Source organism: Cupressus sempervirens, chromosome 9, assembly GCF_028749045.1.
Source record: "Cupressus sempervirens isolate cs-2001-9-10 chromosome 9, ASM2874904v1, whole genome shotgun sequence".
NCBI classification, from domain to species: domain Eukaryota; kingdom Viridiplantae; phylum Streptophyta; class Pinopsida; order Cupressales; family Cupressaceae; genus Cupressus; species Cupressus sempervirens.
Window position 1 is genome coordinate 440,938,422 of NC_143126.1, and position 72,089 is coordinate 441,010,510.

General features: G+C 34.6%; 1 protein-coding gene across 1 annotated transcript; it reads right to left on the bottom strand.

The window, feature by feature from the left end:
- Nucleotides 1-50,854: 50,854 nt before the first annotated feature.
- LOC149539200 (NADPH--cytochrome P450 reductase 1-like) lies at nucleotides 50,855-57,256 on the bottom strand. Its single transcript, XM_089800520.1, has 17 exons — nucleotides 56,344-57,256; nucleotides 55,858-55,920; nucleotides 55,595-55,671; nucleotides 55,344-55,401; nucleotides 55,158-55,241; nucleotides 54,998-55,034; nucleotides 54,828-54,897; nucleotides 54,453-54,644; nucleotides 54,266-54,358; nucleotides 53,635-53,866; nucleotides 52,996-53,079; nucleotides 52,636-52,787; nucleotides 52,455-52,551; nucleotides 52,109-52,339; nucleotides 51,743-51,865; nucleotides 51,438-51,551; nucleotides 50,855-51,320 (listed from the first exon to the last, which is right to left on the bottom strand). The coding sequence occupies exons 1-17, from the start codon at nucleotides 56,722-56,724 to the stop codon at nucleotides 51,240-51,242; spliced, it is 2,169 nt and encodes a 722-aa protein (XP_089656646.1). The 5' UTR covers nucleotides 56,725-57,256; the 3' UTR covers nucleotides 50,855-51,239.
- Nucleotides 57,257-72,089: the final 14,833 nt, after the last annotated feature.

The window sequence follows — 72,089 nt, forward strand, 5'->3', positions numbered from 1 at the left end:
GTAAACATGAAAATTGTACATATCAGTTGATTTATACAATAAACATTGTTCTTCCTTTTTTGCTCATGGTTTCTCATATGATGGCAAAAATGATGAAATGTAAATGAATAAAAATGAATGTTTTTCTTTTGTGATGTTACTTGAAGGAAAATTTTCAGCATGTGTAAAATTTTGGTAACAGATGCAAAATGAACAATTGTAGAATGAATTGAAAAGAGGGAAGGAGATAGCAGAAAGCTTCAACAAACCCAATGAGGCTATCAAGCATTTTGAGTAACTACTAAAATCACCAAGGGCTAGTAATGACACTTTAAGACTTGGTTACACCAGCACTGAACAAGGAAAATCATCCAAGACTACAGAAGAAAGGAGTGACAAAGCTAAAAACACTAAACCTACTTGTCATTTCTATGGTAAAAAGGGACATACCTCTAATGTGTGCAGGAGGAAGAACAGTCATCAGCAAGATAAGGCTACAAATACAAGCTTTTATCACAAGTGCAAAAAGTAAGGACATCAAGCACATGAGTGTAGAACCAAGACTATGAGGACACCAATATTTGAAGGTCACTGCTACAACTGCAAAAAATATGGACATAGAGCATTCAAGTGCAGATCAAAGCCTATATGGACACCTAATTAGCCTACAAGAGGAAACAACCATGGTCATCACTACAACTAGGATTACAACACTAGGTATAGCTATCACTATTGTCAGAAGTATGGACACATTCCTAAAAATTTCATAAGAACACATTTTAGAGGGAGTTATAGCAGATGGTTGAGCCAAACCATATGTTTTAGTTGCTTGAAAACTGGATATATCAGCAAGAATTACCCAACAAATTCAAAAGCACCCAAGGCGGAAGTCAACAAAGGGAAAGGGAAGGTTGGTGTTGAACAAATAAGAGGGCAAATGAATAAAACTTGGAAAAATAAAGATTAGTGCAAAATTTTCAATGGAGAGATCACTTCACCCAAGAGGTCAAGTGATCACACTTCATCCAACTAAGAAAAAGAAAGGTGTATGGGACTGATATACAAAGTTATATCATACAGTAGTCCCAAAGAGTGAAAGGAATACTGCAAGGAAGAAATTTACATGAGCAAAGATGCCAAGTCAAAATCTAAAGTTTTTGCAAATACTGCCAAACTATCCTTAGATGTCGAGTAAAGCTCCAATGGATGTTGAGTTGTTAGTTGAAGTTAAGTGAAGTGGAGAACTAGTGGAAGCTAAGTAAAAGAAATATAATGGGAGCTAAGTCATATTGAATCCTTCAAGTGAAGAGTTTACAACTATATGCATGAAGCATTTAATGCTAGGTTTTTGATAGGTATAAGGTCAATTTTTGTTCATTTTCACGCCATTCAAATGAAGAGCAAAGATGAGAAGAGTAAAGAAGCAATCAAGCATCAACCTAACAACTGTTAGATTGTGGTGACTAATCAAGAAAGTACTGCACATACTTCATAGTTAGATTTTTATTTTTTTGGTACTATTCGTAGATTCGCCACTAAAGTTATGGCTAATTTATGGCTGACATGTTATAACCCTAAAGTGGTTTAATACTTGTATAAAAGGGTTTAGGGTTGGGTATTTTCATTATGTTGTGATGCAAAATTGCTTCTTGTGGTGGTATTGAGCTATAAGGGATTACAAATTGTAATCAGGTTGTAATCACTAGATTGTAATAATATTAGACTTGCTGTTTGGTGGACGTAGCCCAGGGATTGGGTGAACCACGTTAAATCTTGGTGCCTTGTGTTCATTTCTGTGTGATCTATTATTTTCTATTATTGGTTATATTTGCATGTAGTTTTTATTTATGTCTGTGGTTTATCCTAACAAGTGGTATCAAAGAAAAGTTGTCTTTTAGTTATCCTCTATAGGAAAGTCTCACGGTTGAGTGGGAGGGATGGTATATGAGGGTAAGCTGAGGGTTGACAAGTTTAATGGGTAGAACTTCTGGTTATGGAAGATGCAAATGGAAGACTATCTATATCAAAAAGATTTATGGAAGCCATTGGAAGGCAAAGCCAAGAATCAAGAAACTATATCAGATGCTAAATGGGATCTTTTGGACAAAAAGGCACTCAAAAGCATTCGGTTATGATTGGCACCATTAGTAGCATTTAATATTACAAAAGAAAAGATGATAGAAGATTTGATGAAAACCCTAGCGACACTGTATGAAAAGCCCTTCGCTTCAAACAAGGTATTTCTCATGAAGCATTTATTTAATATGAAAATGGTAGAAGGTGGATCTATTGCAGATCATTTAAATGAGTTTGATACTATTACTAGTCAATTATCTTCTGTGGGTATCAATTTTGATGAAGAAATTAGGGCTCTCTTGATTTTGTGTTTTTGGCCTAAAAGCTAGAATGGCTTGGTAATGGCGATGAGTAATTCAGTTCCTAGATCTAGTACCCTAAAATATGATGATGTGATCGGTGTTGTTTTGAGTGAGAAAACTCGTAGGAAATCCTCAGGTGGATCTACATTAGGAAGTGCTTTAAATGCACAAAGCAGAGGCAGAATGACTAAGAGAGGAAGTAACTTTTGAAATCGTGGGAAATCAAGAGGAAAGTCAAAGGGGAAGAGGTCTCAATCGAGAGGACCAAATGATTGCTCGTACTATGGAAAATGAGGGCACAAAAAGAAAGATTGTTGGAATCAAAAGAAAAATGAAGGAGATAAATTAGATGGAGACAAGAAGGCAAATGTGGTAAGTAACAAATCCGAAGAGGATGCTTTGCTTTTGTCTTTAGAAAGTGTTGATGATTCATGGGTTTTAGATTCTGGTGCTTCATTTCATGCTACACCTCATAGAGGTTATTTCATTGATTATGTCCAAGGGGATTTTGGGCTTGTTTATTTGGGGGATAATGAACCCTGTCAAATTTTTGGAAAGGGAAAAATTAAGATTAAGTTGCAGAATGAGAATCGTTGGCTACTACATGAGGTAAGACATGTTCCAAGGCTGAGTAGGAATTTAATTTCAGTGGGGCAACTCGGTGATGAGGGTTGTGTAGTTACTTTTAATGATAAAAATCGGAAGGTTTCAAAAGGTTCCCTTGTAGTAGAAAAAGGTGTGAAAGTAGGTACCTTATATCTTTGTACAGGTCATATTGTTCCTTCTACTTTGATTGTTTCAGAAAAATGAATGTTCAGGAACAATTGCTGCAATTGAGTAGGGAGAACAAATAGTTGTTGTAGATTCTGATACAAAATTATGGCACAATAGACTTGGGAAAATGAGTGAGAAAGGTATGAAAGTAATTCATTCAAAGAAAGTTTTACCAGGTCTGAAATGTGTTAATATGGATTTTTGTGAAAGTTGTGTGTATGGAAAACAAAAGAGAGTGAGTTTTGTAAAGACTAGGAAGGAAAACAAAAATGAGAAATTAGAGCTTGTGCATATAGATGTATGGGGACCAACTCAGGTATCTTCCCTTGGTGGCTCTCATTATTATGTTACATTTATTGATGATGCAACTAGAAAAGTATGGGTTTATTTCCTTAGACATAAATATGATGTATTTCAAACTTTTAAGAAATGGAAATGCTTGGTTGAAAATGAGACTGGTAAGAAACTAAAATGTCTCAGATATAATAATGGTGGTGAGTATTGTAGCCATGAATTTGAAGATTATTGCTCCACTAATGGTATTCATAGATAGAAAACTATTCCAAGGACTTCACAAGAAAATGGAGTGGCTGAACGCATGAATAGGACTATAATGGAGCGTGCAAGGAGCATGAGGTTGCATGTTGGGTTGCCCTTACACATGTGGATGGAGGCTATCAATACTATAGTATATTTTATTAATAGAGGTCCCTCTACTCCTTTGAGCTATGGTATTCCAGAGAAGGCATGGATTGGTAAGAAGGTGAGTGATTCTTTTCTCAAGACCTTTGGTTGTGAAGCTTGTGCTCATATAGACTCTGAAAATAGAACCAAGCTAGAAGCTAAATCAAAGAAATGTGTCTTTGTTGGATATGGCATTAATGAATTTGGTTATAGGCTTTGGGATTTTGAAAATCATAAAATTGTTAGAAGTCAGGATGTCATATTCAATGAGAAAGTGTTGTACAAAGATCTATTGCAGCAACATGAGAAGAAAGAAGATGATTATGTAGTGCTAGATGATACTCCAAAAGATGATGTTCTAGCCATTCCTCATGATGTGCAACAACCGCAACAATAAATACCACACACACCAGTGAATGTTAGATGGTCAATGAGGCAAATTAGACCTCCACAAAGATTTTCTCCCTCTTTGTATTCTATTTTACTTACTGATGTTGGTGAACCTGAAAGTTATGATGAAGCTGTGCAAGTGTATACTAAGATTCAGTGGGAGTCTGTAATGAAAGATGAAATGGACTCTTTGCTGAAGAATAAGACATGGGATCTATGCAAGTTGCCTTCAAGTAAAAAGGCTTTACAGAATAAGTGGGTTTACAGGTTGAAAGAAGAGGAAGGAGGTACGAAAAGATTTAAGGCCAGGTTAGTTGTAAAAGGATTTGCACAGAAAAAGGGAATTGATTTTGATGAGATATTTCTCCTGTTGTTAAAATGACTTCTATCCATACTATTTTAAGTCTTGTGGCTACTAAAGATTTTCATTTAGAGCAGTTGGATGTTAAAATAGCCTTTCTTCATGGTGATTTGGATGAAGAAATATATATGGCTTAGTCACGGGGATTTGAGGTCAAAGGTAAGGAGAACTTAGTGTGCAAATTGAAGAAAAGTTTATATGGCTTGAAGCAAGCACCTCGACAATGGTATCTAAAATTTGACAGGTTTATGCATGAGCATGGCTATAACAGGTGTAATTCAGATTATTATGTTTATTTGAAGAGGTTGGATGATGATAGCTACATTATTTTATGTTTATATGTTGATGATATGCTTGTAGCTGGGTCTAACATGGATCATATTAAGGGGTTGAAATGCCAGTTAGCACATGCATTTGCTATGAAAGATTTGGGGGCAGCAAAACAAATCCTTGGTATGAAGATTTAGAGAGATAGGAAGAACAGAACATTGACACTATCTCAGCCTGATTATGTTGAGAAGGTGTTGTAATGTTTCTCTATGGAGAATGCTAAAGTTGTCAGTACACCTTTACCTAATCATTTGAAATTGACTAAGGAGATGTGTCCTAAGACATAGGAAGAGGAGGATAAGATGTCAAAGGTGCCCTATGCTTTAGCTTTAGGAAGCTTGATGTATGCTATGGTATGCACTAGGCCAGATATTGCCCATGCAGTGGGAGTCATTAATAGGTATATGAGTCATCCAGGATTTGAGCATTGGATTGCTATCAAGTGGATTCTCAGATATTTGAGAGGAACATCCAATAAGTGTTTACACTTTGGGAGCTCTACTACTGATTTACAGGGCTATGTTGATTCAGATTTGGCAGGGGATATTGATACCAAGTGGAGTACTATAGGTTATGTCTTTATAGTTGGTGGGGTAGCCGTGAGCTAGGTTTCTAGGTTATAGAAGATTAATTCTCTATCCACTACAGAGGCTGAGTATGTTGCTGCTACAGAGGAAGCCAAGGAGATGATATGGCTTCAATTCTTCTTGGAAGAATTGGGACATCCTCAGAAGGATAATTATTTGTTTACAGATAGTCAGAATGCCATTCATCTTGCAAAGAATTTAGCTCTGCATTCTAAGACCAAACACATACAGTTGTGGTACCATTTCATTTGGTCAATTTTGGAGGATGGACAGTTAAAGCTGGAGAAGATACATACCAATGAAAATCCAGCAGATATGTTGGCAAAGGTTGTAACAAGGGAGAAGCTAAACTCCTCTTCAGCTTCGGTTGGTCTTTTAGACTGAACATGAATAAAAGAACAATAGAGTCTAGGTTGGTTTGATCCAGTGGGAGCCCCATGTGGTAGTAGTATTGCTACATGATCAATCTCCAATTGGGAGATTGTTCGATTGTGGTGACTGGTCAAGAAAGTACTGTACATACTTCATAATTAGTGGGGTTCGGGGTATTGCCCCGATTTTTTTTTTTTTTGGTACTATTCGTAGATTCACCAGTTGTAGATTTGCCACTAAAGTTATGGCTAATTTATGGTTGACATGTTATAACCCTAAAATGGTTTAATACTTGTATAAAAGGATTTAGGGTTGGGTATTTTCATTATGTTGTGATGCAAAATTGCTTCTTGTGGCAGTATTGAGTTGTAAGGGATTACAGATTGTAATCAGGTTGTAATCACTAGATTGTAATAATATTGGACTTGTTGTTTGGTGGACCTAGCCCAGGGATTGGGTGAACCACGTTAAATCTTGGTGCCTTGTGTTCATTTCTGTGTGATCGATTATTTTCTATTATTGGTTATATTTGCATGTAGTTTTTATTTATGTCCATGGTTTATGCTAACATCAACCATTTGCATGGATTTCAATAGTAATTCTACACAAGTTCATTGATTTAAAGGTATTTATCAAGTGCTAAGCTATGCAGAAGTTAAAGTTTTAATACATTTAAGCCCTAGTTCTGTAAAATGTCCTCTAGTTTAAGAAACCATAAATCAAAGGAAGATCATGAGATTCAGTTAGTCAGCAATGCGGTAAAATAGCCCAAATTTAGGCCAATACCCAAAGTTGCTTATAGAAATGACCCAATTGGTGCATTATCCATCATTCCACCTGAAGTTGTCATGGTTCAAGATGTGAGAAAATGTTATAACTACAAAATTGGTGCCATAGGTGATCTTGAAATCTTTCATGCCTATGATAAGTTATGTGACAATGGGATATTGAAAGATGAATTCCAGATTGTTGAGAAGAAGGGACTAACAAAAACCCTAGTTTTTATTATGGTGTTTAAGACAGAATGAATTCACATTATTTTGAGTTGAATTCATGATGGTTGTCTATGGTTGGAGATAGGACCTATAAAGATTACAAAAAGGATAGTGCATAGGGTTACAAGACTCCCAACCCTAGATCGGCCAAAGACCTTGAGAAGCAATAGAAAGGAGGTCATTGAGAAGAATACAGGAGCAAAATGGAATAATAGGGGAATGACCATAGACACTGTAACTGAACCCCTACTTGACTTTGCTATGAGAATAATTTCACACAAGTTCTACTAATCAAGTAGACTGAACAACACACCCTACATAGCTATTGATGTAGCTTACAAGTTGGTAAAGAAAGATCATACCTATGATCTGGAAAAGCTAATGCTTCAAAAAATAAACAAAATTTTGGGAGCCATAAGAAGATCCAAGGGAGCACAATGCAAATTTGGATCAGTATTAGTCTACATATTCTTTTATGTGATGGAAGAATTCCCTTCAATTGGGAAGGTAAATTGGAATTCCAACAAGTCTGCAATCACACAAATTAATGAGTTCATTAATTAGATAGGAGATAACTTTGAGGCTTAGATGACTAGTTATTTTGAAGACTTTAAGAAATCCATGAAGTAGAGAATGAGAATACCGGTCTCATTAGTAGAGAAACATGTCAATGACATATGCTTCTTAGTTAATGATATTGACTAAACCTACATCCAGGTAGCAATACCAAGAGTAAGATGGCTAAGGCCATTGGGATATGAGCTTGATGTAGATGAAGCCTCAACAACAATCACAACACTGCTAGCAGAAGAGATAGACAAGAAGGCTCCTCACTTTGGAACATATGATGTTGTCAAGTCCAAAGTTGAGACTGAATTGAAAACAACTTCTGTTATCAAGAAGAAGGATAAAATGGTAAAGAAGATAAAGAAGACATTTGGAGCAAGTATTGAAGGAGAAGCAAGCGAAGAAGAAGAAGAAGAAGAAGTAGAAGGAGATAGTGAAGAAGAAGAAGAGCAAGGGCAAGGCCCAGTAGAGCTGACACAAGGTTTAGGAGAAGATAAGGAGGAAGGTGTTGAGGGAGAAGAAGCCAAGGAAGCACCTACACCTGCCAAGAAAAAGAAGAGAAAGGAAAAAACTCAGCCTACAACTCAGCCCAAGCCTAAGAAGGTTACCAAGCTAGCTCTAGCAACAAGGGCTACTACAAGAGCATCCACTCAAAAGGCTAAAGATGCATCAAAAGAGAAGAAGAAAGCTACTAAATAGCTTGTTGAAGAGCCAAAGAAGAGAAGGAAGTATGTGGCACAGATAGATATAGACGATGAAGAGAGAACAGAATCAGAGGACATTAGCCAATTTAAAGTGGTAAGCCATCCTCCTAAGACTGCAATTGATAAACTTTGTGATAAGATTAAAAATGTAGATTTGAATGATTTAAAGTCTCTTAATTTCAATAAGCTCAATAGGGAAGAGTAGAATAAAGTAGAGGAATCTGTATATGCTGTGATGGCAGAATTTAAAAACACACCTCTAGAACTTGACAATACCATGCCCAAGGAATTGTATGAGATAATTGAGAATAAGTGGCATTGTTGTCTAAAAATGGAAAGGCAGATTAGAGAATCTACCATAGCTCAAGTAAAGCCTAACATGACAAAGGCTCAAATAAAAAAGGAAAATAAGAAACATAGTGGCAAGTTTGCACCAAAGTATAGAGGCTTTTGCATCCTTCAAAACAAGATTGAGGATGTAGTAAGTAAATCCACACAATTGTGGAAAACAATTTATAAAATAACTGATGATAAGGTAGAAGAAAAAAATAAGGTGGACACAAGTGCCAAGGAAAAGATAGAGGAAAAGAAAATAGAGGAGAAGAAAGGAGAGGAAGAGAAGCAAGAGGAGGAGAAGGAAGCAACAACAAGAGCTAAAGAATATGTAGTGCCTGCCCTAGTTTGCATTTTACTGTTGTGGCCAAACTCTTTTAGGTCAATTGTATATTGATGATTGATGACATTATTTTGAGATATATCAGATATTGTTTAAGATTCAGTTGATTTATATGATGAGGTTACTTGGTACTTTATAGTTCATGTGTGCATGATGATTATTTAGTAATTTTAGTTATTAATGATGATTAGTTAGATGATTTATTATCATATGCATTTTCTTATGGATATTGACCCCATACTTGCATGTGTATGGTGTGTGTGTTTGTTTCCTTTTTGTATGGCATTTCTAATGTGGTTAAGGAAGGGAGTCGTAGTCACCTGCTAGTCGGGATCTACACGATGCACCACTTCCTACCATTGCCTATTTAGCTTAGTATATATTGTGCTTGTACATGTGTGGATTTTATGCAGGTTGCAGATACCGAGTATTGACTTCCCTAAATTGCCAGGATGAGCGTACCCTATCACATTATCTCGATGGTAAGAGAGGGGAGATAAATTCTCAAGTGCAAATCCCAACCCTTTAAGCCATTTGTCCTAATTGAAAATTGGAACAAGTATCTGAGTTGAGTACCTTTTGAATGCGTCAGATGACGTAATTCGTAATATTAACCCTTGGTTTGATTTTGTATGTGTTTTTCTATAATGGGTTTTCATATTTTACTTTATGAGTCTTTAGTGTATTTTCTATTAATTAAGCCTAATTAAAAGATTTAATTAATGGTTTAATTTAATGGAAAATTAATATGATATTTATTTTATTTAATTAATTGGAAAATTAATTAAATAAAATAATTAAATTTGAAGATAAAAGTTATGAGTTTAAAGTTGGAATGTGATAATACTTATTTAATTTCATACTAATATAGTTAGAGTACATTTTTAAATAAATGCTAAATAATAATATTATATTTTATCAATTAAGTTTCAAAAAATAAATTTAAAAAGTAGAAAGGATATTAGAATTATTAAAAGATTCTAGTTTGCATGATGTGTGCATGTGATTAAAATATATATATATATATATATATATATATATATATATATATAAAGATAAAACAAGTGGATTTATTAAAGTGAGTGCATGAGATTTAAGAATTAACAAATTAATTTGAAAAGAGAAAAGTGAATATTAAATAAATTAATGTGCATTATTTATTCACATAGGAGTATGCGAACTCTCGGGAGTTGTCATGTTGACAACACAGGAGTTTGCACTCTAATTATGCACATGTTGTCTACACTTAGGAGTTAGCATATTATTTGAGCACATGTTGTCTACAGCATTCTAGAGACCTCATCATGTTTATCTTCTTATAATGGAAGTTATGTGCTTAGTTGTCATGCTTATCTCCTAGTTCTTTCTAGACAAATTCTAGATGCATCTTAGAGGCCTTTATATAGAGGCTCTCCTAGTGTGTATGGACAAGCTTAAATGCATTTGAGAAGCTCATATGCTTCTACATGCTCATATGCTTCCACAAGCAGTTCTAGTCACTTGGGGGTTTTGGTTGGTTTAATTCTTGGAGGAATGGCGAATGTTGGAGAAGGAAGGGATTTTTCTATGAACTTCTAAGGCATAGAAAATTAGCATCAATATCCAGGTGCACTCATGATTTTCACATATTTCTTTTGCACTCTTTCTTTTCCTGTCGCAATGCAATTCTGGATTTATAATTATGTATGCTATCTTCTTTTCGCCACTAAACTTCCTGTTGCAATGCAATTTTGGATTTATACTTCTGTATGCTATCTTCCTGTCGCCACTAGACTTCCTGTCACAATGCAATTCTAGATTTATAATTCTGTATGCTATCTTCTTGTCGCCACTAGATTTCCTATCGCAATGCAATTCTGGATTTATAGTTCTGTATGCTATCTTCTTATCACCACTAGACTTCCTGTCACAATGCAATTCTAAATTTATAATTATGTATGCTATCTTCATGTCACAATGCAATTCTAGATTTATAATTTTGTATGCTATCTTCCTGTCGCTACTAAACTTCCTGTCACAATGCAATTCTGGATTTATAGTTTTGTATGCTATCCTCCTATTGCCACTAGACTTCCTGTCACAATGCAATTCTGGATTTATAGTTCTATATGCTATCTTCTTGTTGCCATTAAACTTCCTGTCGCATAAGCTTTTTGTTCTACCACTACAGCAGGTTTGGGTTCGAATTAAAATAGAATCTTCTTCTTATGCATTAGTTTTATATGATTTATTAACTAATTAAATTAAATTAAATTTAATTAAGATTAGTTAATAGTAGAAGAAGTGTAATTAATTATTAGTCAATTTAAGTAAATGGATTTTTAAATAAGGGTGAATTAAAAGAAAAGAGATATTAATAAGTGTTTAGTGGAATTAAATAATTGAATTATTAATGAGATTTATTTTACTTAAAATCAATGAGGATTATTTTAAATAAATGATTGTCCTTGAAGTGTTTAAAGGATATTGTAAACTAATTATTTGAAAGTTGATAAGTATTATTCTAATGTTTTGATTAGCGTGAGTGATTTTATCTAAAAGTCAATGGGTGCTAGTACAATGATTTATACAAGTATATAATTATCTTATGATTATTTTAGAAAATTGTTTTAAAACAATGGAAGGATAATTCTATGATGACATGGAAATTAAACGTAGAATCTTAAACACTTGAAGTATACTTGAAAATAAAAACTGAAACCTAATATTTGGCTTAACCATGTGATTGTGAAAGCAAACCAAAACATGTGCTTGCATTGTGTTTTCTCTATGCTTCTTGTTTTGGGTTTGGGTTGACTAGTTGGTTGACCAGTTATAGGACATCTACCAGAGGCTCGGGAATTATGATTGTGATGTTATGATGATGTCTTTTGACCTCGATTCTTTATAAACCCAACCATGGTAATGTGATGGTATGCTCTATGAGATGTTTGTATTTACTGATTGTTATTCCTCATCACTCTTCTTGAGTGAAGCTGAGTTATATGTATCTAAGACACTTGACTTAACCATTTTTGAGTCATCGATCAGTTATCCTTGGATTACTTTCCAGTCGCCTTGATGGGACTGAAGTGTTGATTTATTTCTTGATGATGTCATGTTGTGACATGTTTTGACTCAACCATTTTGGAGTCTTCGATCAGTATTACTTTGAGATACTTTTTGGTTGGTTGTTGAGAACCAATGGATATTGTGATTATCATCGATACCTTCAGTTGCCAATAGAGAGCTGTTGTTTTCATGCTTATCAATGGATGCTTTTCAGTTGCTCATGGAGATCTGTATTTTTTTTACTAGTCACTTTTATAGGACTGTGGTGATTTTGAGATTTATGATTTCATGAGCTTAGGGTAGGTTATCTACTTGTAGTGTCAGGAAGTGGCTTGCAATGGGGGCCGGGGCCCTAAGTGGCTGCCAGGGTAAATCATTGTAAGTTATTTAATAAATGAAAACATTTACACTAAATGGAGATTAAATAAACCTTATAAGATAATTGTATGTTCTCACCCATGCCTCGAGTGCTAGTATAGACTAGGATGGGAGTAGAGAGAATTCTTGGTTGCGACTTTGCATTCCGTAGTATGCCTTGTCAGTATGAGAGGATACTAGTGGCTACATAGGGATTACTAGGGGGCCGGGGTCTATTGAGAGACTACCAGGGTAACTCTAGCATGATTCGTGCGATGACACTTTCTCGCTTGCATAGTAGGTTTCCTACGTGTCTTGTGTGCCTCTGGGATTAGATGTTGGTTTGTGATTAGAACCTTTGGGTTAGTAAACTTTTAGGATTTCTTGGACTTAGAGAGTACTTGTGTTATGTTATTTGTTATCTTGTGTGATGTGATTTGATATCTTGTTTGGGACTTGAGACTATCTCCTCAGCACAGTGGGAGTGGGCCATTTAGGTTCCACGTGGTCAGGTGGTAGTGTTTCTTTACTCTTACCATTTGAGATCCGTCTGTAGACACCGTAGTTGGAGCATTCTTTACTAGTATTTACCTTCTTTCTATTCTTGGATCATTATGATGGATGTATTTACTGACATGTTTCTTTATATTGATGATTAGCATGTGATAAATTGCGTTATTTACTTATAGAATCATCTTATGCTTTATTTAGTATGATTATATTTCTTATGTATACGTTGTAGCATGTTAGATTCCTTTCTACATATGATGTAGTATGTTTTAGGAGTGACATCCCTATTTACTATAATACTGATGATCTCTTCGGTGACTTGGGATGTTACACGCGGGGGATGGCTAGGGCCCATGATGGTCTAATGATGATATTGACAGTTGGGAGGAACCACACACTTAGATTAGTTGTGTTTTATGATGGATGAATATATTTTATGATGGTTCATATATCTTTATTGATGGATGGATGTATCATGTATGTTATTGGTTTCATTTACTTTATTGTAATTGTATCATGGATTCAATGAGGATGATGTATTTTTATTTTTACACATGTATATTCTTTTAGCTTTTCAAACCCTGTGTCATGTACAGTGGATGATTGAGCATTCCAAATTTAATTGCCAAGAGGCAATCAGAACAAATGTGTAATATGGACATTGGACTTACTATTTATTCTTTCATGTGGATGTGGTAGTGGTTAGACTTAGTATTAATTAAATTAAATGTGACTCAACGTCTTGGGATCCTTTAGGAATGTAACCTGTTATGTATGCTTACAGTTGATTGTATGTTATTGTGTCCACTACTATGTGTTAGATGTGAGTGAATTATCTTTCATGATTTAAAAAAAAAAATTGTTTGGAAAACTTAGTAAAATTTTAGGTTAATTCTTTTGGATCTCTTGGCGGGACATTACAGAAGAAAAGAAGAAAGAAGAGGAAGATAAGAAAATTGAGGAGGATAAAGAAAAAGGTGAGGAGTAAGAAACATAGAAGGAAGAAAGTATGGAAACAACTGATCAGTAGCAAGAAAAAGAACAGAATGTGCAAGACACAAAAATGCCACCTCCTAGTCCACCTCATGTAACCATTACACTTGCAGAGACAATAATCACTAAGGATGTTCCTGACAATTCAGCTTAGAACATCAATCCCCTTACTGCAGAGGATCTCTTCAAGATCCTTCACCAATCCATTCTATAGGCATAGTTATGTACAAGCCTTGTATTGGTGAGTGTTGATGAGTTATAGAAGGCAATAACAACACCACAAAAAGAAAAGGTGAAACCAAAGGAAACACCTTTCACATATACAACTACTTGCACTAAGATTTTGATGCTTCCACCACCACCTCCACAAAGTGCAACAAGTGATACTATTCAAATGCCGAGTGTAGTGGAAGGGAAATTAGATGAAAAGGAGGATACCTCAAAAAAAAAAAAGGAGTAGGTCACCATACAAACATTGGTAGAACTACCAAAGACTGGCACTCCTACAAAGACCATTAAGAAGCTGAGTACTGAAGCCATTCCTTTGCAATTCTCAACTCTAGGCTTGAGTTCAACTAAAGTGGCAAGGGTACTTCACTATGGAGACCCTAAATTAGATGAAGATATTGTGATACCTACCTATGATTCCAAGACCATCACAATGGCACAAATCAATGAAATGCAAACTACATTAGATAGAAGGATGAGGTAGGAAATACTAAGGAAGGAGTTTAAACATAAGCAAGAAATTCATGATATTAAGAACATCTTTATGGATGCCTTCAGCTTGTAGTCACCAGACGAAGCAAAGCCAATAATAGAGCAACTATTAGATATAGTTGACTAGGTGACCAATGAAGACCAAGATACTAATATTAAACTCATGGAATAGTCAGAGAGAAATTTCAAGGAAAAGCAAATGAGAAGATATCAAGTGGCATAGCACTTGAATAGGTAGAGTTGGCCAAGAAAATAGATAAGGTCAAAGTTGTCCTTGAAAACATTTTTTCATTGTATAGGAAGCTATGTGATTTTTCCAATTTCATACAAGAAACAAATCAAAGGATACTGAGCTTGGAAAGAAATTTGAAAATTTCTAGCATGCAATTACCTAAGGATCCATCTCAAAGTGAGCAACATTTTACACAATCACTTCACACTCAAAGGGAGTTAGCTATACTTATAGCTTAAGGCCAAACTGATGCAAATTTGGTCCTCCATAACCCCACATTTAGAAGTCCTCCACTAGGAGCAAGTGTTATATGAAACACTTTTAAAGAAAGATCCAAATATTTCTACACTTGATGAACTTGTACACCTTGATGCAGAGACTACTATCTAGCACAAGTCACTTGACATTACTTAGGAGAATTGGGATGCAACTCTGAAAATAATAATGGAGGTAAATAGTAACTTTTTGGCTTAGTATGGTATTACTCCTCAGAACCCTTTAACATAAGTGTCAAAAAGGGGGAGATAGATGGTTTAGAGAAGATATAAGGGAGATATAATAGTTTGATATAACTAAGGGGGAGAATACTAAAATTTTTGATTACATTCTTTCATAAGGAGAAATAATGTTTTGGGAGAGACATTAATAAATTAGCACACAGGTACAAAATACAAGAATAGGTCAAAAGACAAAGAGTGAGCACATTCAACACAAAATTTTGGTTGGAAGGAATGACAAGGCACAATCAACTTAGGGGAAGTTATTGTTGGATAGTGTTTTCCTTGATGTTACACAAAATGTCATATCAGTCTTTAATCTCAGTTAATCGAGTTCAGACAATGATAACCGAGCTCACTCGATCATCGAAGAAAATAAAATAGACAGTGATAACTGAGTCATCGAAGAAAATAAAACAGACAGTAATAACCGAGCTCACTTGATCATCGAAGGAAAGATGGAAAAGTCAGTTTTCACCGAGCTCACTCGGTCATCGAAGGAAAGATGGAGAAGTCATTTTTCACCGAGCTCACTCGATCATCGAAGGAAAGATGGAGAAGTCAATTTTCACCGAGCTCACTCGATCATCACAGGGAACTCAGTGCTTACCGAGTTCACTCGGCAACTGAAGGATTTCACGGAATTCTCTGTATTAATCGGGCTCAGCCGGTTAACACAGGAATTATTTTTGAATAGAGTTTACTGTGCTGGGTCGGCCAGTAAAAAGATTTGTTAAATCTTGCAATTCAGCCAACTGTTGGAATAATTGTTTTCCAAGTTATTTGAGCTGACTTGATAATCTGAAATATATATATATATATATATATATATAGTTATTCAAGTTGTAAAAGTGTGTGAGAAAAAAGGTGTAAAAACAAGTGAAGAACAAGAGAAGCAAGGATGCGAAAGCAAATACTTGGATAAGAGGAGACTGAGTGAATCCTGATGAAGGATTAAAGGAGCTGTAAAGTTGTATTTGATCAGTAAGGTTCCAATCAAGCCAAACAGAGATCTGTAATCAGCAAAAGATAAGTTGCATATTATTTAGGTCACTTCATTGTTGCTTTATAACCTTTGCAGCAGTGAATCCAAATCTCTTAACAGAGTTGGTTTAACAGCCATTTTGTAAATCCTCTAACAAGGTGACAATTCAGTTGAAGTGTTCTAAAGACCTCTAGCAAGGCCACTTCTAACAAAGTGTTTAAATCCTCTAACAGGGTCACACCTAACAGTGTGTTTTTGTAACCTTTAACAGGGTTGGCTCCTAACAGGGCTCACTTCAAAAGAGTGAAAAACAATAACTTACATTGGTGGTTTTTCCCATATTGGGTTTCCACATTAAATCTGGTGTCTCTAGTGTTTGAGTTTGTTGAATTGTTTTGATATCAGTTCTTAATGATTGTTATTATTTGCTGCAATATCAAGTTTCAGTAATCTGTAAAATAGATCAAACTTTTAGACATCTAAGGGACTGTGAAATGTTTTTGTAGTAACTGATTCACCCCCTCCCCCTCTTAGTTACTTCATTCTCATTTCCAACAATTGGTATCAGAGCTTTTGGTACTTGCAGGAGAAGATTTCAAGGATCTAAGCAAAAGATCAGGATGTCTTACAAAAGAGAAATTCCAAAACTTAATAGAGATAACTTCTCAGCATGGCAAGAACTGATGAAACTTCATCTGGCTACTGTTGGTGATACTGGACTGAAATACCTTGAAGAAAAATATGAAGAACCTTCTGGCACACTGTCAGTCAATGATATTGCTGAAAAGAAAACTCACAACAACATGATGATAGACATAGCATCTGCTCTCAGCTATGAAGAATTTGATGACATTAAGGACTGCAAAACCGCCTTTGACATGTGGAACAAGCTAAAAGAAATCTATGGAGGGGATGACAATGTGAGAAGAGCAAAAGCAGAAAGTCTAAGAGGACAATTTGATCAAATGAGGATGAGAGAGGATAAAAACATTGTAAAGTATGTTGAAAGAGTTAAAGCATGTGTAAGTGCAATCAGGGCAGCTGGTGGTGACATCAAAGGAGAAACAGTTGTAAGCAAAGTTCTCAGAACCTTGCTTCCCATTTATGCAATCAGAGTGTCTGTAATTCAGGAAAGAAGATGTGAAGAAAATTATCAGATAAATCTTGAGGCCATAGTTGGGAGATTAACTGCATTTGAACTAGATAACTTTGACAACTATGTTCTAGCTTCCAAGAACATGGAATCAGCATTTGAGGCCAAACTTTCACTCAAGGAGAAAAGAAAAAATAAACTTTAGTCAGAAAGTGAAGATGAATCAGATCTAAGCTCAGACAGTGATCTTGAAGTAATTGAAGCTCTTCTAGCAAGAAAATACTCCAGAGGCAGAGGAAAATATAAAGGTAAAGTTCCTCTAATATGTTTTTCATGTGAAGAAATTGGTCATATTGCAGCTAGGTGTCCGAACAAGTAGAACAATGATGAAAAGAAGGATCATAAATGGAATGGCAAGAAAGATTTCAAATCATTCAAGAAAAAAGGTAAGAAATCATGTTTCATGGCTGAAAATTCTAAAGATTCTGATAATAGTGAAGATGAAATTATTTATATTGCTGTTAAAGATGATTCTGACAATGATGAGGAAGATAAAATTGCTCTTATCTCTCATATAAGTAAGAATGATACATGGATTATAGACAGTGGTGGCTCACATCATATGACTGGTGATAAAACTAAGTTTGATCAGTTTGAAGATTATGATGGTGGCAGTGTAAGGTTTGGTAATAATGAACCTCGTTTCATAAAAGGAAGAGGAAGAATCTATCTAACCAAAGAACTTGTTTGTAATAATGCCTATTGGGTTGAAGGTCTCAAACATAATTTTCTAAGTGTGGCACAGTTACTCAATACTGGATTCAAGGTGGAATTCATGCATGGAAAGGCAAGACTGTTGAATGAGCAAGGAAAGCTGATAGGATCTGGCACCCAAACTAAAAGTAACTTATTCTATCTAGAACTTGGTGAATGCTCATGTTTTATTGCTCAAATTGAAGAGAGTTGGTTATGGCATAAAAGGTTGTGTCATGTCAATTTTGATAATTTGATAAAAATAAGCAAATTCAAGAAAGTAAGAGGCATTCCTAACATTAAGAAACCTAAGGTTGGTCTATGCAAGAACTGTCAGATTGGTAAAATGGGAAGGACTAGTTTTAAAGGTAAAAACTATCAATCTGAAGATATATTAGAAATTGTGCATACTGATTTATGTGGACCTATTGGAATAGAAAGCTATACTGGAGAGAAATTTTTCATTCTCTTTGTTGATGATTACTCAAGAATGATGACTGTCATGTATCTAAGAAATAAATTAGAAGCATTTGAGATATTCAAATAGTATTTGGCAAGAGTAGAAAAAGAAATAGGGAAAAGACTGAAATGTTTAAGGTTAGACAAAGGTGGTGAATTCATTTCACATGAATTCAATAACTTCTGCATTGAAAGAGGTATTAAAAGACAGGTTTCAGCACCAGGAACTCCAGAACAAAATGGAATAGCTGAAAGAAAAAACAGATCCATTATGGATTGTGCAAGAACCCTGATGATAGAAAAGAACATTGCTATCAAGTACTGGAAGGAAGCCATCAGCACTGCAGTTCATACATTAAACCAAGTATAGCTGAAAAAGGACTCATTCAAGACTCCCTATGAATTATGGTATGGCCACAAACTCAATGTAAGTTATCTGAAAGTATTTGGAAGCAAATGTTATATTTTGAAAGAATCTAGAAAAGGAAAATTTGATGTAAAAGGTGATGAAGGAATATTTTTGGGATATTCTTGCAAAAGCAAAGCATATAGATGTTTAAATCTATCCACTCAAAAGGTCATAGAAAGTGCACATGTGAAAATTGATGAGTTTGCAGACAAATCAGAAGAAGAAAGCAAAAAGGTACCTGAAGACTACAAGAGATTTATTTACATTGAACCAGATACTATACCAAGTATACCGTTCACTCAAGAATCCTCAACTCCTGAGTCTTCAGTAATCGAGTTGCAAATAGTTCAAACCGAGCCTCGGCAACTTTCAGACACTACCAAGCAAGTGTCTACCGAGTCTGAATCAACCGAGCCAATATCTACCAAGCCAGAACAACAAGAATCTGAAGTACAGAAGGATAACAATGAAATTCATTCAAGAGGCAAGGAACCTGTATTAGCAAAATATGTCAGAAGACATCATGCACCAGATCAGATCATTGGAGACAAATCTGAAGGAACCTTGACAAGAAGTAAGTTGAAAAATACTTTTTTACTTGCTGATTTTGAACTTAGAAGTATTAAGGATGCACTGGCAAATGATAGTTGGATTAAGGCAATGAATGAGGAAATAGAACAGATAGAGAAAAACAAGACATGGACTCTTGTACCCAGGCCTAAAGACAAGAATATAATTGGAACCAAGTGGGTATTCAGAAACAAGTTGACTGAAGATGGTAAGGTATCCAGAAATAAAGCTAGAATGGTATGCAAAGGATACTCACAAGAAGAAGGTATAGATTATGGAGAAACTTTTGCTCCTGTTGCAAGATTGGAAGGAGTCAGAACCTTACTTGTATATGCTGCTCACAAAGGATTCAAAGTTTATCAGATGGATATCAAGTCAGCATTCCTCAATGGAATACTGGATGAAGAAGTTTACATTGAACAACCTGAAGGTTTTGTTGATCCAGATAAAAGGAACATGGTCTGCAAATTACACAAGGCACTGTATGGTCTGAAACAAGCTCCTAGAGCATGGTATGAAAGATTGCATAATTATCTTATTCAGATTGGTTTTCAAAGAGCTAATGATAATAGTAGCTTGTATATAAAGGAAGGTCCAGATAATAAGATTGTCTTGGCAGAAATATTTGTAGATAATACTGTTTTCACAGGGCATGATGATCTTTGCAAAGAATTTTCAGAACAAATGAACAAGGAGTTTGAAATGTCTATGTTTGGTGAGATAAAATTCTTTTTTGGTCTTCAAATCCAACAAAATAAGAATGGCATCTTCATCACTCAGTCAAAATACATCAAGGAGATATTGAAAAAGTTTGGTATGGAGGACTGTAAACCTGTTGGAACTCCTATGTGTACTGGATTGAAACTTACAAAAGATGATAAATCCAAAGAGGTAGATCAAACATTGTATAGATCTATGATTGGAAAATTGCAGTATGTAGTTCATACCAGGCCAGATATTGCTCTCGCAGTTGGTATTGTTGCAAGATTTTCAGCAAAACCAAGAGAAACTCACCTGATGGCAATCAAGAGAATAATGAGATATTTGAAAGGAACTAAAGATTATGGGCTATGGTACAAATTTGGAGGTAATTTGGATTTGAAAGTTTTTACTGATGCTGATTGGGCAGGGAACCTTGATGACAGAAAAAGCACAAGTGGAGGAGCATTCTTTCTTGGAAAGAGATTGGTTTCTTGGACAAGCAAAAAGCAAAATTGTACATCCCAATCTACAACAGAGGCAGAGTATGTTGCTGCAATAGTAAATTGTTCTAATATTGTTTGGTTTAAGAAACTATTGCAAGGAATGAAGATGAAAATCAAAGAACCAGTTGTTATGTTCTGTGATAATACAAGTGCAATCAATATATCCAAGAATCCAGTGATGCATTCCAAGACCAAGCATATTGCAATCAAATATCATTTTGTCAGAGAATTGGTGCAAGACAAGGAGATCAGATTGGAATATGTTCACACAAAGGAACAAATTGCTGATATATTCACAAAGCCCTTATCTAAGGATGCATTTTTATATCTTAGAGGTAAGTTAGGGGTCATTCCCCTATCTGAAGTTCACTAAAGGAAGCTTTAGTGATGCATCAACACATACCAGATTGAAGATCTATCTGTTGATGCAGTTTAATCAGAAATCATTGCATATGAATCAGTACTATAGGTACATTGCAATTCACTTTACTTCTGTTGTCTTTGGCATGTGTTGTCAAAGAGGGAGAGATTTACTGTCGTATCCTTCTGAAATTTATGAGACTTAAAAAAAATCTGCTATGAAGCTCCTTAAAAGAAGGAGACTAGTGAAAGAGGGAGAAGTTTGTTATCTTGTTTTCAAAATTTCATTCTGTTATGACATGTTGTGTTTCCATCAATGCCAAAGAGGGAGATTGTTGGATAGTGTTTTCCTTGATGTCACACAAAATGTCATATCAGTCTTTAATCTCAGTTAACCGAGTTCAGACAATGATAACCGAGCTCACTCGGTCATCGAAGAAAATAAAACAGACAGTGATAACCGAGTCATTGAAGAAAATAAAATAGATAGTAATAATCGAGCTCACTCGGTCATCAAAGGAAAGATGGAAAAGTCAGTTTTCATCGAGCTCACTCGGTCATCGAAGGAAAGATGGACAAGTTAGTTTTCACCGAGCTCACTCGGTCATCGAAGGAAAGATGGAGAAGTCAGTTTTCACCGAGCTCACTCGGTCATCGAAGGAAAGATGGAGAAGTCAGTTTTCACCGAGCTCACTCGGTCATCGAAGGAAAGATGGAGAAGTCAATTTTCACCGAGCTCACTCGGTCATCAAAGTGGATTCGGTTTCACCGAGCTCACTCGGTCATCACAGGGAACTCAGTGCTTACCGAGTTCACTCGGCAACTGAAGGATTTCACAGAATTCTCTGTATTAATCGAGCTCAGTCGGTTAACACAGGAATTATTTTTGAACAGAGTTTACCATGTTGGGTCGGCCAGTAAAAGGATTTGTTAAATCTTGCAATTTAGCCGACTGTTGGAATAATTGTTTTCCAAGTTATTTGAGCCGACTTGATAATCTGAAATATATATATATATAGAGTTATTCAAGTTGTAAAAGTGTGTGAGAAAAAAGGTGTAAAAACAAGTGAAGAACAAGAGAAGCAAGGATGCGAAAGTAAATTCTTGGATAAGAGGAGACTGAGCGAATCCTGATGAAGGATTAAAGGAGCTGTAAAGTTGTATTTGATCAGTAAGGATCCAATCAAGTCGAACAGAGAATTGTAATCAGCAAAAGATAAGTTGCATATTATTCAGGTCACTTCATTGTTGCTTTATAACCTTTGTAGCAGTGAATCCAAATCTCTTAATAGAGTTGGTTTAACAGCCATTTTGTAAATCCTCTAACAAGGTGACAATTCAGTTGAATTGTTCTAAAGACCTCTAGCAAGGCCACTTCTAACAGAGTGTTTAAATCCTCTAACAGGGTCACACCTAACAGTGTGTTTTTGTAACCTTTAACAAGGTTGGCTCCTAACAAGGCTCACTTCAGAAGAGTGAAAAACAGTAACTTACATTGGTGGTTTTTCCCATATTGGGTTTCCACGTTAAATCTGGTGTCTCTAGTATTTGAGTTTGCTGAATTGTTTTGATATCAGTTCTTAATGATTGTTATTATTTGCTGCAATATCAAGTTTCAGTAATCTGTAAAATAGATCAAACTTTTAGACATCTAAGGGACTGTGAAATTTTTTTGTAGTAATTGATTCACCCCCTCCCCCTCTTAGTTACTTCATTCTCATTTCCAATAGTTATAAGGTATTTTGAACAATTTTTGAACAAATTTTGAAATTTTGAGGATAAGGTACTCATAAGGATAGATTAGTGATGCTTAGTTAAGTGTTTTTTGACACTCATGTCAAATGGGGAGATTGTTTTTTATTAGGGAAATAGGTTTTACAGGGATCCTAAAACCCAAAGTTTTACAGCATAAAACTACTTAAAGCATAAAAGTCAGAAAAATAGCTACCTCAAAAGGCCAGAAACAAAAAGGCTCGAAGCTTGGAAAACAAAGGCCAGGAACAGAGCCTGGCGGACATACTAGTGTCCCTTCTTCTCCATTGCCTGTAGGGTTTTTGCAGCGTCACTTTCCTTCTAGTTGGCCTCTTCCTCTTGGATCATGGGGGGGAAATGCATCTGGTCCCCTTGACTTTCCTGGATTCTAGTCTCTTTCTGAGGATCCTCTCGGCTGGTTCTGTGCTCTGTACTCTGCTCCACATTCCCCACAAGATCAACATTGGTCAGATAGTCCCCCAGATTAACAATGTTTTCATTCAAGGTATGGAGGGTATCCACAATCTGTTTAGTCACAACTTGGTGGACGAAATCCAACCTTTGGACCTTTTGCTCGAGTCGGGTGATTCTGTCCTCTTGATTGTCTCTGGGGTCCTAGCTTCTATCTTTTTCCTAGCTGCCCACCTGGTCTTTACTGCCTTTGGCCTCATGATCCTTGACATCCCCCCTATTGTTGGTCTGGTTGGACCTGTCCTTCAGAGTCTCAATTTCCTAAAAAAGCCACTTAATGGAGCATAAATTATCAATCAGGTTGTTCTTTGCATTGTTGAGGAAGTTGAGACCCGTTTCATAGACATTGTCAGAGAGAACCAGAAGAGTTGGGTCAAGGAGCTCCTCATAGTGGGTGCTACTATCGAGATCCCCCAACACCTAGATTTTAGCAGGTTCTGTAACAATGCCCATACTGACACTATCCATATTGAAATTTCTCCAGGCTCTTCTCTTATTTTTCTTGATGGCCTCCCCTCCCTTTTAAATCATAATTTATATCATCTCTTCTGGATCGAAATGGGGACCTCCAGGGGGGAGGTGGGTGCAGTAGGGCTGGGGGGAAAATCAGCGTTATCGCTGAGATGATCATGGGTTGGGGTTTGGTCCAATTTTCTTTTCTTGGGGTTATCTTGGGTTACCAAGGGGATCACCTCCTTCTTGTCATTATCTTTCTCCTTGTCGTCTTCCAGCTCACTTTCCTTCTCTGCCACCGAATCTGCCTCCTCTGACTTCGTATTTGACTCATCACTAGACTCCTTAAGATGAGGGGTAGGGGGGTTAGGGGGAGGGCACCTGGGGCTCTTCCTGCTAGGGAAGTGAGGAGAGGGTTTGGCTTTTGGGGTTTCAAACTTGATAGATTTCACAATGCGCACTTCTCCTGAGTCTAAGCTAGCAGTGTCCTCCGAGGAGCCACCCGAAGCCCCAATGGACTTGACTCTTGTCTGGGTTTTCAGAAACTCAAAAATGAGAAGTAGAAGACCTTCATGAAGGGCGAGGTTCTTGACAGGGTATTTCTTGTAACTCTCTATATTCTTAGTCATAGAAGTATAAATATAGAAAGGAAAGGAGATTTTCACTTTATGTCTAAAATGATTAAGCAGAACAAAATGATGGGTTCTGACTCTATCAAACCTAGGCTCCAAAGTGACATACTCTATGATGATCCTCAAAACAAGCCCCCAGAACTTCTTGATGGACTCTATGTCGTAGAAGGTGTCAATCTTTACCAATTTTCTTTTCTCCTTGTCGTTCTTGACGAAAGTGTTGACAGCATTGGCAGACATCTTCTTATCCCTGAAGAAGCTAATGCCTTCCTGGGAGAAGCCTGTCACCTCCGCAATGAGACCCTCTATGATTTGGTGGGAGACACCATCAATTATGAACTTTCTGTTGTGCCAGGTTTCAACCATAATCTTGGTAACCCCCGCATCAAAACCATGGAGCCTCTCCATGAAGCTAGTTATGCCGCCCTTTTGGAGTTTTTTCCAAACAATCCCTTTTGCTTTCCAACTCTTTGTTTCTCCCCATGGCTCTCTTCTAATCCTTTCTCCCACCATTGTGATTTTATGCCACTCTAACCCTAAACCCTGAATAGAATTACAGAGCGCAAAGATGGAAAAATCGCTAAGGATGAGAGCTTTAATGCGTGTGTTTTTGGGTTTAACTCTAGCTTTCTTCTGCTCGTGTAATCTTTACACATTATTATGAAATGGTGGGGGTTCTACATAACTCCAATTGATTCCCTTTTTAAAACGTGATTTAGCATGTCTCATCATCATAAAAATATTTTGAGTTGGTACCTTGGATTTGCTCCTTTCGGATGAGCTCAATAGCCGCCGCCAGAAAATGATTATTGTTTCCCCACGTCATCATCGATTTGAATGTGACTGCTGCATTTGCGAACCAATCAGCAACCAGGTTAGCTTCACGGTAGACATGGCTGACATGGTAATTTTTAAATTTTCTCAAGTCCATTTTTAGGTCCTCAATTATGTTTTCAATGGTTCATGATGGTTTGGTTACTCCTAAAATACAATTAATTATATTTAGGGAGTCACCTTTAAGCCACAATTGCTCAATCCCTGAGTCCAGGGCCAGCTTCACAGTGAGTCTGGTTGCACTGGCTTTAGCCAAATGGTTGGTTTGGTGACCAATAGGGGAGGAGATAGCAGCAATGCCCCCTCCCAAGCTATTTCTTATGATTCCACCACATCCAGCGGGACTAGGGTTCCCCTTAGCCGCTCCATCAAAATTGGCTTTATGCCAATTTTTGGGGGGGAAGGACCAAGAAGCTTGCTATCTTCTTTTGATCCTGTCTTCTTTCCTGGTCTTAATTTTACCTCCATCCTTTATGTTTCCATCTCTAGTTGTGGAGTAGTTCTCTTTCATGAGGCCATCAATTTTCTCTGTTATAATACCCTTAGGAGCTTCTCTATCTCTGAATATCCTATTGTTGCGCTCTTTCCAGATTCCCCAGCAAAAGTGTGGGATAATCCAAGAACTCAAAATTTGGGATTCTAGGCCTTTGTGGTTGCTTCTCCACTGAATGAAGAAATCTTGGATACTAGCTAGCGGGCACCAGTAGGAGTTCATATTGGAAGTCAAAAGACTCCACACTCTAGAGGAAAAGGGGCAGTGAATGAAAATGTGATTAACCGATTCCAGGTCATGCTTACAGAGGCAGCATCTGTTGGGAATAATTTGGCCTCTCTTGGCTAAATTATCCAGGGTAAGGATCTTGTCTTGCAAGAGGAGCCAAAAGAAAATGTTGATTTTGGGCGTTAATCCAGGGGTCCAAGCCTTGGCCCAAATAGGTTTCTCCCCTGTTCCCACAAGGGAAAGATAGCCTGAGGCTACAGTATAATGGCCTCCAGAAGAGTCTCCCCAGACTAAGGCGTCGCCTATCTGGTTGATGTTAATAGCGTTCAAAGAGGCCATCAAAGGCTCGAGATCCTGCGAAAGCTCTACCAGATTGTGCCATTCATTCCCAGTTCTATAGTTCCTAACCAACATACCATATCTGCCTATTACCTGATCAACCCACCTTCCAAGTGAAGGATGGTTATTGAGAGGCTCCTGAAAAAGCCAGCTGTCCTGCCAAAAAAGGATTTTGTCTCCCATTCTAGCTTTCCATTTGGCCTTGGATTTAGCAAGGGGAAGGGCCTTCAAGATACCTTTCCAAATGTTAGAACCCAACAGCAGCTCCGCCCCCTGAAAAATGGAGGAGAGAGATAGGCCTCCCAAGTACTTCTCAACCAAAATGTCCCTCCAAACCCCTGTGCCTTGGAAGATGTGCCAAGGGAGTTTAGCTAAGAGGGATTGATTGAGGTGAGAAATTTTCTTGATTCCAAGACCTCCTTGGCTTTTGGGCAAGCAAACCTGGTCTCAGGCTACCAGGTGGTCTCTCTTGTGGTCATCAATTCTAGTCCAGAGAAAGTCCCTCTGAATCCTCTCCATTCTATCCGTAAACTTAATCAGAATCCCAAAGAGACTGACGGCATAGGTGGGGAGGTTCTGGAGAATCGAGTTAACCAGGGTGCATTTACCTTCCTAACTGAGGGTGGCCCCTTTCCAGCTAGCAAGTTTCTTGTTGAAGTTGTCGATAATGCTTGTCCAAAAGGAGTTCGAGGGTTTGGAGCTTAGAGGAAGCCCAAGATAAGTCATCGGTAGGGACCTAATGCCACAAACCAGAATTCAAACAATTTTCCTCTGCCTCTTTTAGGAGTGTTGAGGAAGAAGACAAAGCTCTTGTCTAAGTTAAATGCTTGGCCAATATCCCTAGTGTAGGAATTAAGAATGCTTTTGAAGGTCCTGGCCTCCCGAACTGAAGCTTCACCCCCCAAAATCGTGTCATCCACAAATTGCTGATGAGTGAAAGTGGATGGACCCAAAGAAGGCCTCAAACCCACTAAACACCTATCCCTGATCTTCTTCTGAATGAGTCTGCCAAGGCATTCTGCCATGATAACAAACAGGATCGAAGAGATGGGGTCTCCTTGCCTTAGACCCCTAGAGGGGGAGAAGAAAGGAGAGGGGTGGCCATTGACCAGAACCGCCAAAGAGGGTGAAGACACAAGCTGAGAGATGAGCTTGCAAACCTGATCATCAAGGCCAAAGGCATGAAGAACAGCAAAGAGGAACTTCCAGTCAACCCTATCCTAAGCTTTTGACAGGTCCAGCTTAAGAAGGAAACCTTCCTTTTTGCTCGCCTCAAGAGAGTGGATGACCTCATGAACCGAAACAATTGAATCAAGGATCTGCCTGCCAGGGACAAAGTCGGTTTGCTGAGGAGAGATAATCAGAGGGAGAACTCTAAGGAGCCTGGAAGTGAGAACCTTGGTAATGATCTTATAGAAGGAATTGCAGAGGCTTATGGGCCTGAATTTATCCAAAGAATCAGCCCCTAAGATTTTAGGGATGAGGACCAGAAAGGTAGCATTAAGTTATTTAAGCAAATTCCTGGCTCCAAAGAACTCCTAAACCACTTTAACCACATCCTTTTTCACAACATTCCAAAAGATCTGAAAGAAGAAAGTAGGGAAACCATCTGGGCCAGGAGCTTTATCCCCTAGGAGAGAGAAGAGGGCCTGATAATTTTCCTCCAAGGAGGGGATTTGCTTCAACATGGAGTTGTGGTAATCTTGAAGAATTGGGGGAATGGTCACCAGGATTTCCTCTTGTTCAAACCTAGAGAGGGAAGGATCAACAGAGAGGAGAGACGAGAAGTAGCAGATAGCTTCCTTCTCAATTTCATCCTCTTTGGTAATCTGAACCTGGCCCTTAACAATGTTGGTTATTCTATTATTAGCCTGGTGCTTAAGGGTGGTCAGGTGAAAAAATTTGGTATTGCAGTCTCCTTCCTTCAACCAACTGACTCTTGATCTCTATTTCCAGAAAAGCTCTTCCTTAGATATGATGTTGTGCAGATCTGAAAGGATGGCCTTTTCTTGCTGGCTATTATGTGCATTGTATCCTGAATGCTGGATTTCATCCTGAATAGAAGAGAGCTGATCAGATACCTTGTCTTTCTCTTGGAAGATGTGGCCAAAGTCAGTTCTATTCCATGATTTGATGTTTCTTTTCACATTTTTCAGCTTCTGGGCAACTCTGTACATTGCAGTGCCTTCAACCTCAATGCTCCACCAATGGGAAATATTACCTTCCAGCGCAGGGTGTGAGAGCCACATTTTCTCAAAGCAAAAAGGGAAGGCCTTGTTGCTAGAAAGGTGGGAGGCAGAAAGAGAAATCGGGGAATGATCAAAGCCCACCCTGGGGAGGAGGGATAATCTACAGGAGTGGGAGAGGATCCATTCGGGGGATATGAGGGCTCTATAAGGAAAAACTTGGATACTATCACCCCCAATTCTTTTGTTAGACCAAGTGAAGCTGCCACCTTAAAGGTCCAAATCCAAGAAAGCAAGATTCTGAATGAACGAAGCAAGGTCGCATTTGCTATCCTGATCTGGGGCATGACCCCCCCTTTTGTCTACATTAGATAGAGGCGAGTTGAAGTCCCCCATTATAATCCCTTTATTCAAGTTACAATTAGATAAGATGCCAAGGAGCTTGGTCTAGAAGAAGTTCCTTTCTTTCTTGGTACTGGGGGCGTACAGGTTAAGGATTAGCCAAGATTCATTGCTTTGGATGTGAAAAACCTTACAAAGAAGAGCATTAGTAGAGCTATAAAGAGTAGTTAACTTGAAAGCTCTGGTGTTATATAAGGTTAGGACACCACCTGAAGCTCCATCCAAATCAGAAGCTTCACAGCAAAAAGTTTTACTGAAAGATATCCTTCTTACCAGGTCCCTTTTCATCTTAGTTTCCTGTAACATCAGAAAGTTAGGTCTTTGGTCTCTAATCATATTTCTAATGAGTTCCTCTTTGTGAGCCCCATTAAGGCCCCTTATGTTCCATGAGATAACTTTCATTTCTTACTTCCTGAGAAATCCTTGATGGACCTCTGGCTTCCATCTACCAAGTTCCTTCTTGTTTCTTCTTGAAGAATCTAATTTAAGTTCTTTCTTCCTGCTCCCTTGGGGGGTGACCCAATATCAGCTTTAACCCTACTTTTGGTTGAAGCAGGAGATAGGGGGGGAAAGTTTTCTTCTAGTTCTTCTTTTTCTTCTTGACCATGCACCAATCATCAAGGCTATCTATCGCACTGTTATCTAACCTATCTTCCCAAAGGGTGAGCTGTGATGGATCAGTGTTCTTAATGAGGAGATGAAGCTTGGCCTCAATTCCTATAGGGGTTGAATAATCTCCCCCCTTGCCAGTGATGACCCCTGGAGAAGCCAAAGTTTTCTCAAGGGGAAGACACTTAGCTTGGGTATCCTCTTCCCGGGCCGGGGGTTCCCGTTCCAGGCGATTCAACATTGTAGCTCCCAAAAGAGGGACTTCCTCCGCTATGGGAGAAAAATGTACTATAGTTTCTAGAGGGAGATTCTACTCCACAACGGGACCCGTGGCTAAGGAGGGGGAGCTTACCTGCACCTTAGGGTCCTCCAATGGGTCTGAGATTGTCTTTTCCAAGATAGGGCCCTGTTCAAGGGGGGGGAAATAGCATTCTCCTTTGGGGGATCCTTCTAAGTAGTGTCCTTCACTGCTACATCTTTTAGGCTAACAACCTTTCTCCCCTGTGCCATAGAAAGTTTGCGCCTCCAGAGTAGCTTCATCTTTCCCTTACCAGAAAGGCATGTAGCAAGTTTCATGGTATGATCAAGGATGACTGGTTTCATGATCTTCTTCTTTGCCTCATTGGGGCACTGGTAGGCCTTATGACTAGCCTTCAAGCAGAGGAAGCACGCAAAGGGGATCGTTTCATAGATGATTTTCTGGTTGTGCACTCCAAGTTTGGAATGAAGTTCAACGAACTCAGGCATGTCTATTCCATTTCTCACCCCAATGCAGATGCGTGCAAAATTGAGGCGACGCTTGGAAGCAGTAATCGGATCCATTGAGAGAAGTTCCCCAAAGGTCCTAGCTATTCCCCCAAAGACGTCCTCATTCCAGTATTCAAGTGGCAGTTCTGGTAGTCTTACCCACACAGGAGCTTGGGCAAAAAAAGAATCATTCAAGCTCATGCCAGATGACCATTTCTAGAGCACAAGGGAAGAACGACCCATGGCCAATTGCCCTTCACTCAGAATGTTAGCAAGGTCTTTCGAGCAAGTGAAATCGAAAGACATAAAGCCTTTCATCATAGCCATGACTGAGACCTGGCCCTTGAGAGCCCATTTATGTTTTATGAGCTACCTAACTTCATCAATGCTCGGTCTAGGCCCCAAAAATTTCCCAACCAAAGTAGAAGCCATAGTCTGAATATTGTGATCCACAATCTCATCTGGTATGGCTATTGCACAAGAACCAATCACTAAATTTTGAATAGTTTTAATAGGCAGGAAAGAGGACTTACTAGAGGGTTTAACCTCGAAGAGTGAGGACCATTTTGTAGGTCCTTGCACGTTTGTTTTGGAAACCAAAGGAGACTTGGCTACTTCCTTGATTAGGACAGTTGGACCCCCAATCGCACTTTTCGACCTGTCCCTAGTGCCAAGAGCAGCCAGACAACCTCCATCTTGCTGTCCGTGCTCCAGTCTAGGGACCCGAAACAGGCCTTCCAAGGAATTCCTGCTCTTGCATGAATTCAAATTTTGAAAACACCCGCTCCCTCCGCTCCCATCGCTAGAATCTCAAATGTTATCTTGTTGATCCTTAGATGGTTTTGACATTTGAGTGTCAATAAACTTAACCACTTTCTACATTGATGCTAAGGACACTATGTATGCTGAGCCACAATGTGTGCCGAGCCAGTATTTTAATAGGTGTCAAATGACTTCAGGTGCCAAGTAGTATATAAGTGCCAAGTCACAGTTGATGCCGAGCAAGTTAGAATGATTCATATGTCGAGTGAGTTAGGATCTTACATGTTTCGAGAAAGACATAATGTAATAGGTGCCGAGCAAGCCAGGATAGTATATGTGTCAAGCACCAGTAGTCCAGTATGTGCCGAGTAACACAAAATCAACATATGAGTTTGTGCCTTCACAAACTCAAATGTAAACCATTTTTGGAGCTGACATAAAAGGATTTCGAAGGATTTTTGGAGCCATTGTATTAGATAAGTGAAAATCCTATGTTGATAGGTTAGCTTAACAGCTACTTTGTAGATCCTTTGAAGAGGTGATAAAATCCTTTAACTGGGTGACACTTCATGTAAAGTGTTTGTAAGTCCTCTAACCAAGTCATTATTGACACACTATAAAGCCTTTAATAGGGTAGGCCTTTCATAGGGCAGACCATCAGAAGTGGTCAAACAATTATTGTTGTAGTGATATTTGTGGGTATCATCCCCACCCCAATTTTACCTTCTTATTCCTGGAGGGGTTATAGGTTACCAAATCTAGTGTTATGTGTTATTGCATGTGTTTACTATATGTTCATTCATATGTTTACATCTATGCAGTTTACTTTTTAGTTATTTGATTTAAATTGTTAAAAAAGTTTAAAAGTGTGATACTTCTGATTCAAACCCCCCCCTCCCTCTCAAAAGTACTCTTCCCATTTTGAACATTCCAACATCCAGCTCTCAAATTTCCACAACTACTATTTGGGTCAGTTTTCAAAAATTTAGGCTGACATGAAATTATAGGAAAAATGAGTTATTTTGTAGGGTGTTCATAATTATAAAGAGTTGGAGGGTGTGAGTTCAAGATAAGATGGTAATTGAAATCTTAAGTGCTCTAGAAAAGGAAATAAGTCAAAATATTTCACCGTTTGAAAGTTATAGAAGTTTTAATTTTATGAAGAACTTAAGAAAAACCTTCACAGTCTAATTTGAGACACTAAATAGTCTCGTACGATCCCCAAAAAATGGGATAACCATAGGATGTACATAACACTATAGAGAAATCAAAGAGCTTTTCAATAGTGTAAAAATTTCATCAATCAGAGTCCTAGATCAAAAGTTACACCTCCTAGTAGTTAGACCACTTCTATTTTTCACACCTACTAGTTTGAATTTTAGATCCTTTGTTTTGGTGCTCGATTGCAAAATTTCAAAATGGAAATTTCACTCTTGGATCAAACCTAAAATAGGCTATTTAAGGCCCATGTTGAAGGTGGAAAGTCATTTTTGGGAGAAGGTACCATGAGAAGCATTTTTTTCCCCAAATTTGATGATGAAATAACTATTGAAATGAATGTAATAGCTTCTTAATTCAAATAATAGAAATATCCTTTACTATTGTGTTTATTTGTGGCCTCATCAAGAGTTGTGCCCTCATAAATTTTAATCCACTAAACTTTCCATGAGGTCCAAACTTTAAGACTCTATGATTTCTTAGAAGGATTGACCCTTACAAGTCCATGAACGAGCCAATTTAGGAGGAATGATGATTTATTTTTAATTAACTTAAATAATTTTAACTAACTATTTGGTGAAAAGTGACCAACCCTTATTTGAATGATTGAAGATACATTAACTGTCATATTTGATTTTTAGCTAAAACAAAAAATAATGTATTATAAATCTACAAAACATAAACAATGTAATCCAAAAGCTTTGCATCTTATCTAATGGATTTTTAAAAATTAATACCAAGCATTATAAATTTATTTGTTAATGAATTACATATAGTGTTAGATACATGGTCAAGGAAAAAAAATGTGTAGCTAAAAAGTCTATTGAGACACTGGAAAAGATCAAAGAGATTGTAAAAATTCATGAATCTAGCTGATAGACATTATAAAGTTGTTGACCTTTGTGCATTCTTTAACTTATATTCTATGTATGGGTGATAGAATTCAACGTAGCTACAAAATTATTGAGGCATGAGAACAAAGGTAAGAAAGATTATAAAAGTTGGTTCTTGAATCTAGTTGATAGGTATTATAGTGTTGATCTCTATTTATTCTTTAATTTATCCTAATTATTTACACAAATGCAATAATCTATTTTTAGATCTAAATATATTACAATTCTCTTAATATCATTCTAAGCAGACAACATTATATTTTAGTTAACATGTAAATAAGGGCTAAATCACATAAACAAATCGTTCACATGACATTTTAAAATGTAAATCTACAAAAGAGGAAGGGTGCAATTATTTCTTATTGATAAATAAATAGATATGTTGTGAGACAAGTGCAATTTAATTAGATTAGAGATGAAAGATGTGTACAAATGTCAACAAAAAAATTTCTTTACTTGTTATGTGTTATGAGCTTTTAGATGGGATCGGGGGTGTGAAAGTATTGAACTTATTGTTTAAAATTTTGTTTGGCATACTTGTAGAATTGAAAAAATTCTTGCTTTCATCTATTAAATGATATAAATACTATAATATTTTCTAAATTTTCTTTCCAATAGTAAAATTGAAAACTTTCTTATTCCTTAGTCAAATCCTATATTTCTTTTTCTATTTACAAGTGTCACATAGTGATGACCGTAAATAGTATTTGAATTAATAGATTGTAATAGATAGTTAAACTATAACATATGAAGTTAAAAATATATAAAAAATAACTAATTATTAAGACTAATTAAAAGTTGAATTTATTATAAGGATAATTATAATGATTAAATATTAGACTAAGAAAATTAAAAGAATAGATTAAAGGATTGTATCTTATAATAGAAGATTAATTTTTTCAAAATACCACTATATGTAGTAACTATATACATTATGTATCTCTTTATCTAAATTCCTTCTATTTTAAAAAATAAATTATATTGAATGTAGGACTTGATTTGGCACTTTAGATGCATCAATAAGACCCAATTTGACACAAGTTTGAAGAATTAAACACATTGTTAGCATCTAAGAAAATCATATTGTATGTAACACCTACAAGAGTAATGTATTGCAACAAGAACTTGAGGGTTGTTTTATGAATATTTGTACTCTAAAATGAAACTTTATGAGACCTTTTAGTATCATTACAACAAAAATAGAATCTAAATCATGAAAAAAGTTCAGCATATAGTATGGGATACATGATCTTCATCTTGGCATATATATATATGATAAAAAAATATTTCTTCAAAATTAATTTGTTATATTTATTAATATAAAGTTTAACATTGTAAGTTAAAACTTCATAAATCATTTTTAAGATCATTTATAAATAAATTTGATTCATTGATAAATAGTACTCTCTAATACTCCACCTAAATGGTTAATAGATTTCATGTTGCCAATTTCTTTTAAATTGAAAAGTCATAACATTTTAATGCCAAAAGACTTATTTGGTTTCTTTTATGTTTCATGATTTTATATTTTCGGATAGCCATTTGGGAAAATTAAAGATTCCAACTCTCAAATTTTCACTTCTTCTTTTTGGGTCAATATAAAAAATTAAGGCCCATGTTGGAGGTGGAAAGTCAGTTTTGGGTGAAGGTACTATAAGAAGGGTTTTTATCTCAGATTTGATAATGAAATAGCGATTGAAATGAACGTAATAGCTTCTCAATTCAGATAATAGAAATATCCTTTACTATTGTGTTTATTTGTGACATGATCAAGAGTTATACCCTCATCAATTTTAATTTAGTAAACTTTCTAAGGGGTCCAAACTTTAAGACTCTAAGATTCCTTAGAAGGATTGACCCTTACAAGTCCACAAATGAGCCAATTTAGGAAGAATGATGATTGATTTTTTATTAACTTAAATAATTTTAACTAACTATTTGGTGAAAAGTGACCAACCCTTATTTGAATGGCTAAAGATACATTAACTGTGATATTTGAGTTTTAGCTCAAAAAGAAAATAAATGTATAAAACATAAACAATGTAATCCAAAAGCTTTGCATCTTATCTAATGGAATGTGTAAAATTAATACCAAGCATTATAAATTTATTTGTTAATGAATTACATACAATATTAGATACATGATCAAGGAAAAAATGTGTAGCTGAAAAGTATATTAAGACATTGGAAAAGATCAAAGAGATGGTAAAAATTCATGAGTCTAGTTGATAGACATTATAAAGTTGTTGACCTTTGTGCATTATTTAACTTATGTTCTATGTATGGGTGATAGAATTCAATATAGCTACAAAATTATTGAGGCATGAGAACGAAGGGAAGAAAGATTATAAAAGACGGTTCTTGAATCTAGTTGATAGGTATTATGGTGTTGATCTCTATTTATTCTTTAATTTATCCTAATTATTTACTCAATTGTAATAATCAATTTTTCAGGTTTAGTAATCAACTACTTATAGATCTAAATCTGTTACAATTATCTTAATATAATTCTAAATCAACAATGTAATATTTTAGTTAATATTCAAATAAGGGCTAAATCATATAAACAAGTCATTCACATTGTTAGATACGATTGATTAATTGTGTGTTGTCTTTGATGTTACATGAATGTCATATAAGTTGACAATCAATGCATGTCAAGCTGACTTGGTTAGTGAAGATAATTATCCTAGTCTACTGAGCGTTCCTAAGTTTACTCTATACAGAAGGCAGTATCTACCAAGCTCACTCGGGTGTCGAAGGAAGTTATGCAAAAAAGAGTGTTAACTAAGCTCACTCAGTTAATGAAGGGAAAGTTGAATAGAGTCAGTGTTAACTGAGTTCACTCGGTTACCAAAGGGATTTTGTAAGTTTGCAGTGTTAAGTAAGCTTCTATTGGTTAACACAAGAAATCACTTCAGAATTAGTTTCTACCGAGTTGGGTCGGCTACCAAAGCATTTTCTTATTTTGGCATTTAAAGCTTAATTATTTTACCTATTAATTCTAGTCAACTGAGGCAATGAATATTAGTTATTCTAATTTGTATTTGAGTTGACATGATAATCTAGAAGGTATAAGTAAAAGGTCAAGTTGTGATTTCAAAGTATGTGATATGCAAGTTAAATGAGTTGAAAAGAGATAAGAAGGAAGCAAGCAAGCTTGAAGGGTAAGTAGATATCCTTGTGGAGAAAAAAAGTGTTATTTAATCAAGAAGGATCAAGTATGAACTAGAGAAGAGATCTATAATCAACAATTTAGTTGCATCACAATCTAGGTCATTTCATTGTTACTCTTTAACCATTGTAGTAGTGAATTAAAATCTCTTAACAGAGTTGGTTTAACAACCATTTGTAAATCCTCTAACAAAGTGAATATTCCATTGAATTGTTTCAAGACCGCTTGCAAGGCCACTCCTAATAGGGTGATTAAATCCTTTAACAGGGTTACACCTAACAAAGTGTTTTGTAACCTTTAACAGGGTTGGCTCCTAATAGAGCTCACTTCAAAAGAGTGAAAAATAGTAACTGGTTACATTTGGTGGTTTTTCCCAAATTGGGTTTCCACATTAAATATTGGTGTCTTATGTGTTCATGTTATTTTTTTCATGTTTGTAATTAAATTATTGATAACATATTATGATCTGCTAAAGTAATGCACACTCTGCATTTACTGAGTTACATCAATTTCTATATGCTTACCGAGTATCAACAGTAATCAGTTTTATTAGTCTAGATTTTATTTGACATCTAAGGGATCTAGGATTTATTTTAGTAGTAACTGATTCACCCCTCCCCTCTCAATTACTCCTCTTATATTTCCAACAATTGGTATAAGATATTGTGGTGCTTACAGAGAAGGTTTCAAGGACCTAAGCTAAAGATCAGGATGTCTTACAAAAGAGAGATTCCAAAGCTGTACAGAGACAACTTTGCAGTATGACAAGGACTAATGAGGCTTCATATGGCTACCATCAGTGATTTAGGATGCAAATATCTTGATGAAGAATATAAAACTCCCATTGGAACATTATCAATTGAAGACATTGCTGAGAAAAGGAACCATAACATCATGATGATTGACATTGCATCTGCTCTCAGTTATGTTGAATTTGATAAGATCAAAGACTATAAAACTTTTGATATGTGAAATAAATTGAAAGAAATCTATGGAGGAGATGACAATGTAAGAAGAGCCAAAGTAGAAAGCCTTAGAGGAAAATTTGATCAAATGAGAATGAGAGAAGATGAAAATGTTGCAAAATATGTGGAAAGAATCAAAGCCAGTGTTAGTGCAATCAGAGCATCTAAAGGAGAAATCAAAGAAGAAACTATTGCAAGTAAAATACTCAAAACTTTGCTTCCCATCTATGCAATTAGAGTATCTACTATTCAAGAAAAGAGATGTGATCCAAATAACAAGATAGGTTTAGATGCCCTAGTAGGAAGACTGTAGGAAGACCGACAGCTTTTAAACTAGACAACTTTGATAACTATGTTCCTACTTTCAAGAACATTGAGTCTTCATTTGAAGCTAAACTCTCACTCAAAGAAAAAGGCAAGAAAATAAAAGATAATCAATTAGAAAGTAAGGAAGAAACTAAAGAAAGTTCTGATAGTGATCTTGAAATAGTTAAAGCTCTACTTGCAAAGAAATATTCTAGGAGTAGAGGAAAGTACAAAGGTAAAATCCCTCTAATCTATTTTTTTTGTGAAGAAATTGGTCATATTGCTACTAGGTGTCCAAACAAAGAAATCAAGGAAGAGAAGAAAGGCCACAAGTACAAAGGGGAGAAGGAATTCAAAGGTCACAAATCCTACAAAGAAAAAGGTAAGAAAACTTGTTTTATGGCTAAAGATTCTGATAACAGTGAAGATGAAATAGTGTATATTGTTGTAAAAGATGAATCTGATGATGAAGGAGATAAGATGGCACTTGTCTCTCATGTTTGCAAAAATGACAAATGGATCATAGATAGTGGATGTTCTCACCATATGACTAGAGACAAAATTAAGTTTGAACATTTTGAACACTATGATGGAGGTAGTGTAAGGTTAGGAAACAATGAACCTTGTTGCATAAAAGGAAAAGGTCGTATCTCATTAACCAATGAACTTGTATGTGACAATGCCTATTGGGTTGAAGGACTGAAACACAATTTACTAAGTGTGGCACAACTGAACAACATTAGATTCAAGGTAGAATTCATGAATGGCAAGGAAAGACTACTGGATAACCAAAGAAATCTGATTGGATCAGGCAGACAAACAAAAGGTAACCAATTTTATCTTGATCTTGTGATTGTTCATGCTTTATTGCTTAAGTAGAAGAAAGCTGGCTATGGTACAGAAGGTTATGTCATGTAAACTTTGATAATGTGGTCAAGATCAACAAACTCAAAAGAGTAAGAGGTCTTCCTAGTTTGAAGAAACCTGATGTTGGATTATGCAAAAATTGCCAAATTGGTAAAATGGGAAAGACTAGTTTTAAAAGAAAAAACTATCAGTCAAAAGATGTCTTGGAAATTATGCATACTGATTTATGTGGACCCATTGGAATAGAAACTTATAGTGGAGGAAAGTTTTTCATTATTTTTGTTGATGATTATTCTAAAATGATGACTGTTATGTATCTCAAAGAAAAATCAAAAGCTTTTGAGAAATTCAAATGGTGAATGGCTAGAGTAGAAAAAGATTGAAATGCTTAAGATCAGATAGAGGTGGTGAATTCATCTCAAATGAATTCAGCAATTTTTGCATTGAAAGAGGAATCAAAAGACAAGTATCAGCCCCTGGTACTCCTAAGAAGAATGGAATAGCTAAAAGAAGAAATAGAGCCATCATGGATTGTGCAAGGACACTAATGATTAAGAAGAATGCTGCTATCATATACTAGAAGAAAGCTATCAGCACTACAATTCATACTTTGAAACGAGTTCAGTTGAAGGACTCAAACAAAACTCCCTATGAACTATGGTATGGCTACAAACCCAATGTCAGTTACTTGAAAGTATTTGGTAGCAAATGTTATATCTTAAAATTATCTAGAAAAGGAAAATTTGACGTAAAAGGTGATGAAGGTATATTTATAGGATATTCCTACAGAAGTAAAGCATACAAATGTTTGAATTTGTTCACTCACAAAATCATAGAAAGTGCACATGTGAGAATTGATGAGTCTATAGAAAAGACTAAAGAAGAAAGCAAAAAGGAGCTAGAAGATTATAGAAGATTTGTCTACTATGAACCCGATACATTGCCAAACATATTTGAGAAAAGGGAGACTTCATCTCCCAAGATGTCCAAATTTCCAATAGTTATCGAGTTGCAGGAAGTGCAAATTGAGTCACAAGGACCTGAGTCACATTTAGAGTCTACCAAGTTAGTGCATACCAAGTTTGAAGAACTCGAGCCACAAGTAGAAGGACCCGAGCCTAAAGTTGAGATTCAAAATGAAGACAATATAATTCATTCAAAAATCAAAGAACATGTATTGGCTAAATATGTTAGAAGGCATCACGCACCTGATCAGATCATTGGAGACAAATCAAATAGAACAATGACAAGAAGCAAACTAAAAGGTACATGTTTACTTGCTGAATTTGAACCTAGAAGTATTAAAGATGCACTAGAAAATGAAAGTTGGATTGAGGCTATGAATGAAGAAATAGAACAAATAGAAAAGAATAAAACTTGGACTCTTGTACCTAGACCCAAAGATAAAAATGTGATTGGTACAAAATGGGTATTTAGAAATAAACTTAATGAAGATGGAAAGGTGTTAAGAAACAAAGCAAGATTGGTATGTAAAGGCTATTCTCAAAAAAAAAGTATTGATTACAGTGAAACTTTTACCCTTTTTGCAAGATTAGAAGGTGTTAGGACTTTACTAGCTTATGAAGCTCATAGAGGATTCAAAGTATATCAAATGGATGTTAAATTTGCATTCTTAAATGGAATACTTGATGAGGAACTCTACATTGAATAATCAGAAGGTTTTGTTGATCCAGACAAAAAGGACATGGTCTGCAAATTACACAAAGCCCTATATGGTCTAAAACAAACTCCTAGAGCCTGGTACGAAAGACTACATAACTATTTGATACATATTGGTTTTCAAAGAAAAAATGAAAAAAGTAGTTTGTACATCAAGGAAGGACCAGATAAGAAGATTATGTTGACAGAAATATTTGTGGATAATACTCTATTCATAGGAAATGATGATTTATGCAAAGCATTCTCAGAAAAAATGAATAAAGAATTTGAAATGTCCATGTTTTTTGAAATAAAATTCTTTGTTGGATTGCAAATATAATAAAACAGAAATGATATCTATATCACTCAATCTAAGTATATCAAAGAGATACTCAAGAAATTTGGAATGGAAGATTCAAAACCAGTTGGAACCCCCATGTGTACTGGACTTAAGCTTACCAAAGAGGATGACTCCAAAGAAGTAGATCAAACCTTATACAAATCAATGATTGGGAAATTATAGTATGTGGTACATATAAGGCCTGATATTGCCTTAGCAGTTGGAATATTGGCAAGATTCTCAGCTAAACCCTAAGAAAACCACACGATGGCAATAAAAAGAATCTTGAGATATCTGAATGATACTGAAGACTATGGCTTATGGTACAAATTTGGAGGTTACTGTTGTCACTTAGGTTTGCACCCTTCTCCAAAGCCTATGCATGAGGACAACCTAGTGAAACATGGAAACAACCTCCAAGCTATGGGACTTGAACTATGAGGTTAAGTCTCTAGAGAAGGTCGGCTTCCTCTTACTATCAAGGCGCACCTAACAATTCTTAGAGAGGAAAAGGGAGAAGGAGAGCATGAAAGCAGATCCACCTAATCTAATCTAAAGAGGTGATGCACCAAAATAGAGTGTTCGGACCAAACTTTGCCCATATATGCACTATTGAACTAGAATGAAACTAAGGATATACACATTCATACTTGCTTTAATCTAATAATCACATGCAGATCAGAAGACCAAGATGAATGACACAAGGAAAGAGAGATTCACTTATATTATCATTTATAGGCCAAGGAGATATAGTCATGCAGATCATAGATCTCTACAAAACACCAGTAAGAGGCAAAGAGTTCTTGCACTTTCATACCAATGGCTGAAAGAGGTAAGATAGAAAATCATGTAGTTCAGAGGCACAAGGGAATTTACACTGAGAGTCTGCAGAGTAGTAATAGAGAAAAATAGAGAAAGGTTGACCCTACAAAATTCATAAAATTTTTCCTTTATAGCTCAGGCATAACTGGGATGTCCTCCAACTGTAATTACTTCACAACAACCTGCCATTAAGTCCTGCAGAGAACAATTATGGAGAAAATCTAATCTGGATATAGCTTTTTGGTACCATGAAATTTGATTTTTAACTAAAATAAGGCCTCAAAAAGATAGAAATGGCGCCATAACTGTGCTCTGACCAGGTAGATAGGTTGGATTGGGGGGTAGAGTGTTCCTCTTTGTTTTGTATTTACTCCAGGGGGGTTGGAATCGATCATAAGATCAGATTATGCAAAAAACCTCGGTATCCCCTGTTCCCAGTTCACAAACCAGCATGGTCAGCAGGTCAACATAACCCTAGCACCGAAATGAGCCACGTGGACCAACGATCTCTTTTCATTTTCTCACCCCACAAGGTCTTCCCGAGGTTGACCAATCTTTCTTTACTAACTGCACCAATTCCTCAAACTCCAACTACGACGGTCACATTAACTACCAGCGCATCTAACCGTTATTGCCTCCACCGGACCCATTGGGACATGTGTCACCAAGGTGCTATGTCGCTATGCGTATCCTCTGAGCAATTTCCCATAGCGAGATGGCGCCCACCGTGGATCCAGACTGATCTGACGATTGTGAAGACTCACCGTATTACTGCGCTCTGCCCTTAAAACTTCTGGGCCCATGAACCAACATCAACACACTTGGCATCCGACTCGACCCAATCTAGTACCATCCCTGTGGTTTCATAACATTTGGCCCCACCCTGCCACGCGTCGCCGAGGCGCTATGTCGCTATGGGTAATATCCTAGCAGCTTTCCATAGCGAGATAGCGCCCACCGTTGATTTTTTAAGATCTAGCAGTGAGCAAGATGGATCTGACCTATCAATATACCAACCAATAAGAAATTGGCCACGTGCCAACCTATTTGACAAGTCCTTGTAGTTTCATCTCACGGGAAAGTGCCGATCGTTGATCTCCATGAGATCAATGATCGTGGAAGATCCTCATAATACTGCACTTACCTCCTCAAAATTTTGGGCCCACAAAACACTTGGCAACCACCTAGCACAACCTGGCATCTTCATCTTGGCGTGACCTGTCCCCACTGATCCATGTGGCACAATGGCGCTATGTCGCTATGGGTAATATCCTCGCAGCTTTCCGTAGAGAGATAGTGCCTATTGTCGATTTCCTTAGATCTATGGTGATCAACAAAATTGTACAACTGCACACTGAGTTGGCTGAATGGACCAATGAAATATCACCACTATACTATGACCCACCTAACAACTACCATTGAGGACGAGCTGTAATATTACTTTGGAGAAGGGCAGAACCATTACATCATTTGTGCCATGCGTCACCGAGGCACTATGTCACTATGGATAATATCCTCGTAGCTTTCCATAGCGAGATAGTGCCTATCGTCGATCCAGACTGATCCAAGGGTGAGGAAATCTTCATGCATTCGAAAGGGGCGTGGATCTAGGTAACTACTAACATCAACAAACTGCCTAGCTGGTGACGAATCAAAGCCTCATTTCAAGCACAATCATCCTTCCACGTTGCCTGGGCTCCCACCGTTTTTCCAAATTTCATCACCGATATCCGATGGGGTATACTTGGGGCCCACCTTCCTTCTGATGTCACCGCAGTAACACTTTTCGTCTGGGCGCTATGTCACTAACGGCAAGGAACACAAATTTTTCAATAGCACCATAGTGCCCTCCAGGGATCTATCGAAACTCAGCACAGAGAAACAAAAAAAAAAGGGAGAACCCATGTGACACATGACCAAAAGGCACTATGTCGCTATGGAAAAACAATGTGCAACTTCCCATAGCGAGATAGCGCCAACTGTTGATCTTTCGAGATTTGACGATGGGGACTTGCGGGCTCACAAAACATTAAAATGCGCAAGGAAGAAATATCATAAGGTTAGCATAAAGTATTTTGTGCCCTTTTGAATATTTGAATTTTTAAAACTTGTGAACGTTACTACATTGAATTCAAACGTGGTGATTCTGGTGGGAAGGCAAAAATGACCAACAGTTACCTTGACCTAAAAGTATTTATTGATGTTGATTGGGCAGGAAATCTTGATGATAGAAAAAACACTAGTGGTGAAGCATTTTTCTTGGTAAAAGGCTGGTATCTTGGACAAGCAAGAAGCAAAACTGCATATCTCAATCCACAACAGAAGCAGAATATGTAGTAGCAATAGTGAATTGCTCTAACATTTTTTGGTTCGAATAGTTGTTGGAAGGAATGAAGGTTGAAATAAAAGAGCCAATAGTCATGTATTGTGATAACACTAGTGCAATCAACATATCAAAGAATCCAGTAATGCACTCTAAAACAAAGTACATTGCTATAAAGTATCATTTTGTAAGAGAATTAGTACAGGACAAAGAAATCAAATTGCATACAAAAGAACAAATTGCAGATATATTCACCAAGACATTACTTAAGGATGCATTTTTGTATCTAAGAGGTAAGCTAGGGGTTATTCCCCTATCTAAAGCTCACTAAATAAAGTTTAGTGATGCATCAACAAGAACCAAGTCGAAAATCAATCAGTTGATGCAATATTGACAAGGACATATTACAGATGAATTTGTACTCAAGGTATATTGATATTAACTAGAAGTGTCTTTGGCATGTGTTGTCAAAGAGGGAGAAGCTTACTATCATGTTTTTCTAAAATTTTGTAGAGGGAGAAGTTAAGCAGTTTATTCACAGAGGGAGAATACTATAGGAGAATTTTTTCGTATAAAATCAAAGAGGGAGAAGCTTTCTGATAGAGGGAGTCTTGTTCTCAAATTTTTATTGTGTTATGACATGTTGTGTTGCCATCAATGCTAAAGAGGGAGATTGTTGGATACAATTGATTAATTGTGTGTTGTCTTTGATGTTACACAAATGTCATATTAGTTGATAGTCAATACATGTTGAGCTCACTTGGTCAGTGAAGATAGTTTTCCTAGTCTACTGAGCATTCCTAAGTTTACTCTGTACAAAAGGCAATATCTACCAAGCTCACTTAAGCATCGAAGGACGTTATGTAGAAAAGAGTGTTAACCGAGCTCACTTGGTTAATGAAGGAAAAGTTAGTGTTAACCCAGTTCACTTAGTTACCAAAGGGATTTAGTAAGTTTGTAGTGTTAACTAAGCTTCTGTTGGTTAACATAGAAAATTGCTTCAGAATCGATTTCTACCAAGCTGGGTCAGCTACTAAAGGATTTTCTTATTTTGGCATGTAAAGCTTAATTATTTTACCTATTAATTCTAGTCAACTGAGGTAATGAATATTGGTTATTCTAATTTGTATTCGAGTTGACTTGACAATTTGGAAGGCATAAGTAAAAGGTCAAGTTGTGATCTAAAAGTATGTGATATGCAAGTTGAATGAGTTGAAAAGAGATAAGAAGGGAGGAAGTGAACTTGAAGGATAAGCATATATCCTTATGGAGTAGAAAAGTGTTATTTGATTAGAAGGATTAAGTATGAACTAGAGCAGAGATTTGTAATCAACAATTTAGTTACATCACAATTAGGTTATTTCATTGTCACTCTCTAACCATTGTAGCAGTGAACTAAAATCTCTTAAAAGAGTTGGTTTAACAACCATTTGTAAATCCTCTAACAAGGTGGCAATTCTATTGAATTGTTTCAAGACCTCTTACAAGGCCACTCCTAATAGGGTGATTAAACCCTTTAATATGGTCTCACCTAATAGTGTGTTTTGTAACCTTTAATAGAGTTGGCTCCTAATAGAGCTCACTTCAAAAGAGTGAAAAATAGTAACTAGTTACATTTGGTGGGTTTTCCCAAATTGGGTTTCCACGTTAAATCCTGGTGTCTTATGTGTTCATGTTATTTCTTTCATGCTTGTAAGTAAATTGCTAATACCATATTATGATATGCTAAAGTAATACACACCTGCATTTATGAGTTACAACAATTTATGTATGCTTACCGAGTATCAGCAGTAGTCAATTTTATTAGTCTAAATTTTATTTGATGTTTAAGAGATCTAAGATTTATTTTAGTAGTAATTGATTCACCCCTCCCCTCTCAGTTACTCATCTTACAATTCTCTAGTAATATCATTCCAAGTCAACAATGTTATATTTTAGTTAATATTCAAATAAGGGCTAAATCATATAAACAAGTCGTTCACATGACATTTTAAAATGTAAACTTACAAGAGGAAGCGTGTAATTATTTCTTATTGATAAACACACACACACACACACACACACATTGTGAGACAAGTCCAAAATTAGATTAGCGATGAAAGATGGGTAAAATAGAATCAAAATAATTGCTTTAGTTGTAATGTGTTATGAGATTTTTGTTAGAGTAATTAGATATTTCCTAATTCACTCTAGTCTACTTAAGCTAAACTTTAGACATCTAATAATTAATTATTTTATTAATTATTATCATACAACTTAGATTAGACCTTTTTAGGGTTTTGATCTCCTTTATAAGGACAATCTCTTTTTGTAATTATTAAGTGATTCACTTTTGATAATAGTGATCACTCTTTTTTGCTCATCAAGAATGCCTCATCTATGGATTTGACAATTCTAACCTCCATAGCTTTTTACTTCTCTATTCTATGATAGGTGTTTGCATGTAGGTGATTCTTGGGAGTGGTGGGGTTGATCTTTTATCAACTTCAGCATGGTATCATAGCTCCAGATCTTCATGCCCCTGTTTTGTTCTTGAGAGGTTTCACATCAGTATCTAGATCTGAGCTTTTAGCGATTTTTTATTGGATTAGGTGGGGGGTCATTGATTTTCAAGGCACTAAAATAGACATCACCATTGAGCTTAGAGTGTTCGAAAACTCCCATTTCCATATAAAATACATCCAGTTTGGACGTGGTTGAAATCTGAAGCAAAAAAAAATTTGCACTTACGCTATTCTGACTTGGGTACACAAATCGAGACAATGATTTTTTATTTTTTAATCAAAATTTTTCTTTGATTAAAAATAATCTATTTGTGCATGGCCTTTTGTTCTTAAATCAAAAGGAAGGGCTTTTTCAGAAGGATGAGAGATTCTTTGAATGAGGTCTCTACGCATAGTACTAATGTGCAGACCTTAGTGAAGTCTGGGTTCCACACATTCTCTTTGCCCCACTGATTAGTACACTTGCAAAAGTGCAGACCCCATCTCTACTTTGAGTTCTCCCCAACGTAGAGGCCTTGACAAGGATTTGACAAAGCATGTGGTTCCATTTTTTTTGGGGCTCTATGTTTCCTTCGAATCGCGGATTTGTATTGGGAAAGGGAACATCGCCTATACCTTAGCCTTTTTTTTGGCTTTCGCATCCTCCCAGTGCACATTTCTCCTTGGGCAAGGATGAATGCTTTGTTTTTTTGCAGTGAAAAGTTTGTTGGGAGTGATATTTCATTGTGGTCCTCCTCCAACCATGTACTTCATGCCAATGACACCTTTTTTTTGGAGAAGCCAATCATCATGTTGCACCTGTGATCTCACAACTATCAGCTCTGTTCGCTGATCCAGCCTTTTTATTTGGCTCTCGTGTCTCTTCATTTGGTTGCTTCCTTTAATCTGTGTGACTGGTGTGACTATGAGTTTTTTGGGATCTTCTATGTGTTCATGGCCACCAAAACTATTTGTCAGCACCGGCCATGATGCATTTTCACGTGAGCATGTATATTTGGTGTGGCTTTCATTAGACTAGGAGGTTATTTCTGGCTTGCGCACATGTTTGGAGCAACCACATCAAATCTATTTTATATTCACGTAAAGCGGTTCCATGTCTTGATCTGGGCCAGCGCATTGACGTAAGCCGTGTTCTTAGGCCCCGACAAAGGAGAAGACGTTGTTAGCTCCACATCTTTTATAGAGCCTTTTGACGTTGTTTGGAGCCACTGATTGTGCTACGTCACATTCATTTATGAAAATGTTTTTTTGTTTTAGGCGGCATTATTTTTGGAGGGAGGATATCTTTTGTGGAGTGGCATTTTTTTGGAGTTAGTGTTTGTGCCTTCACCAAAAGATGACATGTTGCCACCTCAACTATCAACTTTTTTGGCCATCGATTTTTTATCCAATAGTGACTCTTTTACCGGCAATAGTTTATCACATTTCAGTCTTGTTTTTGGCGATTGATGTTTTTTTTCTAATAGGGGTCATTTTTCACGCATTTATTTTCCTCAACGATCATTTGCCCATCAAATTTGGGCTCGTCAATTGCTAAGATCAGTGTCATGTCAATACTGCATTAGCATTCTTGTTACCTCTTCAAGCTTTGTTTAGACCTACCTTCACTTTTTTCCTCATATCTCAGGCATACAGACTCTGTTTTCTACAAATGAGATATCATTGAAAGGCTAGTTTTGAGCCCATCATAGTGGTACAATTAGTTTGATGTTTAATATTTTTTTGATGGCTTTTCTGCTATCAAAGTTAGGGGTACAATTTTGCACTCCAAGAGACATATCTTGAGCATCTGATCTCCGATTTCAGAATTCTTTATATTGTTGGAAAGCTTTTTTTGAGCTCTTTCCAATGATGTCTTCCTAGATTCTTGTCTAGACACATTCTATTTATTCTTTTGCATTTTTGCATTTTGGTAGATATCTTTGGTTGTTTCAGGTCTGAGGATCGATTTCATTGCTTCAGATGATTCGTCATGACTTGTACTATCTTCTGTATTAGTCTTATGTCTATTCTAGTCTATTTAGACATCATTTGTATGCATTCTTTCAAATTGCACTGAGATAAAGTGTCATATTGCATCTATATTTTTGTTTCAGTTGTTTTACCTTATTTTGCCTTCTAATTCAAGTAGTGTCATTTGAGGATACTCTTGCAGATTATTGTATTATTGGGATTCACCATATCTTGTGCCTTATTGTGCATGCACTACTCATAATTAAAGTGTCATGGCGGGTTGATGTTTTGCTTTTGTTTTCCATCTTCCTTTGTCTAGTGAGAGTCCCTTCTGTGACATTAGCCTCATGATGTGTCTGAGATTGATCACTTCAGTACACACAAATGTACTTTTTTGTGCATCTTGATCATGGTTCCTTGAAATATAGTTCTTTTGGCTCACTTTTCTAGTTGCATATCACCTCACCCTTGTCTGCATTAGAGGGGGTTCTTCTATTGTTTCTCATACTTCCTTGGGTTGATTGATCATCTCTTTAGGCTTTGGTGTTTCATGCTATCTGTATCTTTGAGTTTAGTTGTTTGCCTTTGTGTGCCTCTTGATTCGATGCAGGTTATAGTCTTCTCTACCTAGTCAGGTTCTATTTCAGTGGATGTTCTTTAGATTATCTACATGCTTCAGTGGCATTCTTCATGATCATCTTTTGTTCCTATCTTCTGGGACATTCCCTAGTTTGGAGACTCCTTTAGTCCTTCACTAGTTTCTTTCAGTAAGTTTTCCATCTCTTTTTGGAGTAGGGTTTTTCCCATGTGGTTTTCTCTATTTCTCCTCTTTTCAGAGATTTGGTTGTGCTTGGATACCTCATCAAGCCTTGTTTGTTAGAACCCAATTCTACTTTCAATAGTAGTTTCTACGTTTTTAGCTACTCCCTAAGTTTATCTTAGGGGGGTGTTAGAGGAATTAGATATTTCCTAATTAACTCTAGTCTACTTAAGCTAAACTTTAGGCATATAATAATTAATTATTTTATTAATTATTATTATGTAACCTAGGTTAGACCTTTTTAGGGTTTTGATCTCCTTTATAAGGACGATCTCTCTTTGTAATTATTAATTGATTCAGTTTTGATGATAAGAATCACTCTTTTTTTGCTCATCAAGAATGTCTCATCTATGGATTTAGCAATTCCAGCCTCCATAGCTTTTTGCTACTCTTTTCTGCAATAGGTGTTTGCATGCAGATGATTCTTGGGCTGTGGAGTTGATCTTTCATCAACTTCAACACTTTTAGATAGGACCATTGGTGTGAAAATATTGAGTTTATGTGATTTCAGATTTTTTACACTTTTGTTTGGCATACTTGTAGAATTGAAAAAATTCTTGCTTTCATCTATTAAATGATATAAATACTATAATATTTTCTGAATTTTCTTTCCAATATTCAAATTCAAAATTTTATTATTCCTTAGTCAAATCTCATATTTCTTTTACTATTTACAACAAGTGCCACATAATGGCTAGTACTTGTCGTAAATAGTATTTGAATTAATAGATTGTAATAGATAGTTTATTAACATAGTAAGTTGAATATATATATATATATATATATATATATATATATATATATAATTAAAAGTTGAATTTATTATAAGGATAATTTTAATGATTAAATATTACGCTAAGAAGACTAAAAAGAATAGATTAAAGGATTGTATATTATAATTGGAGATTTTTCTTTAAAATACTAATATATGTCCTAGTTTTTAATTTTGTGTGAGATGAGAACATTCATTAAAATGTCTATGTGATGCAACATTAAAAAGTTATGATTAAAAACTAATGGATGGTAATGTGTTAAAAACTTAAATTAAATTAAATTGTTTATTTGAAATAATTATGATCTTGTTAACATGCAATTTTTTTATTTTTTATTTTTTAAAGGCGCAAGTAGACGAGGCTACTGAATATATATATATATATATATATATATATATATATATATATATATATATATATAATCTAGTTCAAAGGTTCCACTAGGAAAGAACTAGGAAGAAAATCCCGCATCCTAGCCCCATTACAAAAATCATGATGATTTACAATTCTTAAAGCAAGAATCCAAATCATACTTTAGGGGAGAAATGTTCTCTTCTAATTATGTCATTCAATTCCCCATTAATACTATTACAATCAGCTATTGTGAATAGTTCAATGTTTATTAAATCACATCCCATATTCGAAAGGCAAACAACCACATGATTGCCTTCCCCATAGGTATGAGAAAATGACACAACTTTTAAATTAATCCAAAAGTCGCCAGATCTAATTAAAGATATATCCTAGAAACTCCTATTAGATAACTTTTTGTTAATGCATGCTTGAATCACAATAAGTGAATCACCTTCTACATGAATGCATTCAATGCCTAAAGATCTGGCAAGAACTAATCCTTGCAGTAATGTTGAAGCTTTTGCAATGTTATAAAAATTATATATGTATGTGCGATTATTATTTTTGTATAAACATATTATATAGTTTTGTGATATTTTTTAAATGTGTAATATATTTATATTAGTTTTAGTATATGTTTCCTACTAATATAAAATAGTTTCTTAATCCATCTTCTAAAATCGTGCCGAAGAAAATGAATTATGGACCTAGCTTGGAGAAAAGGGGTCCTATAAGACAAAATTGAATCAACTAATCAAATTGCTGAAAATTAATTTTTAGACTATATAAATTTATAAATAAATTTAAAAACTTCATAAATATTTAAGTATGAAAAAATAGTTTTTGGTAATTGGTAAAAACCAATTCAATTAGCAAGTGAATACAATAGTACATTGCCTACCATAAATACAATAATAAGAAAAAGGTGTACAAAATCTATTGTTTGAAATCATAATGGATGATGATTGCTTATACTTATCCCATATGTAAATCTTGATGCTCTAACCATTATCTATTCATGTGATCCGATATTATAATGACACAATTTTAAGTGTAGTTTCTGGTGATAGAAATAGAATGCTTCCTCCAAGCTACATAAAACTTCCATGTCATTTTGGAATTTGCTCCCAGACTGAAGCTATGGAGTTACAAGAAATTAAACAAATAGAGCTTAGCCTATAAAAGAATAACTTAGCTTACAAGTAGCCCTCAAAGGCACTGACGAGTGAACAAGAATCATTACTGAAAACTCGTTCTACATTTTAAAATCCTAAAGTTGACAGCCTCCAGTCGAATTTGCTGGCTACAACCAGGTTTCTAGTCCAAGTATCTTATATTAGTGCTTCTGACAATCTTTGAAGGGTTTATTTACCATACATCCCTTAAATACCTTCCTTCTGATTGAAATTTCTTCAATACCGAATCTGCTTCACTGCTACCCACTGACTTCTGCAATGTAGAAAAATCGTTATCAGTATCATTTAACAGGGTAAGGATGTTAGCTGGTTTTAAAATGAATTAATTTTTGTTAGAACTTTCCTTTAATGCATTCATAACAAGATTTACCTGCTGTTGAATAATGTTCAGCAAAGCCTGATGAACATCTTTTGCCATGCCCTTTGCATCACCACATACATAAAAATAGCCTCCGTGAGAAATGAGCTCCCATAAATAGCTAGCCTGTATCCAGCAAGTAAATGTGAGCTACACTTCCACAGAATATTTTCAATATGCATGTCACATTATTTCACTTTTTCCGTATATCTGATCCTCGGCCAAAGCATGGGAAATTTCAGAACATATTCATGCGATACAATGACAATGGTGAAGCTGATGGTTACATTATAAGTAAGGGTTTTGAATGTGTTCACCTCTTTTAGAATTCTGTGCTGCACATATTCTTTTTGGGCACCTTCTCTGGAGAAGGCTACGTTTAATCTAGAGAGAACGCCTTCTTCAACATATTGGTTTAGTTCCTCCTCATAGATGAAGTCCTGCATGTTCAGACTATTAGCAAAATAGAACTGTAGATTGGTAACACTAATTACAAATATATAGAATCATGTGACTTCATCAAGATCCTATAATTACACAAATACAAATGACATTAAATTTACACATTTACAACAAATTATCATAAAAATTTAGCTTCATTTCTGGGTGAGAGAGTACAGTCACACTATTTCATCGAATGAGCATTAATCAATGAAAACCTAAGGAGAACGAGGAACCGTTACCATTTTGCTGTTTCTGCATCCAAAATACAGGACAGCTGTTCCGAGTTGCAAACCGGATTTTTGCAGAGAAGCTCTTTCCTGGAGGAAACCTCTGAACGGTGCAATGCCTGTGCCAGGACCGACCATGATGATTGGAATCATAGGATCGGAAGGAAGCTTGAAGTTTGATTTCCTAATAAAAATCGGTGCCCAGCTACAGCTATCTGTAGATTCTGCGCAAGGAGTGGAATTCTGCAGATAAACAAAAAGGAAATTCATTAGCCATCATTTTGAACTTTATTGGGTAGAAGATTCTGAAGAATGTTTTCAACTGGGGGTAAATGTGGATTTCTTGTGATTATATTACCTTCATCCATGTGGAGCACACGCCCTGGTGTATACGTCCTGTAGGGCTAGGGCCATGGACTAGAGCACATGTAACATGGACTCTGTTTTGTGCGAAACTGTCAAAATACAACAGCAATCTATCATGAGTCTGTAGGATTACAAGGAAGAAAAAGAAGAAATCTTCAATTTCAAACCATTACCTTGAAGCTGATGAGATGGAATAGAAACGTGGTTGTAAACGGGGAGCAATGGCACCAAAAAATACTCCTAGGGGAACCTTCACTGATGGAAACTCAGCAAGAACTTCTAGAAGACTCCTTTGGCATGATAAGATCCATTGGGAGTACTCATCCTGATAGTGGGAGCAAGACAATCTTTCAATCGACAGACAACACTGAACTTGAAATTTGAAAGTAATGACGTGAAGAGCAAGAATTTACAGTTACACTCGATATGCAAAACTTACTTTGTTTTAATTTGAAGCAATTCCAAAAATCTACTGGCCCTATTGAATTATGACAAGTTTGCATGCAACAGATTGGCCCCAAAAGAAAACATACCTTTCCTTCTGGGGAAGATAGGTATTTTAAACGTTCTGCTTCCTTGGGATCAGCTGCATATGCCGCTAATGCTGGAAGAGACCCCTGGAAAGGAAACCAAATGTGTATTATGCTTTCGATTGTTTCACAGTGTAAATCTTCGGTCCTAAAGATTATTGCTAGAAATTCAGAGTCTTGCAAGTTGAAATGCAAGATAAGAGTATAAAGAATATTTGGGATCGTCAGATTGAGATACAATATAGATGTAATGATTCTTTTACAGATAAATATGAACACAAGTTGCTTATGTTGAAGAAATGCTCTGTAGTCTCAAACTATTAAAAAAATAGGGTTTCAATTTTCTTGGACTTGAGAGAGAGTAAATTTCCACAATTCCTAGATGATCTTTGTATGTTTCTGGATTCAAATGTCTTGCTGTTTTTTGTATCAACAATTCAGATTACATTGGATGATCCATCATCAGGATGAATCATAGAGAACAAAAGGAATGAATAATCTCTATCATTCATCCTGATGATGGATTACAGAGGCTGATCCGAAACCTTGATGCAAAAAACAACAACACAATTGAACTCAGAAACATACAAAGATTTCTTGAACTTGTTAAAGTTTAAAAAGAGGAAGATATAATCCACTTACTTTTCGAGGGGGGTTGAGTAGGTCTGCATATCGAGCTAATGCTGTCTGCAAAGTGCAAGGGCCCGGGAAAGGGGCAGAGAGAGAACTACATCCAGGAACAGGCTCCCCTGTTTCAGTTTCTTTGTGGAGTGATATTATCATATCAATAGGGTATCCGAGAAGCCTGGCAGCTGTTTCAACTGTTTCTATGGTGTTTTCTGCATATACTCCAACATGATCCCCAGCCTCATAACTGCAAAAGAAAAGAATACGGGCATTGAGTCCTTCTAGCTTACCCTAATTGCTTATATCTAACACATTGGAAAGTTGAAACCCAGTCAAATTTTGGTGCACAGAAAACTCATTCACATTACTTTTGTAGAAATCTAAAAACAAAAATTATTTGTCATTTAATAAAGTTCACCCTTATTTCAAAATCCAGAGATTTATGTGGAATTTAAAGGAGAAATGTGGACAAAGATGAAGGAAATGATATTGTTCTTGATATCTTGCAGCAATACTCGTATTTATCAAAGGATGATGTGTATTAACCAGTACGCTGCACTGTATATCTTTGTACCTTTTCGTTTCAACTAATTAGAAGTTTATAATGATTTAAATTTTTCAAGGTTGAAAGTAGGTCTATGCTCACCTTAAGCCTGATCCAGTAATATCGAATTCAAGATGAGTGCATGAGCGATCTGATATAGGCGTGTGAAGTTCTTTCCGTATGACAACAGTGGCTCTGCAAGCAAAATATAGCAATTTTAATGAACATCTGTTTCTTGTAAATTAATGAGTTATATACGTAATAGAAATATCTTACATTATAGTCATACCTGTAGGGGTTATGAACATCATGATTAGCGCCATCATTAGCTTCAACACTATATGATTCCTGAACTACTGTATCTTTGTCGTGCTCAACAATATGATACTGTGGAATAACAGCCAAGTATGGGGTAGTGCAGACAGGTTGATCATCCTCTCCTCGAAGCACACCATCTAGTTCTGGCCACAATTGCTCTTTCCTGAAGAAGAAAAGTAGCAAATTTTGAGAACCAAGATAGGATTGCGTGGTTTTGAAACCTCACAGCTTCCAATGGTTTTTTAAGCAGTAATTTGTCTGTTAATTGGTTTGACAAACTACTATTTCAATTTGTCTAAAACCACTTTCTCTTTGTGCAAAATAATTCGACTAATTCAGGACATACCAGGCAGTGAAATCATCCTCAATCATTTTGTCATCATCTCCAAGACCACAAGTGAGCAAGCGTTTGGCCCCTGGAAATCATGCGTTGAACACAAATTAAAACTAATTCAACCTAAAAATGAACGAAAATCAACACAATACAATCTTAAAGTGCATGTCAAAAATGCATACCTTGATTGGCAAGTGACTCATCAACTACCAAGCCCACCTGCGAATCACAGAAATTAAAGTGGAAAAAATAAATGAGGGTTGTAAACATAAAATCATAATGAGCCTTCCAGACTAGATTATGTATCATTTGTAGTACTGAGACAAAGTCCTAAGGGTTTACCTTGTTGAAATGCTCATATTGTCTGTTTCCAAGACCAAAGACTGCATAGCTAAGTTCTGAAAACCGAGTTCCATTTCCCGCTTCCTGGAATGGAAGATCAATCTAATTATTAACTCTGAAAACGCAATTTGAAGCATCCAAGCTTTTGGAAAAATGCTAATCATTGAACCAATCACAATTATTTACCCTTGTGAGCCAATTGTAAAATCTTGTAGCATTATCTGTAGGTTCACCATCTCCATATCTGAAAATAAGAAAATGCAACGAGATCAGCGTTTTTCCATAGCTTCAAAATATATTATTTGATCAAGCACAGACCTATTGTACGAGTCAAATAATAAACCTTCCTCTCTTATTGGTCAACTGTATTAATAGTTTCTTGAAAGGTTGCCCTCTCCAAGCAGCGTAAAAAATATGAATGTGCCCTTAATACTTACGTTGCAAGAGTAAATATGACAAATCTTTCTCGTGTTAATTTTTCTGCATATTCCTCACCTTCCTGAGCATAATCCTCCTGCAGCAAAAAGAATAGAAGATAGATTAAATTTTATGGTATTATGAATTATCCAAGGCACTAGTGCTGTGACATGCGAGTACTCCATGCAGCACGGCAGGTGTATTATGTGTTCCTCAGTTCAAATATAGGTCTAGTGCCATAGAGATCAGAATAATATAAATATTCTCAGAAAAGCATGCTTACTAGATCGATTGCCTTGAAATCCACTTCGCCATTGTACCTTACTAGTCCTTCCTCTGCAATTGCCTGAAATAGAAAGAAAGAAAAGCTCGTGTTGGTTGAGCAAGGCTTAAATTTCGAATGAATTTTGATTACAAATTCAAATGAAGTAATATTCAAAACGCATCCGTAACACTTAAAAATACTTCAGACGATTTCTAAATAATATAAAAAACTCAGTTGCATCTAAGTTTAAATTCAAAATTTAAAATGGAAGGATGCCACACAATTAAGTTTCAGCTTCATTCTCCTTCAAATCGAGAAATATTAAAAATAAAACTCAAATTCGGACACATTTTCAGATAAATTACAAATTCCAAGCGTCATGTCATCGGTCAAACAAAACACTAATAAAAATTGGGCTACATTTCAGCACATTTATCAAATAATATTCAAACATCATTCTCAAAACAGAAATTGTAAACAAATAAATGACAAATTTAAACTTACCTTAGCAAATCGTTCGGCTGTTCCAGTCTGCGTGCCAAAAAACAAACTAACTTTCTTCTTGTCATTCTTCACCTCAACAGGAGTAACCTCAATCTTGGACCTTTTAACCTTGGATTCCACCTTATTACCGCGGGACCGGGGCCGACGGAGCAGAAAAATTCCAAGAATCAACCCAAGCAGCACAGTAAATCCGAGCACAAAAAAGGAGCCATGGAAAGTCGACGGATTCAAAATTTTCGAAGACAATGCAGTGAAATCCCCTTTGTTTCCATCATTCAAAAGCGTCCACATCCTCACAAGCTCAGACTTGTCGTAAACTGAGGTGGTCGTCTCCACAGAGGATCGCAGAGAATCAGCGCTTAATGACAGCACACTTCCCATTCTGTTAGGTGATTTGCAATCTCCTCTGAATTGCTTCTTCTAGGTGTACTGCAATCTCCTGTAAATTGCTTCTTCAATCACCTTCAAATTATTTCCTCAGTCTCCTGTAAATTGCTTCTTCGATCTCCTGTAAATTGCTTTTTTGATTGCCTGTGAATTGTTTCTTCAGTCTCCTGTAAATTGTTTCTCAATCTCCTGTAAATTGCTTCTTCGATTGCCTGTGAATTGTTTCTGTGGAGTAAATTGCAATCTCCTGTTCAACAGAGCGCCCAGGAGGCAGATTTGACTAAGGATTTGAGGAGGCCTTTGAATTGAATTCCGCCATTTTCCATTGGGTTTTAAAATGATGGATTATGGTCAGAGTCAAGCTGATCTTGGGATCTTTGGAAAAAGTCCCTTCAACAAAATGATGCTGTGCTTTGGAAGCATTTGTTGCCCCATTTTGTTTGATCGCGGGCTAGAATCTTTATATGGGAATGAGGACAAAACGCTCTTATATTCCCCTTTAAGAGCATTTAATTTGACACGTTACACATTAATTATATATATATGTGTGTATATATATATATAATTCTACGTATTGTTGTTTGCAGATGTGATGGGAGAAATAATCGATAATAGAGATCTTGTACAACAAATATTATATATTCATTTGGAATGTCAATGTGTAGAAAGATACGGTATTTTATTTTAAAAAAGATTGTGTCTAGTTTGAAAGTAATGAGATTATTAATGAAAGATCTTTTATTATATTTCACTCTGATCATTTAATAGTTAATTTAGTTCTATGAAGGGTTAAGTTTAGTTTAGTTTGATGAGTTAGAGTTAATTCTTAGTTGTCGATTTGATATGATATCATGTGCATATGTTTTTTTTTGTTTTTCTTAGTTGATTCCCTATATTGATGATTATGAATATCTTTAGAGGACTCTAGATTACTATGGGCAAGTTCTTTTCACGTTGATCACATGAAAATACAAACTTTATAGATGAGGAAGTGACTAGGGACAACAAAATCTTTAATTTTCCCAATAGACTGATGATTATATGATCTAAATCATTTTTACTTCGTTATTGTAAGTGTAGACACCTAAATAATGATATTTTTGCCACCATCATTATGTCAAGCTAACCAAGTATAACTTCATCACTCGATCATTCCTTCATCACTTAACTCCTTCATTCATCTCCTAGGACCCCTCACAACATTAACCACCTGGGACCTTTTCAATCATGCATCACCTATGACACATATGTTATCACCTTATCGCTTATGACTCTTCAACATATTTTAAACCTTTAATGTAATGCCCTGCTTGGGAACCCAAAAGAAATAAACCTAATATGTTACAAAGTTTATTGAACATTTTTTTTTAATGTTTAAACAACATCAAAGTAACAATAATACGGAAGCAATATATACATACACATCAAGAACACGTAATCAATTACAAATACAATTTCAATTCCTCAAGGGTTCCTTCACATTGAGTCACATTTAAGAAAGTTTTATTAATAAGTTTAAGTCTCAATTACATTGTCCATAATCATAAAATGAATAAACACATACATAGTCATATAAGCAAATGCATAAGTACCACTAATAATATGAAAGCGCATCTAATAAATAACATCTACTACACATGTCACAGTGTATGTGAAAATAGATACAAATACATCAATATACAATACAATATCTCATAGGATCTTAAAACGCATGATACATAGATACATCAAATGAATAGAAGTCTTCAAGATAAGAAGAAGAATAATAATGGTACAATTGCATCACCGAACATCCAACAGATGGAAATGTAAGGGGACCCAAATGGTAAGAAGACACTACCTCCTGACCGCGTGGTTACCTAATCAGACTTCCACTCCCATCGTGCAGAGAAGATAATGAATGATCCACAAATGGCTAACCAAACATAAAACATTCCTAGGATAGGAATCCTAAGAGCCAAAACTACCTCAAAGGTAACACATACTACTCAAGAAGATAAGATACTCCAAAAGAAAGAACACTCAACCCAATACCAATACTGCATAACAAAACATCATACATATACCAAGAATAGATCAAATCACGAAAATCATAAGATAAAGTCAACAAAAGATATCCAACTCAAGTCAAAAATCACAGGACAAGTGCAATATCCATAAATCACCAATCACCATCAATGAAAGTAAATAATCACATTAAATACATCCAACAACAAGTACACCACCAATAACAACAACACCATAGGCAAATACCAAAAAAACTACAAAGGAGACTCAGTCTACACTCTAGGGAGTGTTATCACATGGTCAAACTACTTGAGTTACCCTAGACTGATCTCTCAATACATCTCAGACCCTCAAGCATTGAGTTACCCTAGATTGGTTACTCTGAACTCCAGACCCTCAACGTGATGCATGCAGAACCAGAAAGCCCTCTCAAGAAGATGAGGCAAACTAGTCATACTATCATCCCATTCCCATCCTTAGTCTATACAAGCACTCAAGGCATGGGCGGAGCAAATATCTCTAACTTATCTTTTTAGTGTGTTCCCCCAAAATATTAATTACTATATTATCACTTATTACATAATTTATAATAGGTTACCTTGGCACTAACCACTTTGGATCCCAAACCCCTACTGTAAGCCACTCTCAATGATATGTACCTAGACAACCTCCCAAAAATCGCAAACCACAATAGTGTCCCATGCCACAAGAGTAATATTGATTGAATTTGGTTCCTTAACAGGGAACCCAAAAATAACATTGGTGTCCAAAACCCAAGTTCTCATAAATTCTCAATAGCATAAAGCTCATAAAACATAAATCTCAATTCAAATCATAAAGTTCATTACGACATCTCGTCAAATAATCATAAAAATGCCTCTAGTTCACATCCTAACTTGGCCAATTAAACAACCCACAAAGAAAAACCATCATGAAAATAAACATCACAAGACTATAAATAGAATATTAGAAAACACATAATTTTTAGCCACATGATTTAATTCCATCAATTTCTCTTATTTAATTTGGGTCATAAGGATGTGTTTAGAAGTAAGATAAGAATATACGTGTTAATATAAATTGTTATACTAATATACTTATTTAAATCAATAAGTATTTAAATATCCAATATTTTTGCATATAAAATATCATACAATATTATCATGTTATTAATTTAAATAATCTTAAACCATAAAAGATTTAATTAATAACATAAATGTATATTATTAGATTAAATACTAATATCAATTTCATTTCTAAAACATTAATTTAACTTTTATTTTAGTCCAATATTAACATTTAATTTTCCTTTAATTCATAATGCAAATAGAGATTAAATTATAAATTTAATTTAATTATTTATAATTTCTTTCATAAAGTCAAATAGTCATTAACTAAATAATTACAAAGTGAACTCTTCCACAACTTCTCTTAAAATATAATAAAATTATAAATATTTATTTATTAACTTCCCTCTTGCATTAATAATTATAAAATCATTTATATGCAACTAAGAGTTTAATTAAACTTAAATAATCACTAATACTAACATTCACTTTATAACTAAATGGATAATATTTATTTCATTTTAAAAATTAATAAATTATTAATATTATTTTTTAAATAAATAAATTTGAAAATTAAACTATATAAAATAAAAGTACACATGCAATTAGTATTTTTGCATGTCTTTGATCTCTCAAATCATGCAACCATACTATACTTAGTTTTCTATTTTTAGCATTTATTTTTTTACATGCATGTAACCCTACTATACTTAGCTTCTATTTTTAGCATAATTATTTTCATATACATGCATAAATTCAGTTAAAACATGTTTTCCTCTCAATTAATCTTTTTCATTTTCCAATTAATTTGGTGATTAAATTATTTTAGATATAGGAATAATATTTATCTATATTTAGAAAATTCATAATAATCTCATGGTTCTAATGACAAATTTAAAGTTGAAACCCTAACCATTCAATTTATTATTTTCTTCCAAATTTTCATAATCAAATATTCCCTGTATTATCTAAAGGGTTTTAAAAGAATACAATCATAATAATTTTCTACAATTTTTTCATAATTTTCCTCAGTCAAGTTTTCTTGATTAATAAGTTTTCCTTTTTTAAACTTACAACATAATTCCTTATCCAACAAACAATAGATTGAATTAATAAGCAATATGCAAACACCTAGGAAGACACGAAGTAGACAGATCTTTCAATAAAATTCTACAATGAGTTTTCAAAACCTACTTCAAAACCATAGCTAAAATCTGAGACAATCTGTGAATGCATACAAATCTTGACCCCCTAAAAGATTCAACAATTCTTTTGATCCAATTCTGAATTTTGCTCCCCAAAACCTATGTAATTGCAAAATGAGCTCTAGATCTTTGATAAAGAGTTCTCCCCTAAATTGGGGCTCTGATTGTGCAATCATGAGAGGGAACTCACTAATCAATTATTGTTTATTAATTTATTTCCTTTTACCTTTTCATGCACAACTCTTTTAGATATTTGATTACAAAATATCTTAATTTAAATAATTAGCTTTCTCTCTTTAAGTAATTTTCGAAGCATTTTTAATAATATATTCATTAATTTAATTAATAACATTATTTAGAGTTTATTATTAAACTAAAACTCTTAAAGAATTATCATTAAATTAAATAAATATAACTATGCCACAATTAGAACTATAACTTTATCTTTACATTTCATTCTTTTATATTTTATTTTCCTCCAGATTATTAATTAGTGCAAGCACTAATTAAAGCATAATTTATTATTTAAATCAATAATAATAATCAAAGTTCATTGTTTAAGTACAACTCTAAGTTAATTATTATTAAATAAATAATTATAATAAAGCAATATTAAATCTTTAATATTTTAATATTTTAATTCTCCTTTTGTCCAACTTTTTAAATTAAGTCTTTTAAACTAAATTACATATTTAATTAATTAATAATTAATTAAATATCATCATAATCTAATTTCTCTTTAACCAATTTTCTAAATTTAGACTTCTAAATTAAGATTTTTAAATTTAAGCACATATTTAATTAGTTTTTTAATTAATTAAATATTCTCATGCTTTAATATTTTCTTTTTAATTAAATAATATTTAATTATATGATTAACCCAAATATTATAATTAAATCATTTACTAAAATAAATCACATAGTGAAATCCACAAAAATAACATTACTAAAACAGACCAAAACTTAAAATCAAACAACACAGAAAAACATAAACTCATGGGTTTTAAAAAGGGTGGAAAGTCAATACATGTCCTCCTTCTCAAGACAAGTAATCAAGCTATGGCTAGGATTGGACTTTAACATTATCTCCCCATTCTTACTATTGAGTTATTGTGATAGGGCACGCTCATTCTAGCAATTCAGGGAAGTCGATGCCCAATACCTACATTCTGCATAATAGACAAGCATGTTCATGTATATAAATATATCTAAATTAAACAAGCAATGGCAGGGAATGGTGCATTGTGCATATCTCGACTAGCAGGTGATTATGATTCCCTCCCTTAACCACATCAAATACGTCAGATAGAAAGATAAAATAAACACATGCACCATACACATGAAAGTATGGGGTAAGTATCATAATAATCACAAGTCAAATATCAAATGCTTAGGTATAACAATGCATCATTATGAGTATGAAATAGTCATCATTAACAACATCATCTCACATCGCTATAAAAGAATTCTCATTTATTAACTATGAATCATTAAAGCATCATTAATACACTAGTAACCACAATCATTAAACAACACGTGAAATATAGTCAACCAAATAATCATCACTGATATATAACTAATCCAAGTCATGAAATAATATCATAAAACTATAAATCCAATACCCTTGAAACTAACACATGCATGAAATAGGCATAAAAAGAGTTTGGTAAATATACTGGAAAAACAAACTATAGGTGGGCACTACATTTAATTAAACTAAACTGCCATTATTTGTTAATGCAATAAATTGTTATTGTGTATTTATTTATTTATATATCTATTTATTTATAATCCACACATTAATTTAATATCAATTTTCATCTCATGTGTACTAATAATTTAATCAATTAATTATTAAATTATCTAATTCAACCTGACTTAGTTGATTAACAAATCTAATTATTCACCCAAACTTACTCAGTCCAACTCTTTAATTAAATTTGCACAACTAGATGATTCAATCTATTAAATATTCTTAGAGCTTGATGAAAACACAATTCACATTGTGTCATATAGCTTGAACAACACTCATCCTCAAACATGTTTTTTAAATATATATTGCAATTTCATGTATTACAAACAACACACAAGGTAGATGTAACAAGAAGGATCTAAGTAGGTTTTTCCTTTTAGTTTCACCATTTTCTATTAGGGTTTCAAAGAGTGGGTTAGTGTCAAAGTCAATGTACAATTGGAAATTGTGGCTTCAACTAACTTACCTTGTGGTTTAGATGCACTTCCACCATTTTGAAGGTTGATCATAAGAAATATATTTATAAGGAAACGAAGACAAAGATTGTTGCTTCCATTTAAATACCCATTAAGAATATTGGATTTTGTAATGCCCCGAAAAAAATACATTTCTAATTATGCCTATTTTTTATTATAAATTCAAATATTTTAGAAGATCCATCAAATTATTCAAAAAAATATTAAAGATTTATAGGGTAAATGAGTGATACCTTAACACATAGCCAAAAAACACTCAAACATGTAAACTAATAAATTATGCTTATACACCCTTAATTGAATACATTGAAAAATGCTTCAATCCTACAAAAAGTTCACAACACTTGCACATATTGTATGTTATGAAAACTAGAATGCAAATGACATGAAATCCAAATTAAACATCCAATAAGCTAATCAAACAACAAACATATAAGAAAGACCATTAAAGAGCTTGAAAACAATCAAAATGCAAACCTTACAATCAAAATAACTCATTTGTTGAGTAGATTTGGTCGAAGGATGACTTGTGTGCTCAATGACATTGCTTCAAGCTTCACATGCAAATTCAATGATGGATGATGAATTCGGTATATAAATGGTGTTTTAGTAGCTTTTGGCTCTCAAAATAACATAATAACTTTACGCAAAAGATGGATGATTTGTGAAGGATGCAAGGTTCAATTTATAGGTCAAGGGTGCAACGCACCGCTCAGGAACCCAAGAGAAATTACCTAACATGATTCAATGTTTACTAAACTAATTTTTTTTTAAGTTTAAAAAACACAAAGAAATAATGTGGAAGCAATATACACATACACATACACATCAAGTACACATAGGCAATCATAAATATAGTTTCCATTCCTCAAGGGTTCCTTCAGAGTGTGTCACATTGAGAAGTTTGTATTAATTAGTTTAAGTCTCAAGCATATATTCATGGATCATAAGGAAATAAATAATCCATTATCTCCCCTCCGGTGGCTGAGAATCAGGGTCCCAACAAATGCACCCGAGCTCATTCTAAGAAGAATGAGGAAGTGAGTAAAATGGACGAGGTGAAGGCTATTGCTGAGAATATGCATATTTCGGTGGATCATGTTGTTGACCTGATAAAGACTTCTTAGTTGGGCGGTTGCTATTTTTTTTGCTATTCTTTTGCTATCTTTTCCAGCTTTGTCTTGGGTGACCTCATGGCTATTCTTTTTGGAGGTCTGTCTCATGTTGTCCCATGTTGCTTTTCTAAGTTGTTTACTTCTCTTGTTTCTTTCTAGACTTCTGGTTTTATGTAAAAGGTTTCAGGTTCTTTAAAACTTATTTTTACTTAATCAAAACAAATACATTATCTCATAAGAAAAAATATAAGTACAACTGATGCAGTGAAAATACATCCAATGAATAACATCCATTGCACATGTCGTAGGGTATGCGAGAATAGATACAAGCAAACAAAAATACAAGATAACTTGATAACATGTATATATCAACTAAATAGAAGTCTCTGAGATAATAATACAAATGATAACTTGGTACAACTGTATACACAAACATTCAATAATTGCCAATCTGTGGAGGAACCCAAATGGCAAGAAGACACTACCTCATGACCCTATGGTCACCTAGTCTAGCTTCCAATCCCAACATGCAAGGAAAATAATGATCGATCCACAAATGACCTGTCAATCCTAAAACATTCCTAGGGAAGGAATTCTAATAGCCAAAACTACCTCAAGGGTAACACAAACTACTCAAAAAGAAGAGATAATTAAAATTGAAAGGACACTTAATCCAAAACCAACATTACATACCAAGTCAACATCCAAATACCAAATACAATACAATATCAAATCAGAATAAAGTCAATGAAAGGTATCCACCTTAAGTTAAAGGCCACATGTCCAAGAATAATAATCAATAGATAACATCCGTCATCAATAAAAGTAAATCACCAATAATAAGTACACCACTAATAAATAGATGACACTCATCAATAAAAATCAACTGTTAATAATAAATGACATCTAATCGATAAGTAACAACTCACAATAAATACACCATCAAAAGTAATATCTAGCTAGTACAACACTAGAGTCAAATATAAAACACTATGGAAGAGACTCAAGCTACATACTATGGAGTGTCATTGCATAGTCAAACTATTTGAGTTACTCTAGATTGGTCTCTCATTAGACACCAGACCCTCAAGTGTTGAGTTATCCTAGACTGGTCACTCTGGACCTTGGACCCTCAACATGACACATGCAGAACCAGCATACCCTCTCATGAAGATAAGGAAAACTAGTCATAGCTTTCACTCGGTATCATCCCATTTCCCTCCTTAGCCTGTGCAAGTGCTATATGCATGGACAAAAAAATATCTCTAACTTATCTTTTTAATGTGTCTAAATATTTTAAATTTCTATATAATCACTTGTTAGACAACTTACAATGAGTTACCTTGGCAGCCTCTTTGGGCCCTAACCCCCATTGCAAGCCACTCCCATAGACATGCACCTAGACTACTTTCCCAAAACTCACAAACCACAATTGTGCCCCCATACCACAAAAGTAATATTGATCAAATTTGATTCCTTAATAGGCAACCTAAAAATAACATTGGTTCTCAAAACCTAAGGTCTCATAAATGCTCATCAAAAGATATCTCAAAAATAAATCTCAATTTGAATCATAAAGTACATCACGACATCCAGTCAAATAATTATCAAAGAAATCTCAAAAATGTCTCTGGTGCACATCACTTGGCCAACTAAACAACTCACAAAGAAAACCATCACCAAAATAGGCATCACATGACTACAATAGAATATAAGAAAACACATAGTTTTCAGCCATATGATTTAGTTCCATCAATTCTTCTTATTTAGTTTGGGTCATAAGAATGTGTTTAGAAATAAAGTAAGAATATACATGTTAATATAATTATTTAAATCAATAAGCATTTAAATGTCAAATTTCTTTGTGCATATAAAATATTATGCAACATCATCATATTATTAATTTAAATATCTTAATTCATAAATGATTTAATTAATAATATAAATATATATTATTAAATTAAATATTACTATCAATTTCATTTCTAAAATATTAATTTGACTTCTATTTAAGTCCAATATTAATATTTACTTTTCCTTTAATTCCTAATGCAACTAAAGATAACTCACATTTGAAATTTTAATTAAGTTATTTATAAATTCTCTCATAATATTTAAATATTCATAACTAGATGATTATATAGTGAACTCCACTATAACTTCTGTTGAAATATATATATATATATATATATATATAACCCCACTTGCATTAATATATATAAAACAAGTTATATCCCACTATTTTTTTTTGAGTATTTGATATTAAAAACTCGCTTACAAGAAAATCAATAGTATTTATTTTTTTAATTTTCAAAATAAATAATCAATCATAATTTTTTTTAAATTTTAAGTTTTTATTTTTTATTTTTTAAATCCAAAAATTATATTATATTTTTATAAAATAAAAATAAACATATAATTAATATTTTCATATGTCTTTGATCTCTCAAATCATACACTCATAATATACTTAGTTTTTTATGGTTAGTATATTTGTTTTCACATGCATGTATAAGTTTAGTTACAACATGATTTCCTCTCAATTAATCTTTTGATTTTCTAATAAATTTTGTAACCAATATATTTTAGATATAAGAAGAGTATTTATCTTTATTTAGAAAATTCATGATAATCACATGGTTCTAATGACAAATTTGAAGTTTAAACTCTAGTTGTTCAATTTGTTGTTTTCTTTCAATTTTCTATAATTGAATTTTCTCTTTATTAGAAAGGGTTTTAAAAGAATACAGTCATAATAATTTTCTAAGTTTTTCTACAATTTTTCTCAGACATGTTTCGTGATTAATAAGTTTTCCTTAGACAGGCAATGACATGAAGTGGTATATCGTGTATATCCCAACTAGCAAGTGACTACGACTCCCTCTCTCAACCATATTAGGCATGCCAAACATAAATATAAAACAAACACACACATCATACACATGCAAGTATGGGATAAGTATAATAGAAAATTCTAAATATAAATAAGATCATATTATAACATAAATATCTCATCACCGTGAGGACATTATAAACATCTTTCTAAGACACACCATATGGCATCATCATAAAATTCATTAATTAACTTAGAGAAATTAAAGCATCATCACTACAAGTAGAAAATTGTTATAACCTAACATAATCAATTACTCAACATATCAAAGTATTGTATTTCAAATATCAAATAAAGGCTAACACGTCTATAGAAGAGTCATATATAACTTTAACAACTAAGTCTACAATGATAGAAAATGATGGGTATTACATCCTCCTCCCTTTAAAATAGGCTTACTCCTGGGAGTCAACTATCGCTACTAAGATAACAAAGATGAAGTATGTAGTCAAAACATAAAGTTTGAAACACTATGTGTTATGAATCCAAGTTTTAGTTTCATAGTTCTATTGTTTCCAATTTTTTTGTTTATATTTTCATTTGATAAGTCTTGTTGTTTAATCTTGTTGCAAGTTTAACTATTTGCTAACTGATGGTGCATAATATGCCCAATGTTCCCAATGTTGATACTCAGACTCTGATACTAGATGTAACACCTTGCTCAACAAACCCAAGAGAAATAACCTAACGTGATTCAATGTTTACTGAACTATTTTTTTTAAAGTTTAAACAACACAAGGTAGCAATGTGGAAGCAATATACACATACACATCAAGTACACATAAGCAATTACAAATATAGTTTCCATTCCTCAAGGGTTCCTTCACGTTGTGTCATGTTAAGAAGTTTGTATTAATTAGTCTAAGTCTTAAGTACATGTTCATGGATCATAAGGAAATAATAGATACATTATCTCATAAACAAATGCATAAGTACAAATGATACAAGGAAAATACATCCAATGAATAACATTCACTGCACATGTCGCAGGGTATATGAGAATAGATACAAGTAAATCAAAATACAAGATAACATCATAACACATATGCATTAACTAAATAGAAGTCTCTGAGATAAGAATAAGAATGATAAAGATATAATTGTATCTACGAACATCTGATAACTATCAATCTATGGGAGAACCCAAATGTTAAGAAGACACTACCTCTTGATTATGTGGTCACCTAGTCAAACTTCCACTCCCACACTCCCACTTTGTAGGGAAGATAATGAATGATCCACAAATGACTAATCAATCATAAAATATTCCCAGGGAAGGAATCCTTATAGCCAAAACTATCTCAATGGTAACACAAACTACTCAAGAAGAAGAGATAATTAAAATTGAAAGGACACTCAATCCAAAACCAACATCACATACGAAGTCAACATCCAAATACCAAATACAATACAATATCAAATCAAGATAAAGTCAAAGATATCCACCTTAAGTTAAAGGCCACATATTCAAGCACAATAATCAATAGATAACAACCATCAATAATAAAAATAAATCACCAATAATAAGAACATCCAACAATAAGTACGCCACCAATAAATAGCTGACACTCATCAATAAAAGTTAATTGTTAATAATAAATGACATCCAATCAATAAGCAATAACTCACAATAAATAAACTATCAAAAGTAATATCCAACAAGTACACCACTGGAGGAAAATATATAAAACCATGAAGGAGACTCAGACTACATACTCAAGAGTGTCATCACATAGTCAAACTACTTGAGTTACCTTGGGCTGGTCTCTTATTAGACCCTAGACCCTTAAGCATTGAGTTACCCTAAACTGGTCACTTTGGACCCTGGGCCCTCAACATGACACATGCAAAACTAGAATATCGTCTCATGAAAATAATGAGAATTATCATACCTCTCACTAGGTATCATCACATTCCCATCCTTCACCTGTACAAGCACTCAAGGCATGGGCAAGATAGTATCTCTAACTTATCTTTTTAATGTGTGTCTAAATATTTTAAATTACTATATTATCACTTGTTACACAACTTACAATGAGTTACCCTAGCAACTTCTTTGAGCCCTGACCCCCATTATAAGCCACTCTCATAGACATGCACCTAGACTACCTTCCTAAAACTCACAAACCACAATTGTATCCCATACCATAAAAGTAATATTGATCAAATTCAATTTCTTAATAGGCAACTCAGAAATAATATTGATTCTCAAAATTTAAGCTCTCATAAATGCTCTTCAAAAGATATCTCATAAAATAAATATCAATTTGAATCATAAAATACATCATAACATCCAATCAAATAATTATAAAAGAAATCTCAAAAATGCATCAGGTGCACATCCTAACTTGGCCAACTAAACAACCTACAAATAAAACCATCACGAAAATAAACATCACACGACTATAAATAGAATATAAGAAAACACATAGTTTTTAGCCATACGATTTAATTCCATCAATTTCTCTTATTTACTTTGGGTCATAAGGATGTGTTTAGAAATAAAGTAAGAATATACATGTTAATATAATTTTTTTTTTTTTGGCAAAAGTGGACGAACCACTAAATATATATATTAATAAAAACTAGTTGAAGTGCTCAACTAGGAAAGAACCAGAAAGAAAACCCACCATCGTCGCAATATGTACAGGTATCAAACATTGATATTTACAACCTATTATATCAATGAGCGAAATCTAAATTACAAAGTGAGGGAATATTCCCACTAAAATTTGAATTTTTCAAATTTTTATATTTTCAATAACAATTCGACTAACATGCATGAAAGTCCCAAACCCAACCAAAAATACAAAACATTTATAGTCATGTCTATTGACAAAAAAAATTATCACAAAAAGGGAAAAAACCTTAATACTATCATTCCTCCATATCCTCGCATGAGACACCCTGAGCAGAAGTCGAGGCCATACCAGTTTGTAGAGAATATCCCCACCCGAATTCTAAGCATGGCAATGGAACAATCTCCCAGCCCGAGCTTGAACCTACAACAACATCATTTGTAGCATATGTGGCACGAGGCTCACCCCAAACTAGTGCACTGGATTTATCAGATTGGGGATGCCATCCACTTTCTTACATGGCAGGAAGACCTGAACCATGAAAAATGGGAGCCAAGATTTGAGGGTGTAGGCCCACAATCAGACCTGATTTGGGGGGCCAACGACACCATCATGTGAGCATTCATAGCTTGGACATCACTAATTGGTAGCCCCAGAATATCCAGCAAAGCATAACCCATTTTCTTCACACCCTCCTCCAGTTGGTGATCCAGTACCCTTGTCGTGGCTTGCAAGGTCTTCGTCATGAACCGTGGGTTGTGCTTTTCAAAAGTCTTTTGAAGTTAATATAAATTGTTGTGCTAATATACTTATTTAAATCAATAAGTATTTAAATGTCAAATATCTTTGTGCATATTAAATATCACGCAACTTTACCATGTTATTAATTTAAGTAATTTTAAATTATAAATGATTTAATTAATAACATAAATGTATATTATTAGATTAAATATTAGTATCAATTTCATTTCTAAAATATTAATTTGACTTCTATTTAAGTCCAATATTAATATTTAGTTTTCCTTTAAATCTGAATGCAACTAGAGATAACTCAAATTTGAAATTATAATTATAATTAAGTTATTTACAATTTCTTTAATTATTTAAATATTAATAACTAGATGATTATATAGTGAACTCCACTATAACTTCTCTTAAAGTATAACTACGCCACTTATATATATATATATATATATATATATATATATATATATATATATATATATATATATATATATCCACTTGCATTAATAAATATATAATAATTTATATGCCACTAATTTTTTTTTAAAGTAATTGATATTAAAAACTCTCTTACAAGAAAATAAATAATATTTATTTATTTATTTTTCAAAATAAACAATTTTTTTAAAATAATTTTTTTTTTTAAAATCTGAGATTAATAATTATCATAAAAAATTAAAAAATTATACATTTGAAATTTAAATTATATTTTTATAAAATAAAAATAAACATGCAATTAGTATTTTCATATGTCTTTGATCTTTCAAATCATGCACCCATAATATACTTAGAAAACTATCTTTAGTATATTTATTTTCACATGCATGTATAAGTTTAGTTCAACACGCTTTTCTTTCAATTAATCTTTTAATTTTCTAATCAATTTTACAAATAACTTATTTTAGATATAAGAAGAATATTTATCTTTATTTAGAAAAATTATGATAATAGCATGGTTCTAATGACAAATTTAAAGTTTAAACCCTAGCTGTTCAATTTGTTATTTTCTTCCAAATTTCTATGATCAAATTTTCCCTATACTAGAAAGGGTTTTAAAAGAACACAATCATAATAATTTTTTAGATTTTTCTATAGTTTTCCTTGGTCATATTTTCTTGATTAACAAGTTTTTCTTTTCAAAATCTACAACATAATTCTTTATGAAAAAATTAATACATTAAATTAATATGCATTATGCAAGCACCCAGGAAGACATGAAGTAGATAAATCTTTCAATAAAAATTTACGATGGGTTTTCAAACCCTACCTCTAAATAATAGCTAAAATCTGAGACAACGTAAATGCATACAAATCCAAACCCACAAAAACTTTCAACAATTCTTTTGCTCTAATACCAAATTTTACTCTTAAAACCTGTGTGTTCCTCAAATGAACTACAAACCCTCTAATAAAGAACCATAACCCCAAGTAGGGTATCTAATCTCCAATTACTAAAAGCCACTAACTTTATTAAATAATAATTACTTTAATTATTTAATCATTTCACACACACTTAAAGA

Excerpts from the sequence above, each read along its gene's own strand:
- LOC149539200 (XM_089800520.1), bottom strand. The coding sequence starts at position 56,724 with ATGGGAAGTGTGCTGTCATTAAGCGCTGATTCTCTGCGATCCTCTGTG. Across the intron at positions 55,402-55,594 it reads GTCATATTTACTCTTGCAAC|ATATGGAGATGGTGAACCTA; the intron begins GTAAGTATTAAG and ends TCTTATTTTCAG. Across the intron at positions 54,898-54,997 it reads TGAGTCACTTGCCAATCAAG|GGGCCAAACGCTTGCTCACT; the intron begins GTATGCATTTTT and ends CATGATTTCCAG.